This window comes from Aegilops tauschii, chromosome 7 (genome assembly GCF_002575655.3).
Source record: "Aegilops tauschii subsp. strangulata cultivar AL8/78 chromosome 7, Aet v6.0, whole genome shotgun sequence".
Taxonomy (NCBI): Eukaryota; Viridiplantae; Streptophyta; class Magnoliopsida; order Poales; family Poaceae; genus Aegilops; species Aegilops tauschii.
The window spans coordinates 136,525,498-136,597,064 of record NC_053041.3 but is presented as its reverse complement, the minus strand read 5'-3'; the positions used below and the strand labels follow the sequence as shown (position 1 = coordinate 136,597,064).

The window sequence follows — 71,567 nt, the reverse complement described above, 5'->3', positions numbered from 1 at the left end:
GCAGGCACAACGCGCGGCTACTAAGCGCACTCAGTCGGAGATGGTGAAGATGTCCTTCCCCTTGCCGAGGGTAAGACCCAGCGGTGCAGGAGACTCGACCTCCACCTCCTCCCTAGTAGGCTCCAGGCGCGTAGCACTGTGCTGAGGTGATGGCGCGGGTGCGACAGGCGGCAGTGCGGGTGCGGCAGGCGGTGCAGCTCTGACTGGAGTAGGAGCGATGACTCGGTCGAACTCCTCAGTGGTAGGCAGACGGCGAGCAGTGGCCAAAATGGCCGGTGAATAAGATGCCGAGGACGAGACGAATGTCAGTGGCGGTGCCATGTGGAGAAGCTCCTTCCTGCTGGCAGGACCGCCCCGAACTAAGTCCATGCGGGCAGCCACAAGATCGTCCACGAGGTTGTCGAAAGATTCCTCCAGAGCTTTGAGGTATTCGACAAGCATCTCGATAGCTTCATCCCGCTCTCCCCTATGGCAGGCGAATGCATAGTGACAAGTATATGGCACATGGCATGGGAGGTAGCGGTAGCGACGAGTCTTCACCATAGGAAGGATATCCCGAAGGCGAGCTATCGCCTCACGGGCGGCCATCTGAATGGCATGCCTCTCCGTAGGCATGGCCCTTCCCACAAAACGGAAGTGGCGTGACGCAGAACGTCCTCCCTTGAATAGCACCACGGCTTGGTGCATAGACACGTCGTCGTTGAGCTTGTGCTGGTAAAGCGTGAACTCCGGACGAGTCGCTGGCCCGATCGCGAGCTTGGTGATGGAGACGAGGAGTTTGACAAACCCCTCGGGCACGCTAGTGAACACCCGAGTCTCGCAGTCGTTGCCAGCCATCTACAAAAGTAGGCAAAAATTCTGAGTAGTCAAATCATAAATTTATGATGACCAACAGAAAATAGCTACATTTGCAAAATGCTGAAAAAGCACCAAAGACGCTAATAACCAATTAGCGATCGCACCTAGTGGCTTCCTACAGTCAGCCTGGCTCTGATAACAAGCTTGTCACGACCGGCTTTTCAATAAAAATATTTATTGAGAAACCGATCCCTTTTACGGACCAGTAGAGAAGAATTCCTCCTCACTGGTAGACAATGTCTTGATCACAGAAGAAAAACCAGGAGTACTAAATATAATACAAGGTTGAGCGGAGACTGCTCAACAATTTATTACAAGCTCGCCAATAATACATAGAGGCGGATAGGGTGGCATACTACTGACTCGCAAAGAAACAACGGTGGTGGATATGTCACAGCGAAGTGGGTGACATGACTCCTGAATCTAACAACTCTTCGAGCGTCGGAGTGAGGCTCGAGGATTCTTATTGTGGGTGGCGGAAGCGTATATAATACAAGTGACCAATATCCAGGATCGCACGGGACTGACTGGGATTCCTCTAGGCGTCGAACTCACTATCAAACTCTTCATCCATGAGATCGCCTTCGTCGACATCTAGCCAAATCAACAAGCCAGGTGAGTACTATGAAAGTACTCGCAAGACAGTTCGGACATAAGATATAACAAATGTAAACATGATGCATATGAACAGATTAATAATGCGCACTCAGATAATAATATAACTGTGCATGGGAAATTAAAAAGGAAGTCAGGCGGTAGTCCTCCCGAAATCCCAACGTAAAGCTGAAGGCCAATCGAGTGTCTGAATGACTCCTCGGAAGGGTACAAATGAAATAACAATGCCGTAGTCGGGCTTCAAGGCGACACCTCATAAAGGGCTTATAATGGAAAATAAAAGACAGTGCGTGCCACAGTCGGGCGTCTGAAGCGACATCACATAAAGGGCTTATATTGAAAGTAAATGACAAGAGTGCCACAGTCGGACGTCTGAGCGACATCACATAAAGGGCTTATATCAAAAGTAAATAACGGACATGCCACAGTCGGACGTCTGAGCGACATCACATAAAGGGCTTATATTGAAAGTAAATGACAAGAGTGCCACAGTCGGACGTCTGAGCGACATCACATAAAGGGCTTATATCAAAAGTAAATAACAAGAGTGCCACAGTCGGATGTCTGAGCGACATCACATAAAAGGCTTATATCAAAAGTAAATAACAAGAGTGCCACAGTCGGACGTCTGAGCGACCTCAAATAAAGGGCTTATATTTCACAACTTAATAAATTCAGTAGCTCATGAATTTAATTCATTTCACGGGAATATTCAAGTACGAGATAAAATAAAGGTTAGTCCATTCACAGGAATAACAATTCAAACGGGTATACCACTTAAGCTTGTTCACCGGGGATTTACCACGAGGACTGACATAGATATGGATATACTGGCCATGGTCCTTGATCACGGACACGATGACTCGGAAGGATTTGACTCTACAGAGTTTGTACTTTAACCACAGCCAACGGATTTCAGTAGTCACAAGGACTAGTTCTGTTTACGGTGTTTTAGGAGAAACACATCTAACCAGTACACACCCATTCAACATTCCGATGCCAAGAATCACCCTCGGCAACGTTCAAGAAAAACTTTGAGACGGGGAGGCTACAACCTCGCGTAGCATGGGATCAAATTTATATACGCGCGCTCTAAGGGGTGCCCCCCTCTCGGTCCCAACCGGAAACACCCATGCCCCCTGACCGGATGACTGGCTTTAATCCAGGGCCATGGAACCCTCATCCCGTCCCCTCCATTTGGTGTGTACACGGAAAGAGGTTAGCAACTCACTAAACCGTATTCTTTGCAGAAAACATGTGGCAGCACGAAAGGGAAGGAACCGTAATGTGACTCAGTCCACGTTAACGTCGGAGTTTAACGGATGACGTAAGGCTGGCATGCTACAACAATACCACCTCACTACCTTTCATGTCACCACATGATCAGGTCATCTCTCATCAAAGATCACGGTAGCTTCGGGACACACGGATAGCTGCCTTGCATGCAATGAGATACTCACCGATGCTCATATGCCATGCATAACCATTCAAGCAAACATGCAAAATACCAATCATATCAAAGGTTCAAACATGCTTGCCTGGTTCGGAGAAGTCGGAGTCTAGCTCGGCGAAGTTCGCGGCTCCGTCACCTCCTCCGGAACCTACGGTATAGCGAAAACGTATACTAACGTAAAAATTATCGCGTGCATAAAAATTGCTCCAAAAATATTCCAAATAAATACTATAAAACACTAGACAAAAATTTAAGCCTGACAGAAAAAGAATCAATCAAAAATCATCTTTTATTAAAAAGTTATAAGGGTTTTAGTCCAGGGACTAATCTGTGATGAAACAGAAAAGAACCAGGGACTTAACTGAGAAAACAGAAAACGATTCGGAAAGAAATGCGCCAGCCCAAAGAGAAGACGCATTCTGCCCGAAGGCGTCATCAGAAAACGGTTCGAGGGGGAGAGAGAAGAGAGGCTGACGGGGGGGTCCACACGTCAGGTTTAAAATCTCTAGCGGAGCTCACCGGCGCCCGAAGGCTGCGGTGGTCGCCGGCGTCAAACCATGGCGAGGCAGAGAGATCGGAGGGTACCAAGAGTTTCAGGGTGTTCTTCCGTGTCGGTGGGTGGTGGACTTGGTCGTCGGAGAGCACCACGTCGACGGCGACACTTTCTCCGGCGGACGGTGGTTTGGGCGATGGTGGAGAACTCTGGTGGGTGCTGCAAACTCCAAATTGAAGCACGGGTCAGGAGAGTGGATGTACTAGGAAGCTACTGGCAAGAGCTGAGAGGTAGAGGTGCACGCACGGGAGCGAATCGAGCTGGTTCCCGTGGCGGGTCGAGGCGGCCGGAGTTGGGGAAGAAGGCTCCCTCGGGGCTCTACCAGTGGCTTGGCGTGGTATTGGTGGTGTGTAGAGGTGGTGTGGGTTCGAGTTCGAGCTCGGGGCCTCCTTTTATAGGCGATCCGAGGGGGTGGCCGTGAACGGGATTTCTCCGGCGAGCAATTACGGCGAGGCAGAGGTTGGGTAGGGGGTTTAGGGGGCTAGGCACCATCAGGGAAGATCACTGGTGCCGTTCCACTGCTAAACCTCGGTCGGGCAAGGCGTAATGCGCCGATCCTCGACGGGGCGGCCCTACGGGCACGGCGGCGGCAGAGAGCGCGCTCCGCGCCTAGCAGTTCACGACGACGGACCGCAGCGTTCACGGGTGAGTGGACGGCCACGCGGCGGCCTCGGGTGGCTTGGGCGGCGCTGGACGGCGCCGTCCATGCTGCGCCTCTCTCTGGCAGCCGCAAAGCCGCTGCTGCCGTCGCTCACGGGTGGCGCACCTCCTCCTGCTCGTCGCCGACGCCCGCAAGCCTCCAGGAGATCGTGCGGCGCAGGGATAAGAAGGAGAGAACAAGGAGCAAGGCGCCACCGCGGTACTGGCGAGATTGAGAACGAACTCTGAAGAAAACGACAGTAGTTCCTGAAACTGTTAACTGAACTTTCTGAACATTGACAGCAACAGTGTCCATCAGGTGTTCGACGAAATGATTTGGCATGAAGAAAAAAATTTCTGGAGCTAGGACTTGGTGAGGTGACCTCTCAATGCATCCAGAGGCTGCCTGAATTTTCTCAGATTTTTAGGAGGAGAATTCAAATGAATTTCACCAAATTTGGCAAATATGGTCCAAACTTGCAGCAAGCAAAATTTGAAAAATTTGAACTGGAGACCAGTGGATCTTCATGGATCCTGGTTTAGGGCTCAAAGGACTAGCTAGGGAAATTGGTTTGGAGGCAAAACTCAAAGCAGGAAGGGTAGCTCCTTTGTAAATCCCCAAGAGCTAGAATAGAGGGCAGAAAATATTTTTGATAAGAATTAAATGGAAGAAAAATTATGGGGAGGTTCCACTTGCTGGATTTGAAGTATATCATAATCCAAAGATGGGGCAAGGCTTTTGGGAGAGGATTTCTACTTGGGTCATGGCAAGAGGGAATTTTGAAAGGGTAAAAAGATCACTCCAAATGCCATAGGGCTATTTAAAAGATTTTTCAAAAGAAATTTCCCAAGTGAAAAGCATTTGGTTTTGAGTCCACATAAGAAGGGAAAAAACCTCCAAGACCAACAGTCAAGTCTAGGATGAAATCAAACAAAACATTTGTCATAAAAAGGAAATTTTTGAGAGGGAATGTTCTTTTAGAAGAAAATTTAAATACCCTCCTCAAATCAAATAAAAGATTTTGATAAAACCAAAATAAAAATTTTGGGTGTCACAAGAGTTTAGGGCTTGGTGGTGGCTCCGTATCATAAAACGCGATGAATCCTTCTCTCTGATTTTTTTCTCCCCGAACGTGAATATATAGAGTTGGAGTTGAGGTCGGTGGAGCATCAGGGGGCCCACGAGGCAGGGGGCGCGCCCCCCACCCTCATGGACAGGGTGTTGGCCCCCTAGTCTTGATTCTTTCGCCAGTATTTTTTATAAATTCCAAAAATATTCTCCGTGAAGTTTCAGGTCATTCCGAGAACTTTTATTTCTGCACAAAAATAACACCATGGCAATTCTGCTGAAAACAGCGTCAGTCCGGGTTAGTTCCATTCAAATCATACAAGTTAGAGTCCAAAACAAGGGCAAAAGTGTTTGGAAAAGTAGATACAATGGAGACCTATCATGCGCTGCAAGGTTTGCTGACCTGTTTACATGTTGAGTAACAAAAAAAAGAGGAAATATTACCGACCGCTCCTATTTGTAACAGGATATGAGCCAGAATTAAGCGAGAATTGTGGAGAGTGTTCCATGCCATCAACTTCCATTATCACATGCGAGAACCCTCAAAGAGAACCAAATGTGTTGAAGATTGCTTTATCACATTTTAAAAATATAATAAGAGTGCAGACGCTCCTCCATCCGGTTCCTAGTAGTATAGTACATACCTCTATAATAGTAGTACTAGTACTAGTAAACTTTGCGCTTGGCTGTTTGTCTCTTCGGGAAGTCGAACAATAATAGTACTAGTATAGTGTATGCTTCTGGCAATCTGACACCGAATTAACTGTTGCACGTCCACTGCTTGAGCGAGGGAGATCTTGCATTAGTCAAAAGTTTCTCCTTGTCCTGCGAGCCACCGCGCGCAAGCTTCTCCCGTCCTGCAAGATTCTCCTCGTTCGGCAAGTTGACGGGACACAGCAAAGTAATGCTAGTCCATATTGCCTCCTTTCCGGTTAATATGGCTTAATTTCAAACGAGATAAATACACTGTCTGTCACTGTATATTTGTAAAAATACGGTCAGTGGACTTCATAATACGCTCATTACGCTCAATATATACATTTTCTAATGTTTCTACGGTCACTAGCTCACCCTGGCTGAGTATGTGTGTGCATGTACGTGTAGGTTGAGCACTTGAGCGTGACCGTGTGTGTTCCCTCATGTGCTCGGACATGCATGCATTAGGGCGTCGCGTGCATTTTTGCGTCCATGTGTACGTGTGACTGTTGCATGCATGCACAAGGTTGTAGTCCCTCACATTCACATGTTCATAAGTCAATGCTTTACCAAAATGTTGCATGCAAGGTTTAATCATTCTTTGTTCATGCATGCATTCCCGATATTAATACGTTGGTAAAGACAATTTCTTGAGGAAAACGAGCCCATGAATTGAGTACAAAGGGGACCAATAAGCCAGGACGGAGGGAGTACCAGTAGTGAACCGGAAGGAGGGAGTAGGTACTGGTAGTACTACGTAACAACGTGCAGTAACAAAATTCCTCTATGTGCATCCTGTCTACGTGTCATGCAAGAAAATAGAGATAAGTACAAGTGAGACTCGGGAACGTTCATACACGTAGGGGGAGTACGTGTAGGGGCCACTAAGGAGCAGTCAAATCACACAGTAAGTTAGTCAGAAGAAGCAACCATCATTTCACTCTTCAATGACACGTATGCAATATAAAATGGTTGATATGGAGAGAAAAGGAAAACCTCTATATATACACTAGCAGGAGCCTAAGCTACAAGCCTACTTGCTTGGGTTGCTCTCTTCACAAGCATAGAACGACGGTGGCCACACCGCTGGTCACATATCCGGCCTAATCCCGCCACTGGGGGAAGGGAACAATGTTCTGCGTAGACGCGGTCGACATCGACGAGGGAGAAAACCCACAGTCGTTGCGTCCCAGTCGGGGGTCCCCACGGTATGAGCTGATGCCGCGTCCCAACCGCCCTTCTAGCTACAGCCCGACGTCCCAGGTAGTACATCTTCCTTTTGGAGCCGGCTTGCTCCACTACCGCAGCTCCCCACGTAGCTCCATCTCCATGTTGATCTCTCTCTACTTCTACCGGCTTCTATTTGTGGTGAGTTTATGTCTCATGAACTAGTGCTAGTACTATTATTCTAATCACACTTCTTCAATATCTTTGCCATTAGGGATGCTCAGCTCGATTTTAGTGGAACTGCACAAAAGCATCGTATGATCCGAGGGTGCCAGCCGTCTTTCCTTCGACATGTTCTACCTAGCCAGGAAATTAAATCCTGTTTAGGGTTTAGGGTTTAAGTCGTAGTGACCCCATCAGTAATTTTTCTTTTGTACACGCTCTCACAACTTTTGTCTTTAGTTGTGAAGTAAATATTGGCTATGATATGTGAATCATTGAGATGCATCAGCATGCGTGTTAGTTTTCCTTTGTATTTGATGGAATGTTGTAACGGGGCAACCTTGGAGTAGGAATGAAAATGGAGTGGAAAGTTTCCGTTTTTCCGGAGAAAAAATGGGAACGGAGAGAAACCAACGTTTCGTTTTGTTGGATCGCGCCATCGAGCAAAACCAACGTTTAAATCATGTCTGTCGCGTTCGTGTCTCACCCTTCTCCACGGCTCCACCCCACACGGTCGCTCTGCATGCCACTCACCGCAAACTGAGTATATGATAACTTTCCCGCCTGCTTGTCGATGGATCACGCCATGGAGTACTAGCACTACTGGAAGAGATTGACGAGTTGGGGGAGGACAGCTAGCTATAGCACAGTCTCCCAAGAACTTTTTACATGCATGTTGTGGCCGGCTATTGCGACCTTTGAACGCGGAGCAGTCGCGTGCACCGGGAAGCGGCGCGGGCGACGCTCTCTCGGCCGGCGCGCCGCTTCAATGCCGACACCAGTGAGAGGTCGCGTCCACTCTGGACGGGCATGAATGCGGCACTAACCGTTTTAGGCAGGAAGCACGCGCGGGTGATGAAGAGGGTTCGGGTTGGTCAGGAGCGGGCGTGGCAGCGGTCCGGACGCCCACAAACAAGAGATGTTGTACATTAATATTGCTGCATATATAATTAACAACGTAAATAATATGCCAGTTGGACAAATATGATTGGAGATGGAATTTTACGTAAACACGGATATGCATGTCTATGTCTATGTGTGTGTGCACTACGACTCTCGCGACCTGGAAGCAGGGGCGCATTTTTGATCGAGTTTTCTTTCTTGGTACGTTAAAAAAATTGTCCGCCAGTTTTTGTTTCTTTTTTTCAGGAACGCGCGTATTCTATTTAAAACCACTGTTATGGAGAATTTGTTTACTCCATTGCATATATAGCCTCTTGTTTGATAGGGTTTCTCGCCTCTCGCTGTCTCACCCTCTCCATATCAAACAAGATGACAGTGTGCACTCTATCTCTCTCCTCACCGGTGGTCACAGATCCGGCCGAATCCCGTCCGCTGTGGGAGGTGAGGAGGTGCAGCGTTGACGTTGTCGCTGTAGGCGATGGAGGAAGCCGATGTGCACCGTCCTCTCGGAGCCGGCGCTGGCGCGGACGAAGGTCCTCCGCGCTTTTGTTCGCCGCCGTCGTGTGGGCAGATCCTGCCCGCCCGCCTAAGCGACATCTCGCCCACCTGAGGTATAACTTCTTGTATTAGTCCAACTCCCCAGGTCGTTACATGCGGGTTTTCTTCTATGCGACTACTCCCCAGCTCCCCATGTATAGTAGCTAGGGTTCGTCGGCTGGTCCAACATCACCTACTATTATAGAGGAAATGCCACTCGAAAAGTTGTCTTGGTTTATGCCTCGGTGGAGGTATACATGTTGTTTCGACAAAAAGTACATGGTGGTTGTGCGGTCATTGTCCATATGCTCCTATTGCTGCTGCTAATCTAATACTATCACTAGTTAAATTAAGAAATGCTTTTTTCTCGGGTATCCTGATTTAGTTCCCATCAAGATAATCATGATGCTTCTATTTGTTGGCGTACTTTTCATTAATTCTTATTGACAATTGAGATGTCGCTGTTAATCTTGTACCACTGCCAAAACAAAGTAACAACACTATATCCCTTTTTTATATTTTTGCAAACAGCGATGCGTATCTCCATACCCGGGCATGTCTTCCTCAATTTTAGTGGAACTGCACAAAATTGGATGGCCATTGTTGTTCCGCCTCACTGTCCTCTGCCACATGGTTCTTCCTTCCTCGAGCTTGATTACTGAGAAGAAACAGACCACATTGAGGATTCGTCGAACTTCATAGGTGCCTCACCCAAACTTGATGCCAAATGGATGATGCATCACCATGATGACCTATCGATGCTCATGGTTGCGCCTCATGGTTGCATCGGCTGGTGAAGCTGATCGATTTTTCATGAAAAACAAGTTGTCTTCCATCAGTGCTCTTTGCTTGTTACCCACAAAGATGATATCCTTCATCAGTTCACCTTGGTTGCGTTGGAGACGCAGTCGTCTTTCACATTGGTGCAATTTTATCACAGAATTGGCTACGAACCAAATGTTTCCTCGAAGAAGGATCGACGTTGGTACTAAGAGCATAAGTTTTGTATTGATTTCTAAGCCTTCTCACAACTTTGTCTTCAGCTCCCCTGTAATTTTATTTGTCAAGCTATTAACTTTGATTAAAAAAATGGTGTGGACTAAAAACCCGGATGGACGTAGTAGCCCTCCATTTTTATTTACTTTGCATATTATATTTGACTAAAGTCAAATTTTGTAAAGTTTGACCAAGTTTAGGCCGAACACAACAAACCATAATTATTGAGACAGGGCAAACTGTACATACTCTCATACCTTTCCGATAATTGAAATTAAAATACTTTATTTGTACACACTCTTGCACGTTTCCGATAATTTGGTGCATGTGTGGTTGTTCACTTAAGGGAGGGTAGTGTACCGCACGTGAAGGACAGGAAGTGCGACCAGGACACGTGGATCGTTAGTTCATCGGAAGTAGTAGTTTTCTTCACTGGTACATTAAATAAAGAGTTCCGTTTCATACTTACACAATTTAAAACGATTGTTATGGAGAGAATAAGAAAACCACTCCACTATATATTACTAGTATAGACGAGTACTATATGGACGAGGCTTCATTGACTTAGTGCACCAGCCTTTGGGTGTATGACAGGTGGGCCCAAAATGTGGCTGGCCCACCTGTCATACAGCCAAAGGCAGGTGCAGTTAAGGCACCGGAGCTCAGTCCGTAATACAGTATATATGTGGTACACTATATAAGCTGGAGCCTCAACGCTTGTTTGCTAGGGTTTGCACTCTCCACACTCTCGTCGCACTACATATATATATACACGCTGGAGGCTCAGCGTTCCTTTGCTAGGGTTTGCTATATTCATAGTCTTTCACCCTCTTCACCAGATCTAAACAAGACTGCATTGGCCTTTGTCTCTCTCTCCCCTCACAGCTGGTGAAGGAGGCGTCCGGATCCCGTCGCACCGAGAAGAGGAGGAGGTGCAGCGTTCACTCTATCGCCGAGGGAGGCAATCCACTGCCAGCTGCGTTGTTCTCTTTCACTCAGCGCCTGTGCGGGAGGGCCGCCGACCCCTTCTTCCTCGCTGTCGTACATAGTGTGGGTAGATCCGGCCTCCCGCCGCACGCCTTGCCACATCCCGACGACCCTAAGTTATAAGTTTCTTTGAAACCGTCATTGCTCTAGCTGCATGCGGATCTTTTTCGATTCTGTAGTCGAATCTAGGTATTGGTTCAAAGAGGAAAGAAGGGTGCGGTGGGGTGGAGCATGAAGCTAGGACGTGGTTCAATGAGGAAAGGAGGGGGGAAAGTAGTATAGACTGGCTATCCAGCCGCTTTGTTGGTTGAAAAGGGAAAAAAGGGGTAACCCAGTACACACATCTGTAAGGAACCGATCTCTTTGTTGAAAAGGGAAAGAAACTGAGGGGTCGGGTAGTTTGTGCAGGACTAGATTTGCTGCCCTCACATAGGAAAAAGATTCAAATAGAACAAATATGGGACCAACGCAGATATGCTACTTGGCTACATACTCTGCATCACCGATTTATACGTGTGGACGCACATGGTGCTGGCATGTCCCATGTCCCATGTCCCATACAACTATTTTGTTGTTGTTAATATAAGAATGCTGCTGGAAAATTGAAGCAATGCCACTGTTAAAAGTAAATTACATTTTTAACGAATGTTGTTTTAAGAGAATGTCTCTGTTAATATGAATCAATGCAACCGTTTTAAAAATGCTACTGTCCTACTTTGTTTTCCATCAAGATAAGTTAGATGCTTCTTTTGTCGCCATTTGTTTCATCCTCCTTTATTGGCTAGTAATTGTTTCCTTTTTTGCCTATGTTAAAACAGGGATATCTATTCAACTTGTTGCTATAGCAAACTTAAATGTCACACCGGCGACTTTGCTTGATTTCAGTGCAACTGCACAAAACGAGATTGGATTTCCTATTCGTGTTGGCAGATTCGTACATGATCTTGTGTGTGTCATGACACGTTGGTACTTGCCTTCATCCACATGATCGTGCAGTGTGTTTTGAGATGCTGCGCTACTTGTATTGGCACTGTTTTAAATAAATGTTGAATTGAAGCTATTGTATTGCTCTCTTTTCCCATTAAGTAGTGAACAAAAATGGTACCAACCCAGACATGATGCTTGTTGCTTTGTTACAACAAACTCTGCATCACCCCCTTTATAAGTAGATGGAAGCACATGGTGTTGTTGCACCCACTCTCCCCTGGAACTGTTTATGCTTTTTGTTAATCTAATGCCGCTGGTAAAATTAAGCAATGCCACGCTCAAAATTAACTACTGAATCTTAGTTCAAAACTACAACACTTGCTAGGGATTGGCATAATTACCATTTTTGTGGCCGCATGTTTCATCCTCCTTTATTGGCCAGTAATTGATTCCTTTTTTGCCTCTGTTAAAACAGGGATATCTATTCAACTTGTTGCTATTGCGACATTTTGCTTCGCTACACGAAACACTTTTGTTTTAAGAGTGTTTTGTGCTGTTCAACTTGAATTTCACACCGGTGACTTTGCTTAATTTTGGTGGAACTGCACAAAAGGAGATCATGGATTTTCATATATGTGTTGGGATTTCTTTCAAGTCCTCCTCGCGAGTTGTTTCAAATCTTGGTCAAGAAAGGTCAGTACCGACTTTCATCCACATGATGCTGCAGTGTGCTTTGAGATGTTGTGCTACATGTATTGGTATTGTTTTGGATAACTGTTGAATTGAAGCTATTGAACTTCTGTCTTTTACTATTAAGTGGGCAAAAATTGTTCCAACCCAGACATATGATGCTTGTTTCTTTGTTACAACGAAACTCTGCATCACCCCCTTTATAAGTAGATGGAAGCACATGGTATTGTTGCGCCCACTCTCCCCTGGAACTGTTTATGCCTTTTGTTAATCTAATGCCGCTGGTAAAATTAAGCAATGCCACTCTCAGAATTAACTACTAAATCTTAGTTCAAAACTGCAACACTTGTTAGGGATTGGCGGGATTACCATTTTTGTGGCCACATGTTTCATCCTCCTTTATTGGCCAGTAATTGATTCCTTTTTTGCCTCTGTTAAAACAGGGATATCTATTCAAGTTGTTGCTATTGCGACATTTTGCTTTGCTTAATTTTGGTGGAACTGCACAAAATGAGACCGGATTTCCATATATGTGTTGAGATCTCTCTCAGGTCTTCCTCACGAGTTGTTTCAAATCTTGGTCTTGAAAGGTCAGTACCGACTTTCCTCATAATTAACTACTGAATCTTAGTTGAAAATTGCAACACTTGTTAGGGATCGGCGGGAGTACCATTTCTGTTAGGGATCGGCCGGAGTACATGTTTAAGAAATGTATTGTTCAGATAGTGTCTCTGTTATTATATATCAGTTATAGTGTTTTACAAATGGTACTATCCTGCTTTGTAGTTCTTTCTACATGTTTAACCAAGGTATTGTTAAGATAATGTCTCTGTTAAAATGAATCAGTCGCATTGTTTTAGGAATGGTACTTTTCTGCTTTGTCATTCTTTATACATGTTGAAACAAGGCATTGTTAAGATAATGTCTCAGTTAATATGAATGAATCACACTGATTGAGAATTGCTACTCTCCTACTTTGTTTCCCATTAAGATAAGGTAGATCAGTAGATGTTTTTCTTATGGGAGTATAAGTCATCAACCGTTATTTCTCAGTATTGTCTCCCTTATACCTATTGTTGCTTACAAGGATATCAAAATTAAAGCTCGGTTTTATTCCGACTTTGATTTTAGTTGAACTGCAAAAAAGGAGCCAATGTGTCTAAGGCAAACTGCTGCATTAGTGGGTCCAGTTGGTCCTGCCACTTTGCAGAAAGAAGCAATCACTGTTTGCGCTACATTACAGAAGGAATGATCGAGAAGCTTTACAGAGTATTAGTAAACGCTGGTGACATGACTAGTCTGCAGAGAGCATAGGCAACTCTACAACACGTGGAGTGCACTGGGCAAAAAGTGCTCAAACAAGTACAAGAAGCTAGTACAGGACTCCAAGTCTGTCAATGTCATTCTAAGCAACAATGATGGGGCATTTGGGTATGGTAATCTGTTTACCGTACTTTCAGTTTGTTAGTCCACCAATTGGTGGGTTGACACTGGGACCAATATTCATGTGTGTGCTGATGTGTCTTTGTTTTCTTGCAGCATATAAATACGAAATCCACAGGGATGCTCAGCTTGATTTTAGTGGAACTGCACAAAATGTTCGGATGGTTCATGTGCTCCATAATACTTCATCATGCACAATACATCGAATGGTTCTCTAATCATTTGTTGTCACCTTGAGCCACTGGACTATCAGGTGACAAACTGATGACAAACCCTACCTGTTCCACAATCATAGGCATTACATATTTTGAATGGGAAAAGCTTGTCAAAGTTTAATCATTGATGTTAGCAAGAAGACATTAGTTTAATATATTGGAATTGGAAAACCTTGTCAAATTTTGCTCATTGATGTTAGCCAGAAGACATGCATATGATATTTTTGAGTGGGACGCCCTTTGCTGTGAGCAACGTCGATCATTTTTTTCCTATTCTTGTCTTCAGTTCAGAAATATTTACTCTGCTGAGATGCATAGTCACATGAATGTTGACTTATGTAAGGTATTTTAAGAGTTTGTTCTGAATGTTGTCTATGTAATGCCAGGCCTTGTGAGTTTCATTGCAAAGTTGAGCTTGGAATGCTGTGACATGCGGCCTCACGAGCTGTTCACCGTGCCTCCTGAGAATAATGCTTCATATTGTTTTGCATGTTGAGCTAATGCCTGTGATTTGCATTATATGAAGATCATCCTCTTTTGTTGTTTCTGTGCTTAAGAAGTTCATTGTCTTATGTTTCATTCATAGCCTATACGACAACTCGGGTAGGTTAGAGGTGAAACCATATGATCTTCCAACCAACTCATCATCTTAGGCCGTGATTGGATTGTCGTTTTCCAACCAAAACCGCTTGTAAAACTGACGCTTGCAAATAAAAGCAAATGGTCTCGGGCAAAGCGCTTGGTTGGTCGATTTCGACTAGTAAAATATACACTGGTCTCTCAAATTACACGTGTAACACGCCTGTTTTCGTTACAAACCTTGGGCCCTCGGTTTCATTACGCCTGTATTTTACGCGTTGTTTTTTATGACGAGTAAATTACACTTGTATCTTAATACAGCTGTGAAATAAACCAGAGCTCCCAAGCGCGGCTTTACCGTTTCATGCCATCTCAGTCTCTCGAAGGTGCTCATAGGTGTCCGATGATCCTGGCTTCCTGAATGAGCAGCGGGCGTTGTGTCAGACCATCCGTAGGGCCCGTGAGGCCCTGTCCGTCGTCCTTCGAGTTGTTGTGCTCGTTGTGGCGCTGAGTGTCGGTGTCAAAACCGGCGGATCTCGGGTAGGGGGTCCCGAACTGTGCGTCTAGGATCGATGGTTACAGGAGACAGGGGACACGATGTTTACCCAGGTTCGGGCCCTCTCTATGGAGGTAATACCATACTTCCTGCTTGATTGATCTTGATGAATATGAGTGTTACAAGAGTTGACTACCACGAGATTGTAATGGCTAAACCCTAGAAGTCTAGCCTGTATGACTATGGTAATGAGTCTCTGCTATCCGGACTACGCCCTTCGGTTTATATAGACACCGGAGGGATCTAGGGTTACATAGAGTCGGTTACATAAGAAGGAATCTTCATAGTTGATCGCCAAGCTTGCCTTCCACGCCAAGGAGAGCCCTATCCGGACACGGGTACAGTCTTCGGTCTTCATGTCTTCACAGCCCATCAGTCCGGCCCATGGATAACAGGCCGGATGCCCGAGGACCCATTAGTCCAGGACTCCCTCAGTAGCCCCTGAACCTGGCTTCAATGACGAGGAGTCCGGCGCGCAGATTGTCTTCGGCATTGCAAGGTGGGTTCCCCTTTCCGAACTCCAAGATAGTCTTCAGATGTAATGATTGTATCTGGACTTGTATACACAACTGTAGAGGATATAATATTTCACGAGTTCAATCCGCTGGCAATTTTTTTTGGTAATATGACATCACGCCTGCTTGGCCATTATTTTCGAACCGTTAACTGGCCCGTCGTCCCACGTATCAAGACGTGGTTTTATTGGCATGTCTTATCCAAGCGGGGATCGTGTCTCCCCTTTTTTAAGGGATTCTTGTCAACCCGGACTCGGTAACCCAACCGTCGTTTGGGTACAACTCCTTGGGAATAGGCAAGTCTTGAGGCCTAGGAGGAGACGTTTGATATTCGCAGCATTTATATAGGGGTACAAACCCGTCTTTTTCTTTCATGCTTGCTTCCTCCTCAACCCTTACTCCCCCGAGTTCCAACACTCGGGTTTCAGTTGCCACAAACCCCAATCATGTCCAGATCCAGCTGTCAAGGCCGGTGGGTAGCTTCTTCTGTCATGGAGGGAGATAGTGCAAAGCTTCGGGCGACGAGGTATCTGACCCCAGAAATCCATCACCGGCTTCCTGCCGAGGGGCAGGTTATTCCCACCCCTAGATCCGGCGAGAGGGTCGTGTTCGTGTCCCACTTCCTCTGCGGGTTAGGGTTTGCACTTAACCCCTTCGTCCGAGGGCTCATGTTCTATTACGGGCTGGATTTCCACAATCTGGCCCCAGACTCTATTCTTCTTATCTCGGCATTTATCGTCATGTGTGAAGCCTTCCTCCGAACTCCTCCGCACTTCGGCTTCTGGCTCAAGACCTTCGATGTGAAGCCGCAAGTGATAGAGGGGGAGCAAGCTGAGTGCGGTGGTGCTACAGTGAGCAAGCTTGCTAGCGCTGTTTGGCCGAAAGGATCCTTCGCCAAATCTTCTGATTTATGGCAGCAGGGGTGGTTCTATATCACCGAGCCCCGCGGCTCCAAGTGGGCAGCTGCGCCTGCATTTCGATCCAGCCCCCCAATTCAGCTTGCATCGTGGATTAATAAGGGGTTGGACTGGGGATGAACGGACGAGGTGCGAACTCTGCAAAGTCGCATCCGAAGCCTCATTGAGAGGGACATCAATATCGTCAACGTTGTTCAAGTAATGCTAGTTCGTCGGACCCTGCCGTGCCAGCGACGGCCTCTCCGCCTGTGGGAGTTCAATCCAGAAGGGCCGCGGACTCTTCAGCACTTCTTCGGCGCCACGCACGAAGGAATGTGGAGATTATTCTTCAAGAAACGAAGGCAATAGCCGGACAACACCAAAGATGTCGGCCTGGACTGTAATCATCCGGATACCCCGGTAAGTACCCGTTTGCCGAATACATCATAATCAGATACCCAGTGGCCAGATACTGACCGAATCATCCTTTTTCAGGGCTGGATAAAGAAGGTGGAACGGATTAGGTGTCCGGCTCCCCTTCCCTAAGACTCAGCTAATCCTGTGCTAACAAGGATGCTGGCCTCGGCACCATATCAGGCACCGGCAAGGGAGGGCAAAGAGGAGAGCGAAAAGACCCGGGATGACCTTTGTTCCGGAAGTAAGTCGGATACTGAGTCCGGAGAAATCGACCTTTCCTCGCCTGAAGATAGAGGCGAAAGAGGAGCCAGCATCCCTTCTCCAAGTAGGAGGAAAAGGGCCGCCTCCGAATGTCACCATCAAGCGGCTTGGGTTTGGAAAGCGACGCCGTTGAATAGCTCCGACAAGGGGACAAGCCCTCGGGCAAACCGTAAGTGAATCTGGAATACTTTGATAGTGTCCCGCTCCTTTGCCGTTACCGAAGATGTACGTAACGCGTCCGTGCATTTTTATAGGTCGACGCAAAGTGTTTCTGGGCAATCCTCTTCCTCAGGAGGTCTCCTCCCAGAGATGATGGAGAGCGAGATGCCTCCCCCAACCTCCTCACCCAATAAGGCGGACGACTCTGAAGTGTCATCGCGGAGAGTTCTTCTTGATCAGCAAGTTACGCAGGGGATGACCTTGCGTTAATCAATATGCGTCTTAAAGAGTCGCAAGGTATGTATTTGGGGCAATCCCCATGCATTTTTTGTGATATAAGCATGATGCTAAAATCTGTGTGTTGTAATATGCGTGGCTGCAGATGGTGCTGCCGCCGTTGAAGTTCTTCGAGCGGAGCTGGCCCGGGCCAAGGAGCAGGCCCGGTGTAGCGATGCGGCTGCCGAAAAGGCATCGGCTGAGTTAAAAGTCGAACAAGCTGCACGGCGCCAAGACGAGGAGAATATATCCACGGTGATGCTCGAACTGGAGAATGCTACTGGCCGCTATGAATTTCTGGAGAAGGAGAATAAAGCCTTAACGGCTGAACTGGACAAGGCCTTACAAGAGGCGAGAGAAGCACGGTCGGAATCTAGAGCAGCCCGTGAGGAGGTACGGCAGGCGAGGGAGATTGCGGCTGGAAAGCCCTTTCTGCTGCAAACTAAGTTCGGTGACCCGAACTATGCTCAGCTTAACCAAGTGTGGAGTTCTCCGGACAAGTTCTTGGACTTGCCGAAGAGTTCTTCTGATGCGGCGCAGTATTACCAAGCGCGGGATGGGTATGCAACGGAGAGGCTTTTTTGGTCGCAGTTTGGCGCATCAAAGCGCCCTCTGTTGCTCAATGAACAGATGTCCCAATGGGCCGACCTTCATAGGATATCCGGCGCTGCCATGAAGAATGTCATAATCCGGTTGTGGCCAACCGAGCCTGTTCCGAAGAGCTATTTTGGTTTGGTGCAAAGGCTTATTGACGCGGTGCCGCGTGTCGACGCTGTGAAGCGGTCGGCGTGTATTGAGGGTGCACGGATGGCTTTTGCCCGAGTCAAGACATTCTGGAGGAAGATGAAGGCCATCGATGTTGCGACGAAGAGTCCACCCGAGGGCAAGGACCGTCCTGAACCAGAGCATTATTTTGAAGACGTCCTGGAGGCCGCCCGCTTGATAGAGGGTCAGTGCTTGAAAAACATAATGTTCGAGTGAGGTGTATGAGAATTGTAAAAGACCATTTTATAGTTGATCTATTTTATATTTTGCTTGAAAGCTTGAATTCCTCCTGTGCGGCCGTTTTAATATAATCTGAAAGTTTTCCAGTCGTCGGCTTCAGCCCCCTCGTAGGAAGTACGGGGGTGTTCGGAAAAGCATTTAATCACTCTTTATCCAACGTCTTGGTCCATAAAGGAGGTGATAATGCGGCGAACCAGGCAATCGGACTATAGGGTGTTAACACTTTCACTTAGCCATAGGAGTTTTATGGTGGGACTATGACATAGCCCCTGGTATGTATGCGGCGTATGGTGCCTTACATATTTGATCTGAAAAAGATCCTTCGTGTGACACGGAGAATCGCTAAAGATTCCAATAAGTCGTCAAGTGGTTGACCAGCTCTCGCCGCATCATGACAGTCAGTTTTCGGCTTTCTCTATTGAGGTACTTGACCAGATGAACCGGAAGCACAATCGCAGTAGTTCTCCCTTTACTACCCTAGCCGATAGAGCGGAACGTAGGGTAGCAAGCACAGGAGCCGGGCCACCCAACTATTGACCCAAGACAATGATTTGGAGCTGATGCATATAAGGCCAAACTTGCGACGCCGAAGTACGCTGTAGAGCTGTTCGGGCTTTTGCTGGCAACTCATTTGTTCCCATACCGACCCCCTGGCAGGTTATACCAAGGTATATCTTTGAAACAACCGTAGGAGCCATATTCATTGGCGAAACAACACGGATGATTAATTCGGATACTTTTTACTGGGAACTGAGCGATATGCCAATGATTACTTTATATATATAAAAACCGCAACCCCGGCTATTTGACATGCTCGGGGTCGCAGGCAGAGGAAGAGGCATATTACAAGCTCGAAATAAAGAGTGCGGTCTACAGAAGTTACTTTGGACCTCCTATCGCACGTCTGTGCCGCCTGTCCTCGACGAGGGGAATCCTTGATGGAGGTAGCCCCTTAGGTGAGTGTACGGATCCGAACTCACATAGAGTCAGTTTTAGATATTCGCCCTGTTCGTCACCTATTTTAAGAGACAGTGAAGGAAAAAATAAAAATAAAATAGATAAAAAGTGTTACGGGAATGCTTGCAGGCTTGTCCGTAGTGTGCTTCCGCCAATGCCCATGGTATCTTGGGTGCGTAGTGATGTATGTGCGGCACAAATTTTGCAGGTGTACGAGGTGGGCGGCGGAAGCCGGACTGCTATTTTCGCTCCGGGAGTAGTTGATCCTCGGGTGGAAATTGCTTCTGGCCCCCGGTATTTCGTTGGTGAACCTCCCCGTCGTCCCTGTCGCCTGGCGGCCTCTTCCCCTAGTGTTCGGCGTTGAGCTTGCCGGCCTGTTTAAAGACCCGGCAGTTTCTGTTAGTATGGTTAGCTGGTTTATCGGGGTGGCCATGAGTCTGGCAGGGTCGGTCCAATATCCTGTCTAGGTTGGATGGTTCATCCCGATTTGCCTTGAATGGATTCTTCCGTTGACCGTGCTTGGGGTTGCTGAATCTGGCGTTGACCGTTGTGTCGCGTGATCTTTCATTATCATTGCGACTGTTGTGTTTGCTTCATTGTGGCTTGCCGTTGCCATCTCGGATTTCAGAAGTGCCCGGGTCGCTACCGATGTTGCTTCTACGAGCGAGCTAGTTGTCTTCTCCCGCGCAAAAGCGGGTCATTAGAGCAGTAAGGGTTGTCATGGATTTAGGTCCTTCTTGTCCAAGGTGGCGTGCTAGCCATTCGTCCCGGACACTGTGTCTGAAGGCCGCAAGGGCTTCCGCGTCCGGACAGTCGACGATTTGGTTCTTTTTGACTAAGAACCGAGTCCAGAGCTTCCTGGCTGACTCTCCGGGCTGCTGGACAATGTGGCTTAGGTCGTCGGCGTTTGGTGGTCGGACATATGTTCCTTGGAAGTTGTTAAGGAAGGCTTCTTCCAAGTCTGCCCAGCTGCCTATGGAATTTTCAGGCAGGCTGTTTAGCCAGTGCCGAGCTGGCCCTTTTAGCTTTAGTGGGAGGTATTTGATGGCGTGGAGGTCATCTCCACGCACCATATGGATGTGGAGTATAAAATCTTCTATCCATACCGCGGGATCGGTTGTTCCGTCGTATGATTCAATATTGACGGGTTTCAATCTGTCGGGGAATTCATGATCCATTACTTCATCAGCGAAGCAAAGGGGGTGTGCGGCGCCTCTATGTTGGGCCACAGTGCGACGTAATTCCGAAGGAGCCCATTTGCGGTTTTCGTCTTGGGTGTGGCTAGGTTTATCATGTCCGAATAGGTAGCCATCGTCGCGTGTCGAGGCATGCCCTCGCGATCCGTAGATCGATCTTGCGTGTCCTGCTCTACTGTCCAAGTCCCATCGAAGGTCGTCTGTACAACCATGAGCTGTGTTTTTCCTGCCTTTACGGCGAGGTGGGGCGGTCTGGTGTTCGGCTTGAGTTGCCTCTTTATCCGGATAGAGTTGTCGACGACCTGCCGCATTGTGTGATGATGGTACGGACTCCAACGCCTCGTCATCGAACAGAGGTAGCAATCGACGCTTCGGGTAGCTTTTGGCTAGGCCACTAAGGCCGTATTCTTCGGCGGCCAGGACTTTGGTCCATCTCTCGTTGAGTAGGTCTTGGTCAGCTTGAAGCTGCTGCTACTTCTTTTTGAGGCTCCTTGCAGTGGCTATTAGCCTGCGCTTGAAGCGCTCCTTCTCGAGGGTTCTTTGGGTACGATGAAGTCTTCGTCGCCGAGGCTTACCTCATCTTTGGAGAGCGGAAGGTAGTTGTCGCCCTCCGAATTTTCGCTGGGCAGGGCCTGTTCATCGGGGTTGGCTTGCCTGTTTTCTTCTTCCCCCTGTTCGGATCTTGCTCCAACAGGGCCTTCATTGTTTTTGGCGTCGTCCGGAGTACTATTTTCTCTGGTGCCAGCGTTGCTGCGATGTGACTTAGAGCGGCGTTTAGGGCGCCGGTACTTAGACTGTGTCTCAGGAGGTTTGTTCTCAACTGGATCTTCTTTGTCATCATCGCTGGCTTTTTTAGGTGTATCAACCATGTACACGTCGTACGAAGAGGTGGCCATCCCACGCCCCATGAATGGCGGGTCTTGGCCTTGCTCCTTGTCAGCATCGTCGTCTATATCGTCGATGTCCTTGGAGCCATAGTCAAGCATGTTGGTTAAGTCATCAACAGTGGCTATGAAGTGGGTGGTGGGTGGGAAGCAAAATTCTCCGTCGTCAGCCCCTAGTTCGAGCCGGACATAGTTCGGCTGTGAGTCCCCCGCCAAGGACAGGTTTTTTAATGAGTTTAACACATCGCCCAGGGGCGAGTGTTGGAAGATGTCTGCGGCGTCGAATTCGAAAATCGATAACCGATCCAGCTCGGTGTACGTGGTTCGGAACTTATAGCCGGAGACGAGTCCGGAGTTCCGTTGACGCAAGTATTGCAAGGTGTCGAGTCTGTGTGCGGCTCCAACACCGCGGACTCCGTGGCTTCGGATGGCGCAATCTGCTCCGGATTAAAGGTCGTTGCAGCAAAAGGAACCATCTCCTGGATGTGATCCGATGACAGATTCAAGTCATGTTGATCGGAGCGAGGGGGAGCGACGCCGCGGTCTCGAATCCGTGGAAGATCAGGTCTCCACAGATGTCCGCGACGTAGTTCAAGCTTCCAAATCTGGCTTGATGGCCAGGGGCGTAGCTGTCGATCTGCTCCAGATGGCCAAGCGAGTTGGCCCGCAGTACGAAGCCGCCGAATACGAAGATCTGTCCGGGAGGAAGGTTTCTCCCTGGACAGCGTCACCATCGACGATTGAAGGCACTAGTAGAAAAAGGGCCTATTGTCCCGGTTCATGAGGGCCTTCTGTCCCGGTTTGTGAACCGGGACTAAAAGGTCGTTACTAATGTCCTTGGCCTTTAGTCCCGGTTCTTACACGAACCGGGACAGAAGGTCCTCCACGTGGCCGCTGTGGCCAGCCCAGGACGGAGGGCCTTTGGTCCCGGTTGGTGACACCAACCGGGACCAATAGGCATCCATGCGTCAGCATTTCAGGGGCTGGGGTTTTTGTTTTTGTTTTGAAAGGGGGGTGTTTAGGGGGTTTTGGGGGGTTAATTTAGGTTGTTATTAGGTAGCTATTAGAGAGAAGTGTCCTCTCTTATATCTCCGTGCTTGGTTTACCAACGCTACGTACTGCTATGCCTAAACATGGCTTAGATTGAAGTGAAGGCAACATGTGGTGCATGTCAAAAGTAATACTAATCCTAACTTGATCAAGTTTGGATTGTACTACTTTCGACACGCACCACATGCATGTTGCCTTCACTTCAATCCAATCCATGTTCATTTCACCCGCTGATATATAATAACTCTTCATGCGCGCATCATGCATCATCATATATAATAACAAGTCCTACTAATCATCATCATACAACTTCTACTCGTTATTAATAACAAGTCATACGATCATCACATCCTCACAGTCATCGAACCAACCCTACTTAATTGTTCTTAGCACATGATCATCAGTATTAGGTAGGACCGAAATACCCTCTTTAAGGTAAAATAGCATAAAACAATATAGACCCTGACTCTCCATTATGGAGAATGGAGATCATCCTGTCTCCAATTCTTGTGCTTCGCTTCCTTTTGCTTCCAAGAACCTCCTTGCGACTGTCCATACATTTTTTCCATTCTTTGATTTGCATGTCTCCACTTCTTTTAGAAATCCGGTATGGACAGTTGAGATTTGTAGGATGACCTGGTTGTATATTCAAAACATCAAGCCTACCATTCTGATACATCAAATGAGGCACACAATCCTCTCGGATTATCTGTTGAAAAACATAGTAATAACTTCATAGTTAGCAATGATGTACTAGTTTTAGAACTATGCAAAATATGCACGGATGTCGTAATAGTAAGAAATCTTACCAGGGTATCTCCATAGTAGTTACCGTAGTTCAACATGTGCACTAGTAGCACGTATTGACCATAATGTTGAGGAGTTTGATTGTAGATATTGTAATTCTCAATATCAGTAAAAAAGTCCGACTAGATGAGTTTTCTCCTTATAAGTTAACTCAGAGCCATCGGTGTAGTAGGTTATGTCTACCATGTTCCGCACATTGTTTGAACAATCAAAATAAGCTGTCAATGAAAATAAGCTGTCAACTATTTTGAAATGAACAATATAAATTAGCTAATAACTATGTTTGAGAAACTCACATAGCGGTAGAATTGGAGGCGTATCAACAAGGACCCAAATGTCCATATTGTCTTGCTCGATGTCAGGATCACCAAGATCCATGGTGACAAGCATACCCTCATCAAAACCATACATCTTGCAAAATGCTTCCCAATTTTTGCAACCAAAATGGGTTACGCTCTCAGAATTATACAGCTTTACTTCAAAATCTATATCATGATGGGTCCTTAGGTGAATTTTCTTTGTTTCCATACTTTCATGGTCTTCAAAACCCATCCTCTCCAAGACGTAGCGTCTTGCATGGCATGGGATAAGCTAGCCGAATTGTAAAATATGAAAAGTACACGTTGAAATAGTTGAAGTCGTGCTTAATTACGAAAAAATAACACTTTTCGTCGTTGCGTACCGTTTCAACATCGAAGGTCTCCTCCAGCTTAATACTGAAGCGCCGATCTTCGTCCAGGTGAGGCCTGTTGCACTGACCTCGGTCGTCATGGCACCAGTCGCACTCCCCCGGGAGACTTTCGTCGTCTGAGTACGACATTTCCTATGTTCATAATTCAAATATTAAACATCTACAATTAAATATATGTACTAAAAAACCTAAGTTAGATCATTATTATTCATCACGGGTTGACTAGCGGTTTGTCGAGTCTTTTCTTGAAAACTCTCAGCTCACGTGGTGTATACATTCGACCGTTGGTGATGGTCGCTCCTCCCTTTGTCCCCGTGTGCATTACACCAAAATGTCTAGCACACGGGAACAAAGGAGAAGCGACCCCCACGACAACAGTCGGGATTCTTCGTCCTCTCATATATATATATGGTGGAACTCTCCCTCACTGATTCTTCTCTGACATTTGCGACTGTCGGTGATGGTAGCTCCTCCTTTCATTCTCGAGTGCATTACACCAAATTGTCTAGCACACGGGAACGAAGGAGAAGCTACCCCCACGACAACAGTCGGGATTCTTCGTCCTCTCATAAATGGTGGAGACTCGACAGACTTACAGTCAACCCGAAATATCGTTTAATTATCTTTCTAAAAGAGGATTTGGCTGGTCTCACCTCGATGTCGGAGGGGCGGTGACGGGGACGACGGCGGGGATGATGGAGGGGCCGGGGGCTCCTACATTTCTGCGAAAACAAAAACCCTATAAGCTATCAACTAATCATAGTGCTCTCCAATTTTAGCATTCAAAGTAGGATCAGAGTAGTTTTCCACTTTGAGCATTCAATAAGCAAAATCAAATCACAAAATAAAGTAGTATTCAAATTAGGATGCATTCAATTATAAGAAAAACTACATCATCTCCATGCGTCCGTACATCGTCGAATATTATCACTAATACACCTCGAATACTATCATACATATAGCATCGCTAGTACAGCTAGAACAGTAGCGCCCGACGGGTATCGGCGCGGGCGGTAGACACCCAAAGGGACGGAACCATCACAGGATCATAGCTCCAGTGAGATCCCTGAAGAACCTGTCAGGTATTGTCGAACCTACCCTCCAATGCAACCATGTAGCGACGGACGTGCTGGTCCTCCTCGCTGACACGGTGACGTACCACCTCCGCGGTGTCCGGAAGCCTCGGCACCGTCACTGGCCCACGCGAGCGCCACCAAACAAGGATCGGGTCAACGACGGGCTGGTTCCTCACCAACCTACGCCCACCGGAAGGTAGCACCTCCCAAAACCAGCCCGGCGGAGCCCAGTCCCGGACATGGCCCCTCTGATCAAGCCGGCCTCCTCCGCCGAGTCGACGACGAGGATGCGGGATAGGCATCGTCGACGTCGATGCGGGAATAATTGCTTTAACTAAAAAAAACTACTTCTATTAATTTCCTTGCTAAAAATAAACTACTTCTATAGTAAAATAAACTAGTTTTGTTAAATCAACTAGTTCAACTACTAATTAAGCACTTACTATAAATAAAATAAAGTAGTTTTATTAATTAATCAACTAGTTCAACTACTAAGCACTTACTATAAATAAATAAAATAAAGTAGTTCTTACTAAAAATAAACTACTTCTATATATAGTAAAATTTAATAAAATAGTTCTATTAATTAATCAACTAGTTCAACTACTAAGCACTTACTATAAATATATAAAATAAAGTAGTTCTTACTAAAAATAAACTACTTCTATATATAGTAAAATTTAATAAAATAGTTTTATTAAGTCAACTAGCTAGTTCAACTACTAAGCACTAACCTAAAATCGATATGTACTAATAATTAACCTCAATAAAAAATTAATACATATATGAAAAAAACGTATATAAACAAAAAAATGTATGAACATTATATTCATACATACATAGCCACATCCATTCATCATATAGCTACCACATACATATATATATACATTATATATATGAAAAAATGCAATGAACAAAAAATAATACAAATTATATGAAAAAAAAACAGAGCCGTGGCGTGGCGGCGGCTCACATCGGGCGACGGAGGGCGACGGCGTGGGCGGCGGAGGGCGACGGCGACCGCGGCGGGCCGGGGCCGGAGGGCGACGGTGACGTACGGGCGACGGCTCAGGGGCGCGCGGCGGAGGCTGACGGCGACGGCGGCGGGGGGCGGAGGACGACGGCGACGGGCGATGGCGTGGGCTCGGGGGCACGGGCGACGGCGACGGCGGCGGGGCAGCCTGGCGGCGTAGATCGAGCTCGCGGCGTCGTCGGGCGGGGGGAAACTGGCGATGGAAATCTGAAAATTTCCTAAGTGCTGGCTTATATAGCAAAGGCTTTGGTCCCGGTTCAACGCACAAACCGGAACCAATGACCACCCTTTAGTCCCGGTTGGTGGCACCAACCGGGACCAAAGGCCTCTTTTCACCAGCCCAAAGGGCGGGAAGCAGAGGGCTTTGGTCCCGGTTGGTGGCACCAACCGGGACCAAAGGGGAGCATTCGTTCCGGTTGGAGGCACCAACCGGGACTAATGTGCTGGCGCGGTGCGGTGGGAAGTTTAATCTCGCCTCGCTAGCTGAGAGAGCTCAACACCTATTTATAAGCTGCGTTGCAACTCAGGTGCTGAGCTCCTCTCTAATATGCAGGCATTACATGCCTAACTTTGTCACTGCCATGTTGGGCCTATTGGGCCTGCGGGCCTGCATCCTGGCCCATGTGCAGATGGGTTTCTAGTCGTATGCAGGCCGTGTGGCCCATTAGGCGGCATTTTTTTTATTTTTTCCAGTATTTTTTTGTTTTTTGAATTATTTATTTTCTTTTGATTTTTGCTTTATTTTTTTATTCTTTTTGCTTTTAGCTCAGAATAATTATAAAATTTCTGTTACTCCATTAGTTTCCAAATTTGAATAGTTTAAATTTTATACGGAAACTCGTCTGTTACAAAGGGATTTCATTTTTTAAAACTTATTTGAACTCCTGACTTTTTGTGTGTTCAAAAAGCACCATTCAAAGCCACATCATCATTTTTCAATCCTTTCTGACTTCATTTGTTATTTTTCATGCATTTACTAATTATTTTGAGCTATAAGACCCTAAAATTGAAAAGCATTTCAAATGAACTCTGAAAAGGTTGAAAGTTGGCATGATATCATCATTTCATCCACATAGCATGTGCAAGAAAGTTGAGAGGGTTACGGCAAAAACTGGATGCACTTCGTGTACAAAACGGACAATCTCTTCCAAAGTATCAGGATTTCATCCGGAAACTCGTCTGTTACAAAGGGATTTCATTTTTTAAAACTTATTTGAACTCCTGACTTTTTGTGTGTTCAAAAAGCACCATTCAAAGCCACATCATCATTTTTCAATCCTTTCTGACTTCATTTGTTATTTTTCATGCATTTACTAATTATTTTGAGCTATAAGACCCTAAAATTGAAAAGCATTTCAAATGAACTCTGAAAAGGTTGAAAGTTGGCATGATATCATCATTTCATCCACATAGGATGTGCAAGAAAGTTGAGAGGGTTACGGCAAAAACTGGATGCACTTCGTGTACAAAACGGACAATCTCTTCCAAAGTATCAGGATTTCATCCGGAAACTCGTCTGTTACAAAGGGATTTCATTTTTTTAAACTTATTTGAACTCCTGACTTTTTGTGTGTTCAAAAAGCACCATTCAAAGCCACATCATCATTTTTCAATCCTTTCTGACTTCATTTGTTATTTTTCATGCATTTACTAATTATTTTGAGCTATAAGACCCTAAAATTGAAAAGCATTTCAAATGAACTCTGAAAAGGTTGAAAGTTGGCATGATATCATCATTTCATCCACATAGCATGTGCAAGAAAGTTGAGAGGGTTACGGCAAAAACTGGATGCACATCGTGTACAAAACGGACAATCTCTTTCAAAGTATCAGGATTTCATCCGGAAACTCGTCTTTTACAAAGGGATTTCATTTTTTAAAACTTATTTGAACTCCTGACTTTTTGTGTGTTCAAAATGCACCATTCAAAGCCACATCATCATTTTTCAATCCTTCCTGACTTCATTTGTTATTTTTCATGCATTTACTAATTATTTTGAGCTATAAGACCCTAAAATTGAAAAGCATTTCAAATGAACTCTTAAAAGGTTGAAAGTTGGCATGATATCATCATTTCATCCACATAGCATGTGCAAGAAAGTTGAGAGGGTTACGGCAAAAACTGGATGCACTTCGTGTACAAAACGGACAATCTCTTTCAAAGTATCAGGATTTCATCTGGAAACTCGTCTGTTACAAAGGGATTTCATTTTTAAAACTTATTTGAACTCCTGACTTTTTGTGTGTTCAAAATGCACCATTCAAAGCCACATCATCATTTTTCAATCCTTTCTGACTTCATTTGTTATTTTTCATGCATTTACTAATTATTTTGAGTTATAAGTCCCTAAAATTGAAAAGCATTTCAAATGAACTCTGAAAAGGTTGAAAGTTGGCATGGTATCATCATTTCATCCACATAGCATGTGCAAGAAAGTTGAGAGGGTTACGGCAAAAACTGGATGCACTTCGTGTACAAAACGGACAATCTCTTTCAAAGTATCAGGATTTCATCCGGAAACTCGTCTGTTACAAAGGGATTTCATTTTTTAAAACTTATTTGAACTCCTGACTTTTTGTGTGTTCAAAATACACCATTCAAAGCAGAGACTGATTTTGAATGGTGCATATTCAACACACAAAAAGTCTGTAAAGATCGCCAACCCCAACATAAAAAAATGAGCATAGGTGCGCTTATAGAGAAAATTCAACCTAAATTCCTAATAAATTTCTATGAATTTCAGAGAAACTCACTGTGAATTTAGGCCAAATTCCCTATATAAGGGCATCTATTTTCATTTTGAGAGGAGCTCAACAAGGCAGAGAGGGACGTGTTTTTTTTCTCTTTTTCTTTATTTGTTTTGTTTTGTTTCTACTTACAACAAAAAACTTATTTATTTTATTTCTAATTACTTATGTATTTTACTTTAATTATTTTATTTTTATTTATTTTACTGCTGCTATTTTTATTTATTTTACTGCTGCCATTTTTACTTAATTTATTAAGGTTTATTTATTGTAGTTACTATAGTTTATTTTATTTTATTTTATTAAGGTTTATTTAGTTTTATTTATTTTATTAAGGTTTATTTATTTTATAAATATAAAAAAATGAACATAGATGCGCTTATAGAGAAAATTAAACCTAAATTCACAGTAAATTTCAATTTATTGTGAATTTAGGTGAAATTCCCTGTATAAGGGCATCTATTTTAACTTTAAGAGAAGCTCAACAAGGCATAGAGGGACGGGCTTATAAACTGGTGTGAGCGCCCTTCGGTTGGCGAGGTGGGACTAAACACTGGCTGCAACTAGGACCAGCCCTTTAGTCCCGGTTTGTGGTATGAACCGGGACTAAAGGGTGGTGGGCCAGGAGCGAGGCCCATTGGTCCCGGTTTGTCCCACCAACCGGGACCAAAGGGGCCGGACGAATCGGGACCAATGCCCCCACGAGGCCCGGCAGGCCCCTGGCCGCACGAACCGGGACCAACGCTCACATTAGTCCCGGTTCGTGACTCAACCGGGGCTAATGTGAAAACTGCCCTGTGACCTAAGCCCTGTTTTCTACTAGTGAGGGGCCATCAAACCTTTCATCAATAACACAGTGGAACTCTCAATGAAAGCACCAATGTCGGTGTCAAAACCGGCGGATCTCGGGTAGGGGGTCCCGAACTGTGCGTCTAGGATCGATGGTTACAGGAGACAGGGGACACGATGTTTACCCAGGTTCGGGCCCTCTCTATGGAGGTAATACCCTACTTCCTGCTTGATTGATCTTGATGAATATGAGTTTTACAAGAGTTGATCTACCACGAGATCATAATGGCTAAACCCTAGAAGTCTAGCCTGTATGACTATAGTAATGAGTCTCTGCTATCCGGACTACACCCTCCGGTTTATATAGACACCGGAGGGATCTAGGGTTACATAGAGTCGGTTACATAAGAAGGAATCTTCATAGTTGATCGCCAATCTTGCCTTCCATGCCAAGGAGAGTCTTATCCGGACATGGGTACAGTTTTCGGTCTTCATGCCTTCACAACCCATCAGTCCGGCCCATGGATAACAGGCCGGACGCCCGAGGACCCCTTAGTCCAGGACTCTCTCACTGAGCATTGTCAACATGGTAAACGAACATGAGGATTCAGGAGATGACTTTATTTTGACTGGATGACAGTAGGGACCCACTAGGGCCATAGCCGTACGTACGCAAGTGCCTCCTTATTATGTACAACTATAATTTTTTTTGCTTCCTCCTGGTTTCCTGACATCACGGTCCCACACCATTGTCAACCTATGTAGTCAATAAACGAGAGAATTGCACAAGGAGCGGCCGACAGCTGGGACCAAGCAGCTCGAGCAGTATTTGTGTTTTTGAGGTGTGAGCACTGCAGAGTTTTTCTTAAGCGATGTTTTCGTTGTTGTTCAGAGGAGAGCAGGGTATTTACTAAGCGGGTTGTGGCCCGTGTAGCTCAGGCCAGATATCTAGCCCAAATATTAATTTTTTTCAAGCTGAAAATGGCTAGCCTAGCTATACTTTTTTGAGGAATACCCAGGCAAGGTCAACTTGTTATTCCAAGAAAATGGGCTTTAAGAAATAATAAATGGGATGTAATTATAAAAACTGGGCAGTAACTATAAAAAATGCACCAAACACGTAATTACTTTACAAAATATTGTTTTTGGATTTTGAAAATTTTAATTTCTTTAATTGTTGCGCGCGCAATGTTTCGTTGGGTTTTTATGTAAAACAAATTTATATTGAAATTGTATTTAATCTGACTAGAAATTTCGGGATAAAAATATTTCAGATCCCATCAAAATGTGGAAAATTTTATTGAATTTTGTTTTGAACGATGGTTGAAATTATTAATCGTTGTCCTAGCTAGAAAATGGGCTGCATTTTTAACAAACCGTAAATGGGATGTAGTAAATTCCAATAGAATTCAAAAATGGCTTGTACATTCTTACAAATCGCAAATGGACTATAAATTCTCTGCCACACACTTGTGGGCCTACTAAGTTGATGTGTCCCCTAAAAAAAGTAAGTTGACGCGTATGCAAGGCTTTGTTAACTTATAGTCAACACACGGTTCTAGCAGTAGTGGCCGTTGGATGTCCATCCAATGGATGTCGTGCTTCTTCTTCAATCTCGAATATTCTAGTTTCAACCGCCCAAAAAATGATTCCTCCCCCAGACATCTGGGGCGCACCATTTCGGAGGCTGACCTGTGGGCCTACTAAGTTAACGCGTACCAAGGGCTTTGTCAACTTAGTCAATATAAATGATTCTAGCTGCAGTGACCGTACGATGTCCATCCAACGGTCGTCGTGCTTCTTCAACCTCTAGTCTTCTTGCTCCAGCCGCCCAAAGCAGCGCCGGTCGTGCCGCCTGCTCTTGCCTCCCGTGGCCAGCTGTGCTGCCGCGGAGGCCTCACCGCTGGCTAGGCCATCCCTCTGCTCTTCCTGCTCTAGCCACTCAAACAAGCGCCAGCGGGACTGCCTGCTCCCTCCTCCCGCGGCCGGCTGTGCTGCCGCGCAGACCTCACCGCCCCACTGTACTGCCATCGCTGGCCTAGCCATCCCTCTACTCACCCACACCTGTTGATATTCTCCGGCGACGGCAGACAAACCAGTAAACCCTCGTACTCCCCTCCGCGTGGGAAACAACTGCCGAGTCTTCCCTGGCTCCGTGTTGTTCCCTTCCTAGGCCTCGCCATCGTCCACTGCCCTGGTGCTCTCGGTGCGGCGTGGTCAACGTGGTCAACGAACGACATCCATCAGAAGTGGACTGTACGTGGAGAGGCTGACAGCTGGGTCCATGGCCGCATGCAAGGAAATGCCTCCTTATTACGCGCAAAATAATGATTCCTCGACTTGACAGCTGGGACCCACCGGAAGGGCCTCTGTATTTCAAGAAAAAAATGTTCCCCCCGCTGACAGGTTGGACCCACCAGCTATATCTTCGCACGCAAGGAAGTGCCTCCTTATTACGCACAAAAAAATGAATACTCCCCCTGCTAGCTGGAACCTACCATAGTGGAAGACTGACTTGTGGGCCTACTAAGTTGACGGGGACGGAGGGCTTTCTCAACTTAGGCAATATGAACGATTCTAGCTCCAGTGACCGTACGATGTCCATCCAACGGCCGTAGCGCTTCTTCAACCTCTGGTCTTCTTGCTCCAGCCGCCCAAAGCAGCGCCGGTCGTGCCGCATGCTCCTGCCTCCCGTGGCCGGCTGTGCTGCAGCGGAGGCCTCACCGCCCCCTACTATTCCCACCGCTGGCCAGGTCCTGCGGCGACGGCAGCCTCACACTGCAGCCAAACCAGTGAACCCTTGTACTCCTCTCCGCGTGGGCATCCACTATCGCGTCTTCCCCGGCTCCGCATCGTCCCCTTCCTAAGCCTCGACGTCGTCCATCGCCCTGGTGCTCTCAGCGCGGCGTGGTCAACGTGGTCAAGGAACGACTTCCATCGGAAGAGTACTGTACGTGGAGAGGCTGACAGATGGGTCCACGGACGCAGCAAGGAAGTGCCTCCTTATTACGCGGAAAATAATGATTCCTCCATCTGACAGCAAGGACCCACCGGACGGGCCACCGTATTTTCGTGAAAAAATGTTTCCCCCTGACTGCTGGGACCCACCAGCTACATCTTCGCACGCAAGGAAGTGTGTCCAAATTACGGGAAAAAAATGATTCGCCCCCTGACTGTTGGGACCCACTAGCTACATCTTCGCACGCAAGGAAGTGCCTGACAGTCGCGACCCACCTGGTCGAAGCATACGTAGCGTTGTCATTATGGTCGCGACCGTGTACGTACATACGATCGGTCTGTCAGCAGGCTACAGCGATGAACCGTGGCCGTGTAAGGAAGGGCGCGTGTCGTAGTAGAGGCGCGCACGTGTCGTACTAGAGGCGCACACGTAGCATGTACACGTACGTACAACGGCCAGGGTGCAAGAAAGTAAATACGGTCATGTATGTACATACGGGTGGGGTCTCGAACGCCTACTCGCGCATACATACGGCCAACATGGCTGGGTCCGAACGGAGAAACTGCGTCGTCGTCATGTTCATGGGGAGGCAACGGAATGCGTCGTGTTCATCGGGAGGAAACGGAACGTGTGCTGTTTATTGGGAGCCAACCGGTTTGAACGGAACAGCCGATGAAAACGAGGCCCGGCGTACCGCAGAACGAAGAAAACAGCCTTGTGTTCAACCGGCCACGGTCAAAACGGGATCCTATTCATCGGGAGGGGTCTAGCGTACCGCAAAACGGAGGAAACAGACTTCTCTTGGACCTCCTACGGTTGAAACGGGGTCCTGTTGATCGGGAGGGGTGTGACATAGCGCAAAACGAAGGAAACAGACTTGTGTTGGAGCGCTACGGTCGAAACAGGGGTCTTGTTCATCGGGAGAGGTGTGGCGTACCGCAAAACGGGACTCCACGGGATACTGTTCATCTCCACCGTCGACCTACTCCAGCCTCCATGGGCTACTGTTCATCCATCATCGACCTCCTCCAGCCTCCACCTGCAACTGTTCATCCACGGGCTCCTGTTCATCCAGCCTCCACCGTGCGCTCCTCCACCGGCTACTGTTCAACCAGCCCTCTTCACGGGGTCTTGTTCAACCACTCCTCCATGGGCTACTGTTCATCCAGCCTCCACCGGCTACTGTTCAACCAGCCCTCCACGGGGCCGTCCTGTTCATCCAGCCCTCCACGGGGTCCTGTTCATCCAGCCCTCCACCGGCTCGATCGATCGGGGTCCTGTTCATCCAGCGGCAACGGCCTCTACTACCACGGGTTCCTGTTCATCCAACCCCCCATCGGGAACTGTTCATCCAAACCCCCAACAACGCTCACTGTTCATCAAGAGGCAGCAGGTTCGATCGGCTTCAGTTAGCAGCAGTAGTGAAGGAATCGCTCGATCGGGTTCAGTTAACAGCCATCGATCGATCGCTCAGGTTCAGTAACGCGTAGCCTGCAATGCAATCGCTCGGGTTCAGTTAGAGCCCAACGCCTCGCTCGGGTTCAGTTAGAGCGCAACGCCTCGCACCCACGCGCGTACGTGTACGAGAGAAACGCGCATCGCTCAGCTCCCGACCACCCACCGTAACCGGGAACTCCCTGATATTTTTCGTGCCCTCGCTTCTACCATAGTTTTTTCCGTCATGGACGGCCCAAAGAATGTCATGCAGCTGCGTCTCCGGCCCGTCCAGGACGAAAAGTCCATTTTCTGTCATGATTTTTTGTCATAGAAGTAGGAGCCCACCACATCTGTGATGATACCGGGTTTTGTCACAATTATCGTCATAAAAGTGTCATAAGCATGACAGAAAAAAAATTCGTTCGGCCCAAAATATCACGGATGTGTCTTTTTTTGTAGTGCTTGGATGCTTAGAACGTGACGCCTAACCGGCTGGAGGATACACAGTCCTCAAGTATAACAAGTCTTCAGATCACGCAGACAGAAAGACTTCAGTGATGCCTAACACTCTTTGGCTCTGGGTGTTTTGGGCTTTGTCCTCGCAAAGATCTCTCTCTCAAATGCTTCGGAGGGGGGTTCTCTCAAACGACAAAAGTCGTGCACTAAGTCTGAGCAGCCACCAATTTATGTTGTAGGGGGTGAGCTATTTATAGCCAGGAGGCAACCCGACCTGATTTGTCCGAAATGACCCTAGGTCACTAAGGAACCGACACGTGTCCAACGGTCGGATTTCAACCATACGCGGCAACTTGACTTGGGCTACAAGTAAAGCTGACTCATCCAGCTCTGGACAAGATTTGCTCTCATTGTCTTCGCTCGAAGACATAGGATTTTGGTTGAGCATCACTTTAGTCACTCTGACTTTGTTCACTTGGACCCCACTTAACAGTACGGTGGTTCCTATGATCAACAAAGAAGAAAAGAAAACTACGAAACAACTATGTCTTCGCACTCCATAGTCTTCACATGAATGTCTTCTCATGTCATAATCTTCATTGTGAATATCTTCACAAACCACCATTGTCTTCAATGTCTTCACACATTTTTAGAGATCATCTCTGGTAGGTAAACCCAATCAATAAGGGACTACTACCTGTGTTATCCTGCAATTCTCACAAACACATTAGTCCCTTAACCAAGTTTATCGTCAATACTCAAAACCAACTAGGGGTGGCACTAGATGCACTTACAGTAACAAACCAAAGGGACACCCATTTTTTCCAAGTTCATAATAAAGAACTTACAAATAAGTTGGATAGGAATACTTGCCTATTTCATCTAATCATAAACTACGGTATAAAATTGATCTGATCGTCGTTGGATGAAAATACCAATTAACATATCATATGCTATTGGATAACCATTTATATTTTTGGCTCGGTATGATAAGCATGTTTACCCTGCAAATGCATTACCTAGCTCACTTTCCCCAATAAATTAATTCACCGGAATACCATACAACTCGAGCAATAAACCAACTCAAGTTGGATAAAATGGGTTTGTATCCAGCAACATGAAGCCACGTGAGCCTGCAAGGGCAGAGGTGCATTACTTGCCAAAAAAAAGGCAAAGGTGCATTTTATGCTAAAATGTGAGCCTGCTCGGCTCGTTAAAGCTCATGGTCGCTAAGGCTTTGGTTCGTTAAGCTTGTTATCCTCGACGAGCTAATATCCAAGATCGACTCGATTTTGCTACACGCTCGCGAACACTCATGAGCACTTGTTAAAGGTTCAACCATAGGTGTCATTGTATCAAATATCAAGTTTGCCGACCACAACTCGCTTGATGCCTTCGCCTCCGTTCGACTACGAGATGAAATGATAAAAGACTAGTGTCATGTAGTAAGAGAACAAGCAATGCGACATAAGATATCTAAAGTGGGGAGTGGGCTACCTAATTGTGATTACATGGACTAGTCACGAGTTACTAAGAATATTAACAAGTTAACGAGATTGCCTCAGTTCGTTGACAAAATGAGCACGTGACAATCAAACGAGCGCTCGTTAAGCTCACCGAGCTTTGAGCTTTATGTTCGCCCCCCCCCCCCCCCCCCCCCCCAATAATATAAGAGCGTTTTTGACACTAATATAAGAGCGTTTTTAACACTACACTAGTGTCAAAAATGCTCTTATATTATGGGACGGAGGGAGTATTAAATAACCACGTTGCAAGACATTTCGTCGACCCCAGATCGACCCTAAGTGGTCACCGCCTGACAGATGGAAGCCATCCCTACATTTTCAGTGAGACATTGTCAGAGGGCGAGGTGCTCCTGTCATTTCGTTAAGGAGAAGAGAGTTTGACTGGTTTGTAAGAAAAATTAAGCCGAAACCACACAACATTTTGCCCTGGTTAGAGGGTAACCATGCAAAAATTCAAGTGACGAACACAAACAATCCCTAAACGAAGCTAGACTCTACCACCAAGCACACGCCAATGATTGAGTGCCAAAGAGACCCGAGATAAAGGGAAAAACAACGTGGGCAGTAAATAACGCCAAAAAACACCAACGTCACCGACACTAACCCCATCGGGACAAAGGTTTCATCTATACCTCCACGCTCCACCATCCTATCGTATGATGAGAGGGGATGCAAGCCACCCTACGAATAGGAAAATAGGTGCAACTGTAATTTGCTTGCATTTTCGTAGTCAATTGTTTCAGCCAACAAATAGAAAGTGTTTGTGTTTTTTTCGAATCTAAGCGCAACAGGGTTGAATTCAGAATGTCTTTGATGATTGCAATGGATCAGTGCAAAGTCACGAAAGCATTTAGCTGCGTAATTTTTCACAATGCCAAATTTGACAAAACTTGTTGCACAAACCGAAGCGGCCTGCCAAGTGCTTGAGTGTCAACCTGAGAATTATTCTCTCTCTCTCTCTCTCTCTTTTTCCTGTGAAACAAGAACCTGAGAATTCTGACTTGCGCTCAAGTTCACTGTGAATTCAGAGGGCGGCTAATGGAAATTCAGTTTCCTGGGAGAGAAGATACGGCAGATGCAGCCGAGGACGCTTCCGCGCGGCCGCGCCGCCATCCTGCGCGCGGTCACGGGATGCCGCGGCCGCCGGGAAGAGCAGGCCCTCCACTGCCTCGTCTGCAAGCTGGGACTCGCCTCCGACGTCGTGCTTGCGACCGCCTTGCTCGTCCGCTACGGCAGGCGCGGCCTCCTGGCTCCCGCCCAGCGGCTGTTCGACGAAATGCCGCGCAGGGACGCGGTCGCCTTCAACGCCATGCTGGCCGCGCTCGGCGCCTCGGGGAGGGCGGCCGACGCGCGGAGGCTGTTCGACCGAATGCCGGGGCCGGACAGGACCCCCGCGTCGTGGAACACCCTGCTCACGTGCTACTGCAGGGTCGGCGACCTCGCCTCCGCCAGGGCCGTCTTCGAGGCGAGCCTGCGCGCGGCGACGAGCAGCGCCGTCTCGTGGAACGCGATGGTCGACGGGTACTGCAAGGCCGGGCGGATGGACGCCGCCCGGGAGCTGTTCGACCGTATGGGCTCCTCGCTGCGGGACGTCGTCACGTATAACACGATGATGGCCGGGTATCTGCGCCGGGGAGACCCCGCCGCGGCCATCGCGATGTTCCGCCGGCTGACGCAGGATGAGGGGCAGGCGCCGAGGCCCACCGCGGTCACCATTGCCACCGTGGTGACTGCTTGCACGCAGGTGGGGGACTTCGGCTTTGGCCGGGCGGTCCATCTCTCCACCCGGCAGCTGCTGGGGACAAGCACCGACGCGGTGCTGAGCAACGCCCTCATGGACATGTACTTCAAGTGCGGGAGCGTGGACCGCGCGCTCGAGGTCTTCAGCGCCATGCCGTCCGGCGCGCCCAACCTCTTCTGCTGGAACACGGTGATCGCGGGGCTAGGCAGGAACGGCCGCGGCGAGGATGCCGTCAGGGCGTTCCGCGACATGGTGGAGACGAGCAATAAGAACAACGAGGTCAGGCCGGACTCGGTGACGTTCGTGGCGCTCCTGTCGGCGTGCAGCCACTCCGGTCTGGTGCGCGAGGGCCGTGAGCTCTTCGCGGAGATGCTGCCGGCCCACGGGGTGGCTCCCGGGGCGGAGCACTACGGCTGCATGGTGGACCTGCTGTGCCGCGCGGGGCTGCTCGGCGAGGCCGTGCGGCTCGTGCGGACGATGCCCGTCCGGCCCAACGCCAAGGTCCTGGGGTGCCTGCTGCTCCATGCGCGCAGCTCGGGGGACGGCGTGACGGCGAGCGAGTGGGCGGCGAGGCGGATCGCGGAGCTGGACGGCCGCGACGGCGCCGCGTACGGGCTGTCCAACCTGTACGCGTCGCTGCAGAGGTGGGATCACGTCGAGAGGCACCGGAGCGGGCTGGTGACCGTGGCCGCGGCGAGCGGCAAGGAGCCTGGCCGGACTAGCTACGATCCGCATGTACGCTAGTTCGAGGCACCGACTCGTACGGTTTCTGCAAGCAGGACACACACGTGCACACACACTGCGCCACACAACGACAGCGGTGACAGTGAGCCCCCACGTTTGCAGTGACGTTGGCGCGATGTAAGCATGTGCGATGGCACTCAACGGATGCGAAGGTGAGGAACCTTCCCGTGTCTTCTTCCTATCGACGCCTGGGGCAAAAGTGACAGTTTTGGTTCTATATGCAAAAATGGTAAAACAAATTGCACGTGCTGATTGGAAAAAATTACTGCAGGTAAGCAAGGAGAAACTGTAAGAATTTTTAAGTGACCTTTTGTTTATACAACTTTTTGCAAAAGACATTTTCAATCTATTCATATAATCATGATACTACAGAGAAAATTAGAGGTTGCACAAATTTCAACAAGGTCTATAGACCACCTAACGACGACTACAAGCAATAGAGCAAGCCGAAACGTCATCGTCATCGCACCTCCCTCATCAAAGTTCGGCGAATCTTGTTATAGTAGACAGCTCCAAAGGAACAACGCATAGAGTAGCCATCGACAATGAAGAGAGTCGTAGATCGAAAGGATCAAATATTTTTTTCGAAATGGCAGAGTTTCTGCATTCATTAAGAAGAAAAGAGTTGCTCAGTTAATTAGGGAAAATCGAGCAAAAACCAGATTGCCCAGTTGATTATAGAAAACCGGGCAAAAACCATCACAACCGCTGAGCGGCACACACACAAGAGACCCACGCACACCACTCCAATGAGGGCATCGCCGAGACAGCACGCAGGCGTCATCGTCATCACTCTTCTTCTAGAGGCATCATTACCATCCCTAAACCTTGAGCAAACGACTCCGACTTCGCCGTAGGCGATCGTCGAGTCAACTCACACCGAAGAGGCCATGTGGGGGTGTATGAAGATCCGTGCCAAAACTCAGCCACCTGCGACCAGACAGCGCAGCTCCAACTCTGAGGAAGAACTACGAAGGACAAAACCAGACACGGTTGGCGCCACAGAAGATCACCGAACGGGCCACCTGCAGCCAGTCATCGTATACGACAGGGCCCCGCCGCCGCAACTTCGACTTCACAGCAACAAACAAACCGAGGTAATCCCGTGAACACGCCGGAGAAGAGCCGACTACCTCAACCATTGCCACGTCGCCGACATCGTTCCCACCATCATCGTCACCACAGAACTCTGGACGCCACAGAAAGGATCAAATATGTAAACACACAAACAAAGACTGGATCTAAATGGATCCACTGAAGACCATAACCGACTGAATCTCATGATATTCGACAAAGACACACCTCCACACGCTCTTCAAAAATATGCTAGGCGCATCATCGGGCGGGAATCGGATATGGGAGCTACTATTCCTACTCGAGGGACATCGCTGCCGCCACGCAACCCATGCGAAACCTAACAAGAAAGTGAGCAGGTCCCCTCCGAGGGGATGGGGGTATGGTGCGGTCCTCCGCACCTCCACGGTCCAAAGGCCTTCGGATGCGGGGCGGGGCGACGACGGTGCCGGCAAGAGGAGGAAGAAACCTAATCCCATGGGAGTCGTTTCTAGGAAAGGACGAAAGAGAACATTTTATCTGATTCTGTACTACTACTCATCTACTCCCTCCTAGTCCTGGCCATGGGCAGCCCGGCCCGAACGGCCCGACCCGACGCTGCACTCGGGCTTAGATTTTGAGCCGGAAGGCCGGCCCCATTGTTTTCGTGATTTACTGAAGGGGCCCAGCCCGATGCCCGGCGAGCTTTATCACTTTTGGGCTGGGCTTGGGCCCAAAAACCAGGCCCGACGATGCCGGGCCGGGCTCAGGCCTAGGTTTTCTGCCTCGGGTTTTCGTAGGCCCGACCCGGCCCGGCAGATGGCCAGGTATACTCTCTCTGTCCGAAAAAGTTGTCCCTCAAATGCATGTAATCTAGAACTAACTTGGTGCTAGATACATCCATTTAAGGGACAAACTTTTCCGGACGGAGGAAGTAGGAGTATTGTATAAACTGTTTTTTTTGCAGAAAAGACCCTTGATATCTTAAAGTCTAAAAAACACCCTCATTACATAAATGCCGACCTGAATACATCTTCTTAATTAAATGATCTAGAAAAACGTCTTGTGCTAACAAAAGCCATTAGTCCAGGACACCTGCTGATGAACCAGTTTTGGCACCGACATGCTGGTCCTCCCTTTCTACCAGGATCGACAACCACACATTCGATTGGTGTGCAGATGGAACACGACCACATACAATGCATCTCGCTCATGCTGCGTGGTTCACACATGATGACGGAGAGGGTGACGAGCTCAGGGAAATGGGAACAGACCGGCTGGTCAAACAAAGACAACAACGCCACACGGCCACACGGGAGGAAGGGTTCCAATCACCAGCACCTATAAATATACAGCCATGCCCTCAGCCTGATTCAGCCACGGACATTCAGAAACAACAGAGCTCAGAGGCAAGAAACATCGCAAGATTTACCGATTCTTCTGCAATTTGCATAGCATCCAGTTCACGGCGAGCAAGATGGTGGCCAAGGAGGCGATCCCGCTGCTGACGCCGCACAAGATGGGCCAGTTCGAGCTCTCCCATCGGGTGGTGCTCGCGCCGCTCACGCGCTGCCGCTCCTACGCCAACGTGCCGCAGCCGCACGCGGCGGCGTACTACTCGCAGCGGGCCACCAAGGGCGGCCTGCTCATCGCCGAGGCCACCGGCGTCTCCGCCACCCCGCAGGGGTACCCGGAGACCCCCGGCGTCTGGACGCAGCAGCAGGTCGATGCCTAGAAGCCCATCGTCGATGTTGTTCACCGCAAGGGCGCTCTCTTCTTCTGCCAGATTTGGCACGTCGGGAGGGTCTCCACCAACGGTAAGTTAGGAATCCATGCTAACATTTTTCTGAGAGGGAAGAATCGATGCTATTTTGTGTTGATAACCTTTACCATAACAAATTTGCTGACGCTGCGATTTATCTGTTGTCATTATCAATTCATCATCTGCTCTGTTTGTAATTGCAAGGCAGAGAAAACAGATTCATTTGATCCTTTCCTAAGCAATTAGGCATTTAGGCATCCATGTTATTTTGTGTTGGTAACCTGTTTGATCCAACGACTGATTAATTGTTACTTATCTTGCTCTCTGTTTATATCTGAACAAAAACAGATTTTCAACCGGACGGACAGGCGCCGATATCAAGCACTGACAAGCAGATAACGCCTGATGCTGAGTCTGGCATGGTCTACTCCAAGCCTCGACAGCTTCTAACAAACGAGATACCGCTGATCGTCGATGACTTCAGACGCGCTGCCCGTAACGCCATCGAGGCGGGGTTTGACGGCGTTGAGATCCACGGGGCACACGGGTACCTATTGGAGCAGTTCATGAAAGATAGCTCTAACGACCGCACCGACGAGTATGGTGGCAGCCTCGAGAACCGATGCCGCTTTGCGGTGGAAGTAATTGATGCTATCATCAATGAAATTGGTGCAGATCGTGTAGGAATCAGATTGTCTCCATTCGTGGACTATATGGACTGCTTCGACTCCAACCCACATGCACTCGGGATGTACATGGTACAACAACTCAACAAACATCAAGGGTTTGTCTATTGCCATATGGTAGAGCCGCGGATGGCCATTGTGGATGGACGCAGGCAGATACCGCACGGGCTCCTGCCCTTCAGGAAAGCATTCAAGGGCACTTTCATTGCCGCTGGAGGGTATGATCGGGAGGAAGGCAACAAAGTGGTGGCCGACGGCTATGCTGATCTCGTTGCTTACGGGAGGATCTTTCTGGCCAATCCAGATTTGCCTAAGAGATTCGAGCTCGACTCACCCTTGAACAAGTACGACCGTAAGACTTTCTACACGCAAGATCCTATCGTTGGCTACACAGATTATCCTTTCCTCGAAGGTGGCTCGAATGCCGAGTAGTTCACCCACTCGACTTGAATTAGTGATGTGCTTGATTTTATAAAGTATGTAATGATTAATTCAGTGTGTGTATGCACGGGGCATGTTCATTGTATCATTTCCACCAATAATTTACTTTTGTTCTCCTATGTAATGCCAATATGTTAAGATATTATTTTTTCCATCAGCAGTGACATCACTACCTTCAACAACCTATAAGACAAATTATATTCCCATGGTACCCAAAACAATGGTGCGTCCTTACCGGTTGGTTTCGTTTTGATGAGGAGGGGTCTTGCCTATCCGGCCTATTCCAATAGCGGCTTCAGCAACCGCAAGGGCTATAACAAAGTTTGCGAAAAATATCTCCTGTTAATTGGCAACTATCAAATAGATCAAAAAATGTTACGAGTCATTAATTGAATTCAAGATAAGTTCAAGACATATTAGAGTTCTAACCGTGTTTCGGCTTGTAATCAGTCCATAGATAGTAATAAAAAATAAACACTAAAAAAAGTACATGCTCAAACATCATTAACTAACTCCTTATAAATCTTGATTCATTTCAATATGAGGGCAAGAATTGAACCGATTCAATTAATTACAATAAAACAATTACACAACAAAACAGAAAAGAAAGAAGGTATTTGTTAGCAGTAGATGGTTGATACGTCTCCAACGTATCTACTTTCCAAACACTTTTGCCCTTGTTTTGGACTCTAACTTGCATGATTTGAGTGGAACTAACCCGGACCAACGCTGTTTTCAGCAGAATTGCCATGGTGTTATTTTTGTGCAAAAACAAAAGTTCTTGGAATGACCTGAAAATCAACGGAGATTATTTTTGGAAAATATAAAAAATACCGGCGAAAGAATCAAGGCCAGGGGGCCACACCCTATCCACGAGGGGGGGGGGGCGCCCACCCCCTGGGGCGCGCCCCCTGCCTCGTGGGCCCCCTGGTGCTCCACCGACCTCAACTCCAACTCCATATATTCACGCTCGGGGAGAGAAAAATCAGAGAGAAGGATTCATCGCGTTTTACGATACGGAGCCGCCGCCAAGCCCTAAACTCTCTCGGGAGGGCTGATCTGGAGTCCGTTCGGGGCTCCAGAGAGGGGAATCCGTCGCCATCGTCATCATCAACCATCCTCCATCACCAATTTCATGATGCTCACCGCCGTGCGTGAATAATTCCATCGTAGGCTTGCTGGACGGTGATGGGTTGGATGAGATTTATCATGTAATCGAGTTAGTTTTGTTAGGGTTTGATCCCTAGTATCCACTATGTTCTGAGATTGATGTTGCTATGACTTTGCTATGCTTAATGCTTGTCACTAGGGCCCGAGTGCCATGAACTCAGATCTGAACCCTTTATGTTTTCATCAATATATTTGTGTTCTTGATCTGATATTGCAAGTTATAGTCACCTACTATGTGTTATGATCCGGCAACCCCGAAGTGACAATAATCGGGACCGCTCCTGGTGATGACCGTAGTTTGAGGAGTCCATGTATTCACTATGTGTTAATGCTTTGGTCTGGTGCTCTATTAAAAGGAGGCCGTAATATCCCTTAGTTTCCGCTAGGACCCCGCTGCCACGGGAGGGTAGGACAAAAAATGGCATGCAAGTTCTTTTCCATAAGCACGTATGACTATATTCGGAATACATGCCTACATTACATTGATAAATTGGAGCTAGTTCTGTGTCACCCTATGTTATAACTGTTACATGAATGATCGCATCCGGCATAATTATCCATCACCGATCCAATGCCTACGAGCTTTTCACATATTGTTCTTCGCTTAGTTACTTTACTGCTGCTACTGTTACAATCACTACAATATTGCTATCTTTACCTTTGTCACTGTTACCGTTACTATCATACTACTTTGCTACTAAATACTTTGCTGCAGATATTAAGTTATCCAGGTGTGGTTGAATTGACAACTCAGCTGCTAATACTTGAGAATATTCTTTGGCTCCCCTTGTGTCGAATCAATAAATTTGGGTTGAATACTCTACCCTCGAAAACTGTTGTGATCCCCTATACTTGTGGGTTATCAATGGTTTTACTAAATCAAAATTGTGATTCTTCAGTTACTGCCCCGCTAGTTTTTATTGGAACACCAACACAGCTCGTACGCGTTGTTAGATCTAGTTGCCCTGATTCCCTTTTTGTTGTGCCATTCCAGGTAGGCGTTGTGCTGATGCACGACGATGCAGGTAGGTAAACCTTGCGCACATTCCTAATGTAAAAAAATAGCCTTCTATTGATTCGTTTTTTTGCGGGAACTGTCGATCTATTCATCTTCAATCATGGTAGTACAACGAACACTAGAAATAATAAAAATTACATCCAGATTCATAGACCACCTAGCGACGACTACAAGCACTAAAGTGAGCCGAAGGCGCGCCGCCGTCATCGCCCCTCCCTCGCCGAAGCCGGGCACAACTTGTTGTAGTATACAGTCGGAAAGTCGTCGTGCTAAGGTCCCATAGGACCAACGCCCCATAATAGCAAGCGCCGCCGATGAAGAGAATTTTAGATCGGAATGATCCAACCTGAAGACACATGAACAAAGACGAACAAAGACCGGATCCGAGCTGATCCACGGAAGACAACCACCGACCAAATCTCGCAAGATCCACCGGAGACACACCTCCACACGCCCTTTGACGATGCTAGACACACCATTGGGACGGGGGCTAGGCGGGAAGAATCTTATTCCATCTTTCAAAAAGCCGCCGCCGCCTCGTCTTCTTGAACAAGACACAAACACTAACAACACTTGAAGAAGCACCTGAAAATGAAGCCCTCCCGCCGGCAAGGGCCGAGATCCACCGCGCACCCATAGCCCTAAGGCCACAGGAGACGTGGGAGATTGGCGGCGCCGCCGACGGGAGGCAGAAACCCTAGCCGCCTTTTCTTGAAGGAGGGACTATTATGATTCGTTTGCCATTGGGATGCCCAGTTACAACACGTCGGGTACTTCTATGCGGTCAGGCACGTGATTCTCGAGTCCTATGGCACAACAGATAGTCTTGCGCGTGAGGCCGCTGATTAGAGTCATCTGGAGTAGATCATCAAAGTTTGACCCAAAATATAAAACATATAAGAGTACCAAAATATGATCCATATGCTATAGAAAGTAATAGTACTATTGAATTTGTGCTCAAAAGAGCATACCAACGGTGACATATAGTGAAGGTTTGACCGTAGTAGAATTTTTTGGGGCTGAGATTTGTTTCTTTTCACCCGCAAAAAAAAGATTTGTTTCTTTTAGCTTACGAATAACTATATTTTTAAATGAAAATTTAGAGAACCATAGTGGACACAAATAAGCTTTCAATATTTGACTTTGAATTATGGTTTTCAATATTTGTTCTTCTAAATACCGGGCTCCAAGGAGACGGTAGCCAAAAATTCGCAGTGACGTATAAACGTGTTTCTGTTTCTTATACAGCGACAAGTTGGCATCAGTTTTTTTTTTCAGCTTTTTAATTATGGGAACACACTTCACTTGATCAGGCTGGAACAACAAGCGCTCACGGCTGAGAGCAGTGATTAGAGGTGAACTAAAGTAACGCAGTGCCAATTAAACGCAATAAGAGTCGCGCAAGGGGCGCTCCCTCGTTGGGTCCACGTGGATTTTTTTGCTGTGACGATAGAAAGAAAAAAAAAGGGTGAAAACGCATCGATCTCTGCTCGTTAACGTGCCTCGTTGGAGAACCCACGCACGCGACCTCTTTCTCGCTGGTTTCATCTCCTCCGCCCCCACGCCCCTCGTCCCCTCCGCTGTTGCTCTGCCGCCGCCACCGCCGCCTATTCCTCCGCCAAATCCACCGCACGAGGGCTAGCCTGCCCACGCCTCCACCTCGCGCCTCGTCGCCATGGTCACCGCCCCCGCCGCCGGCGAGGCAACCCCGCTGGATCTTCCCCTCCACCCACCCTGGTTTGGCGTCCGGAGATGTGGAACGGGACGTCCATGAGGTGGGGCTACCTTCACCTCCGCCCCACCCTTCCATGGGGCTCGCTGAGCTGCCAGCCGACCGTGATGGATGCGGTGGCGAGGACGACAGGCAGCCCCCCCGGTGAGGTAATTTCTCCCATCCCCTTCCTCCCTCTAGTGGCCTGCTGCTGCTCCTCAGAAAATGGTCACCTGAATTTTGGGCGAAAACAACTCCTCTGAACCAAAGTATTTTCCTGTGCTTGACTAGCGATTCAGAAAACAGTAACTGTATATATATATATTCATGGTTAATTGATGACTACCAGAAGGTAGTTGCCTCTGATTTCTTTTACCTCCTTTGTGCTGATGGTAGTTGCTTCCTGCATATATCGATCATCATATTCGTCTTGTGGATATAATTAGTCTCCCATCTGGAATTCATTTTATTTTATCGAGTTAATGAATGTGTTCTTCAGGGTTGTCTGCCCTTGTGTCCCCAAATCATACCTACATGCATATGCGGAACAAAGTTTACTAATTCGAGGACGACCACAATGAGGCTCTCCTACCCAACCCGCTCTTGAGCAAATTGACGTTGTTTTCCTTTTTGGGGGATAATTTTCCGTGCTGATTTCGATTTGCAGATTAGATAGTTGGGTTTTTCTTGCATCTTGATATTTGTTGTGTAGGAAGCTGTGCAAGCAAGAGCCGCACTTGTGCAATTTCAAGGCATTCCTCTTCTTCACCAGGTATAAATTGTGTTCGGGAATAAGAGTGCAGGCTATAGAACTATGACAGTGCAGTAGGTAGAATGCTTATTTGTACATGGGTTGATATGTTTAGAATTGTCCTTTTACTATGTTTCTGATGTAACTGAAGAGTGAACTACTTTACTGTACATACAGTATATTCTATTGCTAAGTATTGTGGTTGACATGGAACTGTTGACTTAAACCCGTGTATCTGGGAAGCTGGTTGTAGTGTTGTACTTAGACCAAAACTGCCTTACTTCTAGCCTCCAAGCAATGCCAGTGTAGAATTAGTTCCTGCCAAATATTATTAGTTTTTTTGGATTGTGGTGGTTTCTTCCCTGTTCTTCCTCCCTTTCTTTTCCCTTTTTAAATAAATGTTCCTGCCTTCTATCAAATTATCTCACTTACTGTAGACATTGCGTTCTTGTTGAGAATGATAGGTTTCACTGATTTGACATCGAAATTTTGCTTACTATTTCAGTATCCATGCCTTTTATTGTAGCGCCAGTAGATCTTCTCTTCTCTCCAGGTTTACTGTGAGATGATATATCTATTTCAGTATTTCTGTAACATATAGGTTTGACCAAAGGATGGCTGTGTTTGCTGAAACAAAGTTGCAAAGAGATGGCATCGAGTTGAGTACAGGATTCAGAGTGATAAAGGTCTCTGATGATTCGATTGCAGTGAAGTACAAATCATCTGGTGGAGAATCATTGGTGCCATATGGGATGGTCGTTAACATCTCATCGAACTATCGGTGTTCCTTTGTTTTTGGATGCAGGATCGGAGGACGAACCTGTCATACTCGCAGCACGCGTCGCTGGTGTACATGCCGGTGCCGACCAAGAAGGTGGCACCCTTCTTTCATGTTGGCACTTAGCTTCTTGGACGTGGGGATTTGTTGCATTAATTATAGTGATGGTTGATGATGTTTCAGTTTCCCTGTATGCCTTTTGAAATTGTGACCCGCGAGTGGTTCAGATGATGTAGTTCAGTAGATAGGTTTTGCGATTTTACAACATCTTAGCTATCTGCCGCTGCGTCCAACAACCATCTTCTAATCTCCTTATTTCATGCCATTGTTGGTACCTTGCAGATTTCGTATGCTCCAGGAGGAGCAGGTGGTGTACGAGGCAGCCAGGTAAATCGGCTGCATCCACCCATAGTTATGGTAGTGGTATCAATCCAATTACCTTGAGTTCATCTTACACCTAGCTGACTTTGGTCTGATTGTTTTCAAATGGATAGTTGCAATGGAGGAGGATGAGATCCACGGGGAGGGCTTCCTGGAGATATCACAACATCTCCAAATGTTACAACAAGGAGAAGAAAAGGCAAGATGTTTAAGGCTGGTGCACCCTGTTTAAATGAAGTAAGCTATGTATGTAGGAATGAGTACTGCAGATCTGAGACACCAAAGTACCAAACACTTGATAATTCAAGCACAGTATTACTACCTGAAAGATCGGCATTCAGTAGTCAGTTTAGTGGTGAAGAATTAACATGTAATTATAGTTTTTCTTGTTTGAGTACAACAAAAGTAGTTTCTTCTTTTGGGGAAAGAGGTCAAAACTGGCTCCAGATAATTAATATGGTCCATGTTGTATAAAGAAATATTTTATCTTAGGAAGATGTATACTACACAAATGTAACATATATTATTCCATACATGTGTATTTTCCATTTTGGTAATAAAACAATTGTTCACAGATGCTTGTCACTGTCACATTTTCTTCACATGTTTTCCATCACCACCCCTATTAAATATATGCCTACTCCCATCAAACCATCATTCTCCTTACTTTGCCTGGTTTAGTGGTTTTACAGTTTGGTGCTGAACAATATGAGAAAGCTGCTGCTGGAGGTGGTGGATTCGAGGGCGGTTTTGAAAATCCTATTGAGGATATTTTCGGTTCTCTTATGACCGTACTGGCAGAATGAATGATGTATGCCATCTATTCTGACTTGTTAATCTTGTCTACTGCTACAGCAATGGATAAATTTGTCGGGTTTCCCCTGTTGGTTACATTTTCATTGCTCTACTGTATGGAAAGCTGTTAAAACTAAAGAATGGCAACCTGTGGTTACTTCATACCATGGATTTGGTACAACACTGGATCTATTTTATTAATCCATCTGAATAAGCAGAACTAGACCCCATGGCAATTAAAATGTTGGTTTAGAATATATAGTGGCTTATATTATTTGCATATAGAATAATTTTTTGTGGGCTATATGGAGCATCAGTTTAGCACATTTAACATTTGTTGTTACTAGGAATGCATATAGTTAGTTACTATTACCTTATATAGACTTGCAATTGCCTCATCTCACAAAATTGCATGTTACTATACGCATCTCAAATAATTCTTTTCGGAGGTCAATGACAAGAGGTGAATGGTATATTGGTATTGTACAGAGTCTTCAATCCAAAGGTATAAAAATAATGCAGTGCCATAAAAATTTCTACTTGTTATAGTGCAGTTTTGACTATGTCAAAAAGGTGTGGGTGCACATCATTTACATTGGTCTATCATACAAAAATGCAGGGTAATGCTTGCTGGATATATGGACTGCCACAACCCACAGGTATTACATTTTAGATGTGGTTTTTAATATCTTTTCTTTTCTGCTATTCTTATGATGCTGGACTGATTCAACTCCATTATGCACAAATTAATTCCTTACTTGCACCCTTCATTCAGAAATCAGGTTCTATAGTTACTGAGAAAGAGTATATACATCACCAACTCATTTTCAGTTGGACATTTCATTTTTCAGAATTATTGTTTGTTTAATAATGCTGCAGGTTTCCCATCGACAGATTCCAGTTGGTGTTACAAAGGATATATGCTCATTGTATTTGTTGATGTTGAAGCATCAGTGAGATCACATGAATGCGGAATCAGGGTGCTTATGAGATCACATGAATGAGGTATTACACCCGCTCCAAAAGTTTCTCAAATATACTCTAAATTTGTTGTATGTATGATGTTTCCGTTGTTCATTTCTGTTATTTTTATTTTTAATCCTAATAAGAATACAAGCAGTGCCCATATTCTTGTGTTGTATACAAAGTGCCCATATTCTTGTGCTATTATGACAAATTCTTTAGACACATAGAAGTCACATCTGGTTTACAACATATCTATCATTATGAAATTATATTAATACTATACATCTTATCCGTCAGTCACTCTTCGTAATCCAAAGGAACTTCTAGCCCGGAATCCAACTGAAACTAAATAATAATAAAATTTCAGAAAAAGTTTGTTGTGTATGCATGGAAATACACTATGAATCTCCAAATGTTCAGTGGTAAAATCTTGCAAGATGAAGAAGGTAGTTCTTTTTTTAATGGTAAAGCATGTATTGGATGATAGAGTGATAGCATTTCAACCTCAGTGTTGCATATTACCATAAGGATTTAGTTAAGGTCAGACCTTTGCTTTAATAGTTTCTTCTAAACTGGACACAAACCCCATACCATATCTTTGAGACGGAGTTGGTTCGCACTTGTATTGCTGGAGGGCCTCGACGCGCCTCTGTGAAGCCATTTTCATGCAGGTTCACACATATTTGTCTTCCACATATAGAAAACTAACAGACGTTAGCATCAGGTTATTTGTTTTCTTTTGTAAAAGGTATGGAAGCTTTAGTCTAATTAACAAACGGAAGCTTTACTGAGCAAGACAGAAAAATAAATAAAATTACGACATGAATTGAATCAACATTTTAAATGCCAGCCAGATCAAAAGAAAAATATTTTTTTTTTACATAATACTTGTTAGAATTATAGAAAAAAATGAAGTCCTCCCTGATGCTGGATAGAACCTTCTCCAGCTCCTGTTTAGTAGGGCACCAACTACTTTGTTGTATGCAAAAACATGATGAGGTCCATCGGCTCCTGAACCAAGTAGGGAAATAGTTCCAAAAGATAGACCGCCTTAAATAAGTGCATTTTTTGATTATTTCATGAAGCAGAGAGTATTTTAATAAGCCGTACGGTACTAATTATTTCCTATGTTGCGAAGTATAAAGATAGGGCCTCAAAATTTCAGTACTACTATCATTATCTTGGATCAGATGATGTTGGTTTTGTTATTCTACATGCCCTTTTGTAGTGCGTGAGGGACACAACTATGGTGCTCTTTAGATTGAGAATGTCAAAGCCGGCTTGTGCAGATTATTTCGAAAGAGACAGCGGTTGCTATGGTTTGTATATTCAAAAGGAAAATGTATCTGTTCAAGGCAGTGAGGTATGTCCCATGTTTACTCATACACACAACCTGTCTTGTACTTCCTGGTGGCAATACATTATTTGATATCATCTCTGTCTATTATTATTCGGGTTGATGTATTGGTTCTGTTTATCTCTATTATTAGAAAGTACTTGCAGCAGTGTCTTTCGGCTATAGCTAAGGAAGAAATATTCTGACATTTGTAGCTTCTAAATGTATTGTAGCACATTTGGATAAATTCTTCATTATCATAACAAATGTGATGATGCAGGTCTACAGACAGTTCTGAAATAAGCACTAGAAAATATGTTTGTGTGCGATGACCATATAAATAAATATGGTCTATCTCCAGTCTGAGTAATAGTGCTCAGACAAGTCAAATTCTATATTTTAGATTAGTGGTACATATTGTCGTCTTAGTGATACCTTCAATTGGAGCGTTGTATATGACGGTAAACAACCAGTTCTGCAATCCACTTTTATTCATGCAATTATTTTTTGGAGCATTATATATTGCTTCCTGCATCTATACTTTTATCATATACTCCCTCCGTCTCGAATTAGCTGTTGCAGAAATGGATAAAAATGGATGTATATAACTAAAATACGTCTAGATACATCTATTTCTGCAACAAGTAATTTCGGACGGAGAGAATATATGTGTGAGCAAGCAGATAGACGAGGAGGCCGAGCCATCCGCGAGGGCGTCGACATCATCTTGCCCCTTGCCTTGTGGGGCGGAGGATGAGGAGGCAGGGAAGTCCACACCGCCGCCGTCGTCATTCTCGCCTTCGAGCGAAAGCGGGTGTTGAACGTGCTTGACCGAGGGTGTCGTGAGCAACCTGATCGTTTATGTAACCTAAGACTAATGCCTGTTGCACCACATGCGCCCGTTGATATCTATGATCTATGATGTCAGCTGCTTTTCTCTTAGAGACGATCCATTTTCTGAATATGTTGCATTTGTAATACTTTTTCTAATAATTCCGGTCAGTTACTTGCACATACATATATTCCTGTGCTTTCAGTCTGATTTTATAATAATGCATAATACAAATAGGACAGGGACAGTGCAGGTACACAGAGGACTGTGGAATAAGCGCTAAGTTCATGCTATTGTGTTACGCGAACTGGAAAATGCTAATGGAAATGGATGCATACATTACTACACATAATAAGGTGCAAGGGGCGCACCCCAGCAGCGCGGTCAACTATACGTTTGCACTGACGTTCGTACAAAGTAGGCAAGTGCAATCACTATCAAACTGATGGAATCATGGAAATGTGAGGAAGCTTCTCGTGGCATCTTCCCGTCGCCACGAGCAGGAAGCCTTCCAGGAAACAACTTCAGGTCGTTATCTATGCTAAGCCACAAAAGGGTCCTATTTCTTTTTCCATAAAAGAGGTGAGCTGGGGCCTGGGGGCAATCGACAGTTCTGTTCTTTATGCAATACAAATACTACAATTTCCATAAAAGGGGTTAAATTATTTTTCCATAGGCTACAGAGATGGTGTAAGAACAACTACTACTGAACTTGATGAACATTTTATCTTGTAAAATTTACTGGAATTACATGGTCTAACGTAATATCACAACTGTTGTTTATAAAATCTAAACAACAGTACCCCCATTGCTAAGATATCTACCTGAACTGAATTCAACATTCCTCAAATGAATGGGATCAACAGAGTTCTCTCTGAAATTCCATTTTTCTGAAGTACACGCTGTACAATGTAAGTCTAGGATTTTTGCTGTAGAAACCAGAAAGGCCAGGACACCAGAAGTTTGCGTCATCGCTTCCATGCTGATGAATCGCAACCAGCACCAAACTGCTGCTGCCCTGATGGGAACCACACGTGTGACTGGCGTGCAAACGGAACACGGCCAGATACAATGAATCTTCTTCACATAGGATTCGCTTCTCTTCGGAGGAGCCGATGACGGAGAGGGTGACGAGAGGAAACGGGAAGAGAACAGAACAGTCTGGTCAAACAATGTCGACACTGTGGGAAAAGACGCGCGGCGCGGGACGCCACCGGCACCTATAAATACAATCTTCATCCACATGTTCAGCCACAGACATAAAGAGCAGAGTTCAGAAGCAAGTAACAGAGCATACCATCGTACTGTACGTATTTGCGCTGCACAATCTGCATCCAGTGCACACAAGATAGTAGCGAGCAAGATGGTGGCCAAGGAGGCGATCCCGCTGCTGACGCCGCACAAGATGGGCCAGTTCGAGCTCTCCCACCGGGTGGTGCTCGCGCCGCTCACGCGCTGCCGCTCCTACGCCAACGTGCCGCAGCCGCACGCCGCGGCGTACTACTCGCAGCGGGCCACCAGAGGCGGCCTCCTCATCGCCGAGGCCACCGGCGTCTCCGCCACCGCGCAGGGGTACCCGGAGACACCCGGCATCTGGACGCAGCAGCAGGTCGACGCCTGGAAGCCCATCGTCGATGCCGTCCACCGCAAGGGCGCTCTCTTCTTCTGCCAGATTTGGCACGTTGGGAGGGTCTCCACCAACGGTAAGTTAGGAATCCATGCTAGTATTTTTGTGAGAGAGAAGAATCGACGCTATTTTGTGTAGATGAACTGTACATGACAAATTTACTGACGCTGCGATTTATTTGTTGTCACCATCATCCGCTCTGTTGCAACAACGCAAACAAAACGGATTTACTTGATCCTTTCCTAAGCAATTAGGCATTTAGGCATCCATGTTATTCTGTGTTGGTAAACTATTTGATCCCAACGATTGATTAATTGTTATACTTATGTTGCTCTCTGTTTATATCTGAACAAAACAGATTTTCAGCCGGACGGACAGGCACCGATCTCCAGCACTGACAAGCAAATAACGCCTGATGCCGAGTCTGGTATGGTCTACTCCAAGCCCCGACAGCTTCAAACGGACGAGATACCGCTGATCGTTGATGACTTCAGACGCGCTGCCAGAAACGCAATCGAGGCGGGGTTCGACGGCGTGGAGATCCACGGGGCACACGGGTACCTATTGGAGCAGTTCATGAAAGACAACTCTAACAACCGCACCGACGAGTATGGTGGCAGCCTCGAGAACCGATGCCGCTTTGCAGTAGAGGTAATCGATGCTATCGTCCATGAGATTGGTGCGGATCGTGTAGGCATCAGGTTGTCTCCATTCGTGGACTACATGGACTGCTTCGACTCCGACCCACATGCACTCGGGATGTACATGGTACAACAACTTAACAAGCATCAAGGATTTGTCTATTGCCATATGGTAGAGCCGCGGATGGCCATTGTGGATGGCCGCAGGCAGATACCCCATGGGCTCCTGCCCTTCAGGAAAGCATTCAAGGGCACTTTCATTGCCGCTGGAGGGTATGATCGGGAGGAAGGCAACAAAGTGGTGGCCGACGGCTATGCTGATCTCGTTGCTTACGGGAGAATCTTTCTGGCTAATCCAGATTTGCCTAAGAGATTCGAGCTCGACTCACCATTGAACAAGTACGACCGCAACACTTTCTACACGCAAGATCCTGTCATTGGCTACACAGATTATCCTTTCCTTGAAGGCTCGAATGCCGAGTAGTTCACCCACTAGACTTCCATAGTGATGTGCTTGATTTTATACAATATGTAATGATTTATTCAATGTGTGTATGCACGGGGCATGCGCATTGTATCATTTCCACCAATAATTTACTTTTATTCTCCCATGAAATGCCAATATGTCAAGATATTATTTTTCCCATCAATAGTGATATCACTGTCTTCAACAACCTGTAAGACAAGTTCTATCCCAACGATACCCAAAATAGTGGTGCGTCCTTACCGGTTGGTTTCATTTTGATGAGGAGGGACTTCCCTATCCAGCCTATTCCAATAGCGGCTTCAGCAGCTGCAAGGGCTATAACAAAGTTTGCGAAAATATCTCTTTTTAATTGGCAACTATCAAAGAGATCCGAAAATGTTATGAGATTTTCATTATTTGAATTCAGTATAAGTTCAAGACATATTAGAGTTCTAACCGTGTTTCGGCTTGTGATCAAACCGTAGATACCAATCAAAAATAAATACACTCAAAAAAGTACATGCTCAAGCATCATTAACTATCTCCTTATCAATCTTGATTCATTTCAATATGAGGGCAAGAATTGAACCAATTCAATTAATTACAATGGAACAATTACACAATAAAAGAGAAAAGAAAGAAGGTATTTGTTGGTAGTGTTGGAAATATGCCCTAGAGGCAATAATAAAATGGTTATTATTATATTTCCTTGTTCATGATAATTGTCTATTGTTCATGCTATAATTGTGTTATCCGGAAATCGTAATACATGTGTGAACACATAGACCATAACATGTCCTTAGTGAGCCTCTAGTTGACTAGCTCGTTGATCAATAGATGGTTACGGTTTCCTGACCATGGACATTGGATGTCATTGATAACGGGATCACATCATTAGGAGAATGATGTGATGGACAAGACCCAATCCTAAGCATAGCACTAGATCGTGTAGTTCGTTTGCTAAAGCTTTTCTAATGTCAAGTATCATTTCCTTAGACCATGAGATCGTGCAACTCCCGGACACCGTAGGAATGCTTTGGGTGTACCAAACGTCACAACGTAACTGGGTGGCTATAAAGGTGCACTACAGGTATCTCCGAAAGTGTCTGTTGGGTTGGCACGGACCGAGACTGGGATTTGTCACTCCGTATGACGATGAGGTATCTCTGGGCCCACTTGGTATTGCATCATCATAATGAGCTCAATGTGACTAAGTAGTTAGTCACGGGATCATGCATTACGGAACGAGTAAAGTGACTTGCCAGTAACGAGATTGAACGAGGTATTGGGATACCGACGATCGAATCTCGGGCAAGTAACGTACCGATTGACAAAGGGAATTGTGTACGGGATTGCTTGAATCCTCGACATCGTGGTTCATCTGATGAGATCATCGTGGAACGTGTGGGAGCCAACATGGGTATCCAGATCGTTATTGGCTAGAGAGGTGTCTCGGTCATGTCTGCATGATTCCCGAACCCGTAGGGTCTACACACTTAAGGTTCGGTGACGCTAGAGTTGTAGAGATATTAGTATGCGGTTAACCGAAAGTTATTCAGAGTCCCGGATGAGATCTCGGACGTCACGAGGAGTTCCGGAATGGTTCGGAGGTAAAGATTTATGTATAGGAAGTCCAGTTTCGGCAACCGGGAGAGTTTCGGGGGTCACCGGTATTGTACCGGGACCACCGAAAGGGTCCCGGGGGTTCACCGGGTGGGGCCACCTATCCCGGAGGGCCCCATGGGCTGAACTGGCGTGGGAACCAGCCCCTGGTGGGCTGGTGCGCCCCACCCAAGGGCCCAAGGCGCCTAGGGTTGGAAACCCTAGGGGGCCGTTGCCCCCCAAGGGGGCATGCGCCCCCCTGGTTGGAAACCCTAAGGGGGCCGTTGCCCCCCAGGGGCCGCCGCCGCCCCTCTAGATGGGATCTCCAAGGGGGGCATGCGCCCCCTAGCCCCTATATATAGTGAAGGGGAGGGAGGGCAGCCGCACCCTAAGCCCTGGCGCCTCCCTCTCCCTCTCATGACACCTCTTCCTCCTCCAGTAGCGCTTGGCGAAGCCTTACTGGAATCCCGCTGTATCCACCACCACGCCGTCGTGCTGCTGGATCTCCATCAACTTCTCCTCCCCCTTGCTGGATCAAGAAGAAGGAGACGTCTCCGCTCCGTACGTGTGTTGAACGCGGAGGTGCCGTCCGTTCGGCGCCAGGATCATCGGTGATTTGGATCACGACGAGTACGACTCCATCAACCCTGTTCTCTTGAACGCTTCCGCTCGCGATCTACAAGGGTATGTAGATGCACTCCTCTCTCTCTAGTTGCTAGATGACTCCATAGATTGATCTTGGTGATGCGTAGAAAATTTTAAATTTCTGCAACGATCCCCAACAGTGGTATCAGAGCTAGGTCCATGCGTAGTTTCTATGCACGAGTAGAACACAATTTGTTGTGGGCGTCGATTTTGTCAATTTACTTGCCGTTACTAGTCTTATCTTGATTCGGCGGCATCATGGGATGAAGCGGCCCGGACCGACCTTACACGTACGCTTACGTGAGACAGGTTCCACCGACTGACATGCACTAGTTGCATAAGGTGGCTAGCGGGTGTCTGTCTCTCCCACTTTAGTCGGATCGGATTTGATGAAAAGGGTCCTTATGAAGGGTAAGAAATTGGCATATCACGTTGTGGTTTTGGCGTAGGTAAGAGACGTTCTTGCTAGAAACCTATAGCAGCCACGTAAAAATTTGCAACAACAATTAGAGGACTCTAACTTGTTTTTGCAGCATGTGTCATGTGATGTGATATGGCCAGAAGAATGTGATGAATGATATATGTGATGTATGAGATTGATCATGTTCTTGTAATAGGAATCACAACTTGCATGTCGATGAGCATGACAACTGGTAGGAGCCATAGGAGTTGTCTTAATTTATTTATGACCTGCGTGTCAATTGAGACGTCATGTAATTACTTTACTTTATTGCTAACCGTTAGCCATAGTAGTAGAAGTAATAGTTGGCGAGACAACTTCATGAAGACACGATGATGGAGATCATGGTGTCATGCCGATGACAATGATGAACATGGCGCCCCGAAGATGGAGATCAAAAGGAGCAAAATGATATTGGCCATATCATGTCACTATTTGATTGCATGTGATGTTTATCATGTTTTACATCTTATTTGCTTAGAACGACGGTAGCATAAATAAGATGATCCCTCGCTAAAATTTCAAGAAAGTGTTCCCCCTAACTGTGCACCGTTGCGAAGGTTCATTGTTCCGAAGCACCACGTGATGATCGGGTGTGATAGGTTCTAACGTCCGCATACAACAGGTGTAAGCCAGATTTACACACGCAATACACTTAGGTTGACTTGACGAGCCTAGCATGTACAAACATGGCCTCAGAACACAAGAGACCGAAAGGTCGAACATGAGTCGTATAGCAGATACGGTCAACATGAAGATGTTCACCGATGATGACTAGTCCGTCTCACGTGATGATCGGACACGGCCTAGTTGACTCGGATCATGTATCACTTAGATGACTAGAGGGATGTCTGTCTGAGTGGGAGTTCATTAATAATTTGATTAGATGAACTTAATTATCATGAACTTAGTCTAAAATCTTTACAATATGTCTTGTAGATCAAATGGCCCACGCTAATGTCAACCTCAACTTCAACGCGTTCCTAGAGAAAACCAAGCTGAAAGACGATGGTAGCAACTATACGGACTGGGTCCGGAACTTGAGGATCATCCTCATAGCTGCCAAGAAAGCATATGTCCTTGAAGCACCGCTAGGTGAAGCACCCGTCCCAGCAAACCAAGACGTTATGAACGCCTGGCAAACATGTGTTGATGATTACTCCCTGGTTCAGTGCGGCATGCTTTACAGCTTAGAACCGGGGCTCCAAAAGCGTTTCGAGCAGCACGGAGCATATGAGATGTTCCAAGAGCTGAAAATGGTTTTCCAAGCTCATGCCCGGGTCGAGAGATATGAAGTCTCTGACAAGTTCTACAGTTGTAAGATGGAGGAGAATAGTTTCGTCAGTGAACACATACTCAAAATGTCTGGGTTGCACAACCGCTTGTCTTAGCTGGGAGTTAATCTCCCGGATGACGCGGTCGTTGACAGAATCCTTCAGTCGCTTCCACCTAGCTACAAGAGCTTTGTGATGAACTTCAATATGAAGGGGATGGAAAAGACCATTCCTGAGGTATATTCAATGCTGAAATTAGCGGAGGTGGAGATCAAAAAGGAACATCAAGTGTTGATGGTGAATAAAACCACTAAGTTCAAGAAAGGCAAGGGTAAGAAGAACTTCAAGAAAGACTGCAAGGGAGTTGCCGCGCCCGGTAAGCAAGCTGCCGGGAAGAAGACAAAGAATGGACCCAAGCCTGAGACCGAGTGCTTTTATTGCAAGGGAAACGGTCACTGGAAGCGAAACTGCCCCAAGTACTTAGCGGATAAGAAGGCCGGCAATACCAAAGGTATATGTGATATACATGTTATTGATGTGTACCTAACTAGCGCTCGTAGTAGCTCCTGAGTATTTGATACCGGTGCGGTTGCTCATATTTGTAACTCAAAGCAGGAGCTGCGGAATAAGCGGAGACTGGCGAAGGACGAGGTGACGATGCGCGCCGGGAATGGTTCCAAGGTTGATGTGATCGCCGTCGGCACGCTACCTCTACATTTACCTACGGGATTAGTTTTAAACCTCAATAATTGTTATTTAGTGCCAGCTTTGAGCATGAACATTGTATCTGGATCTTGTTTGATGCGAGATGGCTACTCATTTAAATCAGAGAATAATGATTGTTCTATTTATATGAGAGATATGTTTTATGGTCATGCCCCGCTGGTCAATGGTTTATTCTTAATGAATCTCGAACATGATGTTACACATATTCATAGTGTGAATGCCAAGAAATGTAAGGTTGATAATGATAGTCCCACATACTTGTGGCACTGCCGCCTTGGTCACATTGGTGTCAAACGCATGAAGAAACTCCATGCAGATGGACTTTTGGAGTCTCTTGATTATGAATCATTTGACACATGCGAACCATGCCTCATGGGCAAAATGACCCAGACTCCGTTCTCCGGAACAATGGATTGAGCAACCAACTTATTGGAAATCATATATACTGATGTGTGCGGTCCAATGAGCATTGAGGCTCGCGGTGGCTATCGTTATGTTCTCACCCTCACTGATGACTTGAGTAGATATGGATATGTCTACTTAATGAAACACAAGTTTGAGACCTTTGAAAAGTTCAAGGAATTTCAGAGTGAGGTTGAGAATCAACGTGACAGCAAAATAAAGTTCTTACGATCAGATCGTGGAGGGGAATATTTGAGTCATGAATTTGGCACACACTTAAGGAAATATGGAATTGTTTCACAACTCACGCCGCCTGGAACACCTCAGCGTAATGGTGTGTCCGAACGTCGTAATCGCACTCTATTGGATATGGTGCGATCTATGATGTCTCTTACCGATCTATCGCTATCATTCTGGGGTTATGCTTTAGAGACTACCACATTCACTTTAAATAGGGCTCCGTCGAAATCCGTTGAGACGACACCGTATGAATTATGGTTTGGAAAGAAACCTAAGCTGTCGTTTCTAAAAGTTTGGGGATGCGATGCTTATGTCAAGAAACTTCAACCTGAAAAGCTCGAACCCAAGTCGGAAAAATGCGTCTTCATATGATACCCTAAGGAAACCATTGGGTATACCTTATCCGAAGGCAAGATCTTCGTTGCCAAGAATGGGTCCTTTCTGGAGAAAGAGTTTCTCTCGAAAGAAGTAAGTGGGAGGAAAGTGGAACTTGATGAGATGACCCCTCTTGAACCAGAAAGTAGCGCAGCACAAGAAAATGTTTCTGTGGTGCCTGCACCGACTAGAGAGGAAATTAATGATGACGATCATGATCAAGTTACCACTGAACTTCGTAGGTCCACAAGGACACGTTCCGCACCAGAGTGGTAAGGCAACCCTGTCCTGGAAATCATGTTGTTGGACAACGGTGAACCTTCGAACTATGAAGAAGCAATGGCGGGCCCAGATTCCAACAAATGGCTTGAAGCCATGCAATCCGAGATAGGATCCATGTATGAAAACAAAGTATGGACTTTGACAGACTTGCCCGATGATCGGCGAGCGATAGAAAATAAATGGACCTTTAAGAAGAAGACGGACGCGGATGGAAATGTTACCATCTATAAAGCTCGACTTGTCGCTAAGGGTTATCGACAAGTTCAAGGAGTTGACTACGATGAGACCTTCTCACCCGTAGCGAAGCTGAAGTCCGTCCGAATCATGTTAGCAATTGCCGCATTCTACGATTATGAAATATGGCAAATGGACGTCAAAACGGCATTCCTTAACGGCTTCCTTAAGGAAGAATTGTATATGATGTAGCCGGAAGGTTTTGTCGATCCTAAGAATGCTGACAAGGTATGCAAGCTCCAACGCTCAATCTATGGGCTGGTGCAGACATCTCGGAGTTGGAACATTCACTTTGATGAGATGATCAAAGCGTTTGGGTTTACACAGACTTATGGAGAAGCCTGTGTTTACAAGAAAGTGAGTGGGATCTCTGTAGCATTTCTCATATTATATGTGGATGACATAATATTGATGGAAAATGATATAGAATTCTTGGAAAGCATAAAGGCCTACTTGAATAAGTGTTTTTCAATGAAGGACCTTGGAGAAGCTGCTTACATATTAGGCATCAAGATCTATAGAGATAGATCGAGACGCCTCATAGGTCTTTCACAAAGCACATACCTTGACAAGATATTGAAGAAGTTCAATATGGACCAGTCCAAGAAGGGGTTCTTTCCTGTATTGCAAGGTGTGAGATTGAGCACGGCTCAATGCCCGACCACGGCAGAAGATAGAGAAAAGATGAGTGTCATCCCCTATGCCTCGGCCATAGGGTCTATTATGTATGCCATGCTGTGTACCAGACCTGATGTAAACTTTGCCGTAAGTTTGGTAGGAAGGTACCAAAATAATCCCGGCATGGAACACTTGACAGCGGTCAAGAACATCCTGAAGTACCTGAAAAGGACTAAGGATATGTTTCTCGTTTATGGAGGTGATGAAGAGCTCGTCGTAAAGGGTTACGTCGATGCTAGCTTCGACACAGATTTGGATGACTCTAAGTCACAAACCGGATACGTGTATATTTTGAATGGTGGGACAGTCAGCTGGTGCAGTTGCAAGCAAAGCATCGTGGCGGGATCTACATGTGAAGCGGAGTACATGGCAGCCTCGGAGGCAGCACATGAAGCAATCTGGATGAAAGAGTTCATTGCCGACCTAGGAGTTATTCCCAATGCATCGGGGCCGATGACTCTCTTCTGTGACAACACTGGAGCTATTGCCCTTGCCAAGGAGCCCAGGTTTCACAAGAAGACCAGGCACATCAAGCGTCGCTTCAACTCCATTCGTGAAAATGTTCAAAATGGAGACATAGATATTTGTAAAGTGCATACGGATTTGAATGTCGCAGATCCGTTGACTAAACCTCTTCCACGGGTGAAACATGATCAACACCAGAACTCTATGGGTGTACGATTCATCACAATGTAACTAGATTACTGACTCTAGTGCAAGTGGGAGACTGTTGGAAATATGCCCTAGAGGCAATAATAAAATGGTTATTATTATAATTCCTTGTTCATGATAATTGTCTATTGTTCATGCTATAATTGTGTTATCCGGAAATCGTAATACATGTGTGAACACATAGACCATAACATGTCCCTAGTGAGCCTCTAGTTGGCTAGCTCGTTGATCAATAGATGGTTACGGTTTCCTGACCATGGACATTGGATGTCATTGATAACGGGATCACATCATTAGGAGAATGATGTGATGGACAAGACCCAATCCTAAGCATAGCACTAGATCGTGTAGTTCGTTTGTTAAAGCTTTTCTAATGTCAAGTATCATTTCCTTAGACCATGAGATCGTGCAACTCCCGGATACCGTAGGAATGCTTTGGGTGTACCAAACGTCACAACGTAACTAGGTGGCTATAAAGGTGCACTACAAGTATCTCCGAAAGTGTCTGTTGGGTTGGCACGGATCGAGACTGGGATTTGTCACTCCGTATGACGGAGAGGTATCTCTGGGCCCACTCGGTATTGCATCATCATAATGAGCTCAATGTGACTAAGTAGTTAGTCACGGGATCATGCATTGCGGAATGAGTAAAGTGACTTGCCGATAACGAGATTGAACGAGGTATTGGGATACCGACGATCGAATCTCGGGCACGTAACGTACCGATTGACAAAGGGAATTGTGTACGGGATTGCTCGAATCCTCGACATCGTGGTTCATCCGATGAGATCATCGTGGAATGTGTGGGAGCCAACATGGGTATCCAGATCCCGATGTTGGTTATTGTCTAGAGAGGTGTCTCGGTCATGTCTGCATGATTCCCGAACCTGTAGGGTCTACACACTTAAGGTTCGGTGACGCTAGAGTTGTAGAGATATTAGTATGCGGTTAACCGAAAGTTGTTCGGAGTCCCGGATGAGATCCCGGACGTCACGAGGAGTTCCGGAATGGTCCGGAGGTAAAGTTTTATATATAGGAAGTCCAGTTTCGGCCACCGGGAGAGTTTCGGGGGTCACCGGTATTGTACCGGGACCACCGAAAGGGTCCCGGGGGTCCACCGGGTGGGGCCACCTATCCCGGAGGGCCCCATGGGCTGAAGTGGCGTGGGAACCAGCCCCTGGTGGGCTGGTGCGCCCCACCCAAGGGCCCAAGGCGCCTAGGGTTGGAAACCCTAGGGGGCCGTTGCCCCCCGAGGGGGCATGTGCCCCCTGGTTGGAAACCCTAAGGGGTCCGTTGCCCCCCGAGGGGCCGCCGCCCCCTCTAGATGGGATCTCCAAGGGGGGCATGCGCCCCCTAGCCCCTATATATAGTGGAGGGGAGGGAGGGCAGCCGCACCCTAAGCCCTGGCGCCTCCCTCTCCCTCCCGTGACACCTCTTCCTCCTCTAGTAGCACTTGGCGAAGCCCTGCTGGAATCCCGCTGCATCCACCACCACGCCGTCGTGCTGCTGGATCTCCATGAACCTCTCCTTCCCCCTTGCTGGATCAAGAAGGAGGAGACGTCTCCGCTCCGTACGTGTGTTGAACGCGGAGGTGCCGTCCGTTCAGCGCTAGGATCATCGGTGATTTGGATCACGAGGAGTACGACTCCCCCGTTCTCTTGAACGCTTTTGCTCGCGATCTACAAGGGTATGTAGATGCACTCCTCTCTCTCTAGTTGCTAGATGACTCCATAGATTGATCTTGGTGATGCGTAGAAAATTTTAAATCTCTACAAAGATCCCCAACAGGCAGTAGATGTGTTTTACTAAATCAAAAATTGTGATTCGTTAGTGATTTATGTCTGCCCCGCTAGCTTTTATTGCGACACCAACACAGCTCGTACGCGCTGCTAGATCTAGTTGGCCTCGATTCCCTTTTTGTCCTGCCATTCCAGGTAGGCGCTCTGCTGAAGCACGATGATGCAGGTAGGTAAACCTTGCTCACATTCCTAGTTTGAAAACAATAGCCATCTATTGATTCGTTTGCCATTGGGATGCCCGATTACAATGCGTCGGGTACATGATTCTCGAGTCCTTGTACAGTCGTCCAGACCATGCGTCTCCATCTGGGCTGCCCACATCATGACGCCGGACACAATAGGTAGACTTGCTCGTGAGGCTGCCAATTAGAGTAGTAGTACTATTGAACCTATTATGCATCCCGTGTAGATCATCAAAGTTTGACCAAAAAAGTGGAAAGTATACGACTACCAAAATACGATTCATATGCTATAGAAAGTAATAGTACTATTGAATTTGTGTTCAAAAGAGAATACCAACGGTGACATACAATATATATTTTATCAGTAAAATTTATGGTCAAAGTTTGACCCTAGTAGATGTTTTTGGGCTGAGATTTGTTTCTTTCAGCTTACAAATAACTATATTTTAAAATGAAAATTTAGAGGACCATAGTGAACACATATAAGCTTTCAATATTCGTTTTGAAACTTTGAATTACGGTTTTCAAATTTTTTAAATACCGGGCTCCAAGGAGACGGTAGCAAAAACTCGCAGTGATGTATAAACGTGTTTCTTTTCGTTCGACAAGTCTGCATCAGGTTTGTTTTTGTTCATTTATTTTAAAGAACAAACGCTGGCTGAGAGGAGTGGTTAGAGGAGTAGCATCTAGCATGCGGCAGCAGCGCAGTCAACTCCACGTTTCTGCTGACGTTCGCACGATGTAGACAAGTGCGACAACACTCAACTGATGGAATCATGAAAAGGTCAGGAAGCTTCTCCTGGCTTGTTCCCATCGCCAGACGCTAATGTGCCGCGAGCACCAAGCCTTCCAGGAAAGAAGTTCAGGTTGTTACCTATGCTAAGAGCATCTTTAGCCGTAGGGCCCCCAGGATGTTGAAAAAGCGCTGTTTAGGGTCGAATCAGCATTTACTTTCATCATGGGGCGATTGCGTTTCCAGTCGTCGCTCCCAGGTCGCCTCCAAAATCGGCGCAAACTCGGCGATCTGATACGAATTTGGCACAAACTCGGCGATTTTTCATTCAAATTTGTACAAAAAATAAGAAAACAAACAAACTACGCCTAGCCCTACTACGCCGCGGCTGCCGCCCGCCTTCTACATGCCAAGGAGCCTGTAGAACTGGGTGTAGTCGCTGCCGCCGTCGTCGTTGTTGTCGTCGCCGCCCTGCGTCCCGCCGGAGCCGGCGCCGTCCCTACTGCACCCCTGACCAGGGTCGCCGACACGCGTCGGGTTGGACGGCCCAGGCGCGTCCTCCTCGTCGTTGTCGAGGACGACGACGCCGCCCTCCTCGCGTCCGCGGTGCCGTGCCTTGATCTCAGCGTAGGCCCGGCGCTGGCGCGCCACCTGCTCACGGACGTAGTCCGCCTTCACCCACTTGAGGGCGGTCTCGTCGTCGGCGGCCATTTCTGCGTGCTCCTTCTTGGGGAGCAACCCCGGCACGGTCTTCGGCCGGACTAGGCGGAGGGAACGCGGGAGGGGCGGTCGCCCTCGTTGATGATGAGGGCAGCGCTGCGGGTGCGGCGCCCAAGCGGCGTCTCCTGCGGCTCCGGCTTGACGGGGCGGAGCGCTGGCGACCCGGAGGAGAGAGAACCGGAGCCCGACGATGAGGAGGTCACCGCCTCCATTAGCCGCGGCGTCCAGGAGCTGCCACGACGGCGAGAGAAGGACGGGCGCGCCTGGTACTCGAGACGCGGCGTGTTGCCGGTCTCGATGTGGTTGAGGACGACCTCGAGGGTGCGGCCGGGCACGCCCCACCATTCGCGCCGCCCGTCGGCGTTGAATCGGCCGCGGGGGATGGTGCCGTTGGCGGAGGCGGTCTGGTCTTTGCGGCGGCGGTCGAAGTACATCGTCCACAACGTGTGGCTGTCGATGGCGTACCTCGTCTCGTTTCGCTGCTCCTCCGACAGCGACGAACGGATGCAGGCGATCTCGGCCCGCCGTTCAACCCCGGTGGGCACCGGGGGTACCGGGACGCCGCCGACGCTCAACTTCCATGAGCCCGGCACCCGCATGTCTGGGGGTGTCGAATAGTCGGCCTCGTAGAGGAGGCGCGCCTCGTCCTCGTGGAGATGGCGGCGACCGAAGCCGTTCGCAGCCGCGGCGTCGCCGGGGTACCGCTCAGCCATTGCTCGTCGGCGGGGGAAGAGGGGGGAGAGTTGCTTCTGTGGTGAGACGAGGCGAGAGAGAAGGCGAGTTGTGGCGACTGTGGCATTCACCGGCGGGGAGGTCGGCATTTATAGCCGAAGCGGGGCGGTGAGAACCTCCATGCCGGGTGATGTGTGGCAGGAGCGGGCGGGACGCGCATTGCGGCGCCTTCACTGCGCCGCCTGTGAGGCATCAAGGCAGGCTGATCGGTGCGGCAGCGCGGCAGACTTGGCATTGATTCCCGCGGGAACCGAGGCGATGAGGACGACGAAGCGGCGTGTCGCTGACTCGGCGGGCCCATTCCCATTCACGCCAAAAATCGGTTTCCCTGGCGCCCCAGGCGACCCCTAGCGCGCCGGGTTCGGCCTGGGTCCAGCGGCGCGAGTTTCGGCCCAATCCAGTGAAAAATGGGCTCCTGGTACGCGACTGAGCCATTTTTTGGGCGCCGACGCTAAAAAATGATCTGGGTGCCTGTTGGGGGCGCGGCTGGAGATGCTCTAAGTTACAAAAGGGTTTAATTCTTCGGAAACACTAACGCCCACACGTGTGGGCGTTTGCATCCCGCCCACACGCGTGGATCCGCGTCCGTTTATGGGTGCACGAATCTTGGCATGTTTGTGGTGCCACGTAGGATCGGGCTGGTGTGTGGGCATTTACCCGGTCGCCCACACGTCTGTTTCACCACACGGAGGGGCCGGTGTGTGGGCGTTTAGCAGTTCGCCCACACACCAGTTTTCACTCACGCACAAGGGCTGGTGTGTGGGCGTTTGCCATCTCGCCCACACGCCCGTCTCCTCTCCCACACCCAAGCTGTCAGTTGCCATGCGTTTTGCAGTGTATATGGCAACTGCCCTAGTGTGCTTGCAAGCAGATGGCAACTCTCTTTTTTTTACCCGTACATATCAGTTGCCATATGTTTTGCAGGGTACACGGCAACTGCCCCTAGTGTGCTTGTAAGCATATGTCAACTCTCTCTTTTACCCGAACATGTTGTTTTGCCATGTCTCTTTGTAGCGCTACATGGAAACTGCTTAATGTTAGTAGGTGGCAACCTCTAAAGTTTTTAAATCATGGCAACTATAGTAAACCAGACCATACATGGCAACAGCTGCACTTGTCCAAAATGGCATCTGGCACTTGACCTGAGATGGCAACTGCAGTTGAGCAACCATGGCAACTGTAGTTGTTCGACATGGCAACTGTAGTTCAGCGACATGGCAACTGCAGGTAAACGGACATTGAAGAGGGTCCGGACCATGGCAACTGCAGGGACGCGTGGTGACTGCCACGCTGGGCGTGCGGGACCGTGAGGTAGGTGGCTGAGAGAGGTCGTGTGGGCGTTATGCATTTTGCCCACACGTAGACATGTGAAAGGAACCGCAAGGGAAAAAAGAGGCGTGTGGGCGCTAGTTGTTTTGCCCACACGTAGGCGTGTGAGCTGGTCCTTTTAGGCACCACACAAAACGTGTGGGCAGACCCCTTAACGCCCACACGTGTGGCAGTTATCGTCGTCCTAATTCTTTTACCACAAAAGAGGTTATCTACTGAACTCGTTGACCACTATATCTTGGGAGTACATTTTTGTTGAGAATCACCGGGAGGGAGTTTTCCCACCTGAATATATTACTCAAAGTGGCCAGAATGCCAGAGTGGTGATCCAGTTTATAAGGAAAACCGGATCAAAAACCTTAACAAATTGACCCCGTTTATAAGGAAAACCGGGCCGAAAACCGTACAAGGCACAGCCTAGGTGGCGGATATAAGACCATCACCATGAGAGACACAAGTAGACGTGGGGTGTCGTCGAGAGATCACAATACCAGGACTTTGCAAACAGCCGAACGCATCGGCGGGCATACCGGCCTCGTGGCACAACTTAGGAGCATCCACAATCAACGAGTGTCATCCCAGACACGAACCTTGACTGGGGCTCCGTCACAGAAAAACGGAACGAATAGCAGTTTGAGAGGCATTTTGCGCCATCCTTGAGCAAAGATGAGTCGAGACAACACCAAGAGCACCAAGCTCGCCGCAACACAACGGTAACCATGAGAGGGTCTTGAGCAACCATTACCAACCTGAGCCGCACGAGAACACCACCACCGTAGACGAAGAGCTCCAATCAACCGAGACCATCCATGATGCCTCAAGGCTATTGGTGCAGCCGAAAGGCAACGAGCGACCGAGTCCACACCCGGACGAAGAGTCACACGCAGCCGAGACTACATCACAACAGCCGAAGAGTCACACGCAGAGTAAAATTTATTGGAATTACATGGTCTAATGTAATATCACAACTGGTTTTAACTTTAAACAACAGTACACTCATTGTAAAAATATGTCTACCTGAGTTCAAACTTTCTCAAATGAATGATCTACAGAGATCTTGTCGTAATGCTCTGTGAAATTCAGTTTTTCTAAAGTACACATTGTACAACCAGAAAGGCTAGGACACACAAGTTTGCGTCATCGCTTCCATGCTGACCGATCGCAATCAGCACCAAACTGCTCGGCTCAAAAGAAAAGAAAAACACCAAAGTGCTGGAGCCTTGATGAGAACACGGCCAGATACACTGTATCTTGTTCCCACAGGATGCGCTTCTCTTCGGAGGAGAGGGTGACGAGAGGAAGAGGAAACGGGAACAGAGTCTGGTCAACCAATGTCGACACCGTAGGAAAAGACGCGCGGCGCGGGATGCCGCCGGCACCTATAACTATAAATACAATCTTCCTCCTCATGTTAAGCCACAGACATACAGAGCTTAGTTCAGAAGCAAGAAACAGAGCAGGTTTTAGCGATTCCTTTGGCATAGCATCCTATTGGCGCTGCACTGCACAATCTGCATCCAGTTCACACAAGATGGTAGCGAGCAAGATGATGGTGGCGAAGGAGGCGATCCCACTGCTGACGCCGCACAAGATAGGGAGGTTCGAGCTCTCCCACCGGGTGGTGCTCGCGCCGCTCACGCGCTGCCGCTCCTACACCAACGTGCCGCAGCCGCACGCCGCGCTGTACTACTCGCAGCGGGCGACGGAGGGCGGCCTGCTCGTCGCGGAGGCAACTGGCGTCTCCGCCACCGCGCAGGGGTACCCGGAGACGCCCGGCGTCTGGACGCAGCAGCAGGTCGACGCCTGGAAGCCCATCGTCGACGCCGTCCACCGCAAGGGCGCTCTCTTCTTCTGTCAGCTTTCGCACGTCGGGAGGGTCTCCACGAATGGTACGTCCCTTTCCTAAGCAATTATAGGCATCGATGCTATTTTGTCTTGCTGAACTATATAATTCCCGTAATCGATTAATTGTTACAGTACTTATATCTTGCTCTCTTTTTATATTGAAACAAAACAGATTTCCAGCCAGATGGACAGGCGCCGATCTCCAGCACCGACAAACAGATAACACCCGATGCTGAGTCCGGCATGGTTTACTCCAAGCCCCGGCAGTTTCAAACAGAGGAGATACCATTGATCGTCGATGACTTCAGACGCGCTGCCCGGAATGCCATCGAGTCGGGGTTCGACGGTGTTGAGATCCACGGGGCACATGGGTACCTATTGGAGCAGTTCATGAAAGACAGCTCTAACGATCGCACCGATGAGTATGGTGGAAACCTCGAGAACCGGTGCCGTTTTGCAGTGGAGGTAATTGATGCTATTGTCCATGAGATTGGTGCCGATTGCGTAGGAATCAGGTTGTCTCCATTTGTGGATTACATGGATTGCTTCGACTCTGATCCGCATGCACTCGGAATGTACATGGTGCAACAACTCAACAAACATCAAGGGTTTGTCTATTGCCATATGGTAGAGCCGCGGATGGCCATTGTGGATGGCCGCAGTCAGATACCCCATGGGCTCTTGCCCTTCAGGAAATCATTCAACGGCACTTTCATTGCCGCCGGAGGGTATGATCGAGAGGAAGGCAACAAAGTGGTGGCCGACGGCTATGCTGATCTCGTTGCTTATGGGAGGATCTTTTATCTTTCTGGCTAATCCAGATTTGCCTAAGAGATTCGAGCTCGACTCACCCTTGAACAAGTACGACCGCAACACTTTCTACACGCAAGATCCTGTCATTGGCTACACAGATTATCCTTTCCTTGAAGGATCGAATGGCGAGTAGTTCACCCAGTCGACTTGAATTAGTGATGTGTTTGATTTTATACAGTAGGTAATGATTTATTCAATGTGTGTATGCACGGGCATGCGCATTGTATCATTTCCATCAATAATTTACCTTTGTTCTCCCATGTAATGCCAATATGTCAAGATATTATTTTTTTCATCAACAGTGACATCACTGTCTTCAACAACCTGTAAGACAAATTATATTCCCACGGTACCCAAAAACGGTGGTGCGTCCTCACGGGTTGGTTTTGTTTTGATGAGGAGGGGACTTCCCTATCCGGCCTATTCCAATAGCGGCTTCAGCAGCCGCAAGGGCTATAACAAAGTTCGCAAAAATATCTCCTTTTAATTGGCAACTATCAAATAGATTAGAAAATGTTATGAGATTTTCATTAATTGAATTCAGTATAAGTTCAAGACATATTAGAGTTCTAACTATGTTTCGGCTTGTGATCAATCCATAGATACCAACCAAAAATAAATACACCCAAAAAAAGTATATGCTCAAACATCATTAACTAACTCCTTATCAATCTTGATTCAT

At 47.1% G+C, this 71,567-nt stretch overlaps 4 protein-coding genes and 1 pseudogene across 26 annotated transcripts; all 5 read left to right on the top strand.

Annotated features, from left to right (window-relative positions):
* Positions 1–37,008: 37,008 nt before the first annotated feature.
* Positions 37,009–39,131, top strand: LOC109736016 (pentatricopeptide repeat-containing protein At3g16610-like). The gene has a single exon (XM_020295234.4). The coding sequence runs from the start codon at positions 37,319–37,321 to the stop codon at positions 38,726–38,728; it is 1,410 nt and encodes a 469-aa protein (XP_020150823.1). The 5' UTR covers positions 37,009–37,318; the 3' UTR covers positions 38,729–39,131.
* A 1,974-nt stretch (positions 39,132–41,105) lies between these two features.
* On the top strand, positions 41,106–42,825 carry LOC109735846 (12-oxophytodienoate reductase 1). The gene is given in 2 exon segments (XM_040396655.3): positions 41,106–41,598; positions 41,892–42,825. Coding segments are annotated over 2 exon segments (1,110 nt in total). The 5' UTR covers positions 41,106–41,258; the 3' UTR covers positions 42,662–42,825.
* Positions 42,826–46,353: 3,528 nt separating this feature from the next.
* LOC109735857 (uncharacterized) lies at positions 46,354–52,590 on the top strand. Of its 23 annotated transcripts, XR_012189639.1 has the most exons (11): positions 46,384–46,739; positions 47,282–47,341; positions 47,922–48,006; positions 48,126–48,194; positions 48,441–48,485; positions 48,593–48,678; positions 49,172–49,290; positions 49,764–49,779; positions 49,894–49,933; positions 50,154–50,279; positions 51,530–51,843. XR_012189639.1 is itself a non-coding variant. In XM_020295073.4 (8 exons), the coding sequence occupies exons 1-7, from the start codon at positions 46,702–46,704 to the stop codon at positions 49,266–49,268; spliced, it is 480 nt and encodes a 159-aa protein (XP_020150662.1). In that variant the 5' UTR covers positions 46,384–46,701; the 3' UTR covers positions 49,269–49,290; positions 49,894–50,069. The 23 variants fall into 23 exon arrangements, 4 of the variants coding, with proteins under 4 accessions (XP_020150662.1, XP_073361219.1, XP_045087670.1 ...); XR_012189650.1 differs by having other exon boundaries at positions 48,593–48,716; positions 49,161–49,779; positions 51,530–52,590; XR_012189647.1 differs by lacking the exons at positions 47,282–47,341; positions 49,764–49,779 and having other exon boundaries at positions 46,354–46,739; positions 51,530–52,590.
* A 1,166-nt stretch (positions 52,591–53,756) lies between these two features.
* LOC109758145 (12-oxophytodienoate reductase 1) lies at positions 53,757–55,284 on the top strand. Its single transcript, XM_020295113.4, has 2 exons — positions 53,757–54,111; positions 54,394–55,284. The coding sequence occupies exons 1-2, from the start codon at positions 53,772–53,774 to the stop codon at positions 55,158–55,160; spliced, it is 1,107 nt and encodes a 368-aa protein (XP_020150702.3). The 5' UTR covers positions 53,757–53,771; the 3' UTR covers positions 55,161–55,284.
* A 14,376-nt stretch (positions 55,285–69,660) lies between these two features.
* Positions 69,661–71,245, top strand: LOC109735934 (12-oxophytodienoate reductase 1-like; annotated as a pseudogene).
* The last annotated feature ends 322 nt before the right edge of the window (positions 71,246–71,567 follow it).

Bases quoted from the DNA above. Each gene is read 5' to 3' on its own strand.
- LOC109758145 (XM_020295113.4), top strand. From the start codon at position 53,772: ATGGTGGCCAAGGAGGCGATCCCGCTGCTGACGCCGCACAAGATGGGC. The intron at 54,112-54,393 runs GTAAGTTAGGAA...TGAACAAAACAG, and splicing joins TGGGAGGGTCTCCACCAACG to ATTTTCAGCCGGACGGACAG.
- LOC109736016 (XM_020295234.4), top strand. From the start codon at position 37,319: ATGCAGCCGAGGACGCTTCCGCGCGGCCGCGCCGCCATCCTGCGCGCG.
- LOC109735857 (XM_045231735.2), top strand. From the start codon at position 46,702: ATGCGGTGGCGAGGACGACAGGCAGCCCCCCCGGTGAG. The intron at 48,007-48,125 runs GTCTCTGATGAT...TTTTGGATGCAG, and splicing joins CAGGATTCAGAGTGATAAAG to GATCGGAGGACGAACCTGTC. The intron at 48,679-49,171 runs GCAAGATGTTTA...GTGGTTTTACAG, and splicing joins TACAACAAGGAGAAGAAAAG to TTTGGTGCTGAACAATATGA.